Below are 70,292 nucleotides of genomic sequence, written 5' to 3' on the forward strand. Positions count from 1 at the left end.
GCCCATATAACAAGTCTCCAGAGAAATATGAAAAGCTGGTCTGTGTCATGTGCTTTCTTGTGGCTAGTTAGGACCACTCCCTTAAGACCAAACTGAATGTGGTGATTGCCTAAGAAAAGGACTTCTTCATTGGAAGTGGGAGAGGGGGAGGTGCTGGACAAAATGAAAAACACTTCCTACTGTTCAATAAAATGTCCAGCATAGGATCCGATTATGAATGGGGTAGCAACAGATTTCTCCCTGAGGTGTCTGTAATGGCAAAACCCACCCATCCACCAGGAGTCAAAGTGACCCATCTTCATCCTCCCTGTGAGCAGGGGATTGGCTCTGCAATCATGGGTCATGTGATCCAGCTGTGGCCAATAAGAAAGGGGCTTCTGAAGGGTTTCCACTGCCTGAGGAGCCACAGCAGAGATGTCTTTTTCTTTGATGTTGCCAGTCTTGGATGGGACAGCAGAAAGCCTGCAGCCTTCCTGCCCCCAGGGCATGGGTGATTCCAACTCTGGGATGCATGGGGAAGGGACAGGGGAAGATCTGGGTCTTTCAGGACTCCCCCCTCTGGAAGCACCAGCATCCAGCAGGAAACCCCTTGGGAAGGGAGTCAGCCTCTCCTTGGGGCAGAAACACACTAATTGATAACAGCTGTCATGTTTCCTGTGACACCAAACAGAACTGGGACTTATGTTTCACAATTTACTAGCTGAGTTCACGAGCTTTTGACAGCTCAGTTGTATTTCCAGAAGTTATAAAAATGTGTCTGCTCTGGGGGAGGGGCTGTGGCTGTGCCTGTCTGCCCCACGGTCCGGGTAGAAAAATGGCTTTGCTGCTCAGATAGGGTCTCCAAGATGTGTAAATCATATTTATGTAAAAGGAATTCCATTTCCGTATCAGCTGTCATGGAATTTCACAGATGCCCAGATGGACAGATTTGACAGAACTGTTGCCCACTCCAGCTACTCAGGTCCCTGAGGGCCCTCACCTCAGTTGAGAGAGACCAAGAGGCAGGGGACATTTGAGGGTTTGGGAAAGGAAACTAACCACACTGGATTTGGTAATTGTCACTAGCCCAGAGCAATGGGTCGTGAAATATTGGTTGTCTCCCCCATTGTAACCAATTGGAGGGATGGAGGGATGAAGGGATGGATGGATGGATGGATGGATGGAGGGAGGGAGGGAGGGAGGGAGGGATGGATGGATGGAGGGATGGATGGATGGAGAGATGGATGGAGGGATGGATGGATGGATGGATGGATGGATGGAGGGAGGGAGGGATGGATGGAGAGATGGATGGAGGGATGGAGGGATGAAGGGATGGATGGATGGATGGAGGGATGGATGGATGGAGAGATGGATGGAGGGATGGAGGGATGAAGGGATGGATGGATAGATGGATGGATGGATGGATGGAGGGAGGGATGGATGGATACATGAGTGGATGTTTGGATTAGTGGATGAGTGGTGGATTTGGAATGGATGAAGCTTCCTGGTCCAAGTTATCTGATTTTTGGGATGCAGATGATAGAGTCTGGCTCTGGCCCTCCCAACGGTGTCACCCTTCCCCACCCTGAGCTCTGGGCTGGGTGAGGATTCACTTTGCTCACTCAGGGCCCAGAACCTCCCCTGGTGTTCCCAGGCTCAGTTCTAAAAGGCTGGGGAAGCCCCAAGCTGGTGGCTTACGCCTGTAATCTTAGCTACTCAGGAGGTGGACATCAGGAGGATCACTGTTCAAAGCCAGCCCTGGGCAAATAGTTGGTGAGACCGTATCTTGAAAGATACCCAACTGAAAAATGGTCTGGCAGAGTGTCTCAAATGGTAGAGTGCCTGCCTAGCAAGCATGAGGCTCTGAGTTCAAACACCAGTACCACACGCGCGCACGCACACACACACACAAATAAATAAGTAACTAAAATAAAAGGCTGGGGAAGAAGAGAAGCAGCAGAGAGAAGGGCAGGAGCCCACGTGTGAGAGCCTGTGGCTTTGAGCCATGTGTGCATGTGTGTGTCTGCAGGAGGTGGTGTGTGCATTCTTGCATGTGTGAGCGTATGTGAGTACACATGTTTGTGGGTGTGCATTGTGTTCACATGTGTGTGTGTGAGGTATGTGTGTACCCTGGTCTCTGTGTATAATTGGTCTTGTTATCAGTGATGGATGTGTGTGTGTGGTATGTGTCTGTGTGTGCAGCAAGAAGGTGCAGCTGTGTCCTGGGGAACTAGCACCATTACAGCCCTTCTTCAGGGAGTCTGCTCTCTTCCAGGCTCTGAATTTCAGTCTCAGATCCACTTACGTTTACATAATCAGAATTCTTTGCCATCAGGAGCCAGGAGCTGTTGAGAACTTCTTGCAAGCAGGAAGCCATGTGGCACACAGCCAGAGGCTTTGGAGGGGGTCTAGGATGAGGTGGTCTGCAGACTGGCCGAGGTTTGGATATGGGGGTGGCAGCTACTGGTTCCAGAAGCCCTAGCCCTCAGCTTCAAGAACTACTGGCTCTTTGAGGACCCAGGACCACCCTTGGTAGTGGTGATGGTGGAGGGTTGTGGGTTCAGGGTCTAGGACTCTCAGAAGCTCCCAGGCAAGGTGCTTGTGGATGAGAAGTGCATTTCCTAAGAGGGAGAGAAGTGGGGGGGGAGGGGAGAGAGAGAGAGAGAGAAAGAGAGAGAGAGAGAGAGAGAGGAATGAGGCTGTCCCTCCTAGAGCAGGAGAAGCACTGCAGGCAGCCCCTCCCACCAGCCCACATCTTGGACGGCTCCCCTACCCTCATCAGCCCCAAGGCACTGCTCCACCTCCTTCCTGCCCCCATGTGCCTTAGAAAATCCCACTTATTTCTGGCTTTCCTCTTATGTCGTTGCTGCCAACTGGGGGGCTGCGGGGACATGGTGACAGGAGTCTGTAGAGGGGGATCATGTCCAGCTCCACCCCTTGGCTGCTGGATGACCCACCCCTCAACTCTCAGGCTTAGAGGGTCACCTGTAAGATGAGGACCCTGGACACATTTCTCTCTCAGCGCCACTGCCCAAGTATCCCAAGACCGTTTATAACTCAAGGACTCATTTTTTGGGTTCTTCTTTGCTCCCCACCAGCTGCTTTTCCTTCTCAAGTGGCCTGTGCAATATTTGAAAGAGTGAAAGGTGATTTTAAAAAAAAGATTCTTTCTTTAAATGGTTGACTTTCTAAATGTGTCATGTTCATTGCAAACGCTCTGACATCTGGCAGCTTTTAGAACTGGGCTGTATTGTTCAAGTTAAGACCTCTGGAGGAGACTCCGCATCCATCCTTAGTGGAGGGGGTGGCACAGGCAGCCAGCACAGTGGCAAAGCTGACACCTGTCCAGAGCACTGTGTCTAGCGTGCTTTGTGCCTGGCACTGGTACCGCCACTTGATTTTGCAGATATCTGCCCCACCAATCCTTCCAAGAAACCTTGGAGGCTACTTCAGTACTCCTTTGACAAACAAGGAAACTGAGGCACAGGGGAAGACCACACAGCTCCTAGGAGGTGGAGCAAGGATCCAGTTTGGGCAGTCTGGTCTCAGGGCCTGTGTGCTGATGACTATCCCATTTCCTGATGTGGAGCTGGCTTTGTTGTTCCACAGCCCTGGGGCCACAGCCTGCTTCTGTGGCTGCCTGCAGGGCTTTGTGAGCATGTGCTGAGTGCACCTAAGGGTCCTGGTTGGGGCCACTCCTGGGTGATGTCTTTGAGGCTGTGCCAGAGAACAGAGCAGAGGGGACAGGCTCCATGACAACTGTCTCTTTGGGAATCCTGAGGGAAGAGGAAGGGCTTTTGGTCTATGGGCTAGGTCCAGGCCCCAGGCTGACTACCACCTCTTGCAACAGTGTGAACAGAGTCCAAAGAAGAAAGATGCTTGTTGCACTGACAGCCAGTGGCAGCAGGGCCACACTTTACCCTCTCCCGGCCAGGCCCCTCCTTACTCAGGCATGGCAATGTGAGGAAATATTGATAGGCCACTGTTTACTATTCTCTGGGCCTTTTCTAGGCACTGACTCACTTGGTCCTCACACAGCCAGTGAAGCAGGTAGCACTAGCCCCATTTTACAGAGGAGGAAATTTGAGGCCAGTGAGATTGCAGCTCCTTGTCTTTTTTGCTATTCATTCAGAGCTCGTGTGTATGTGCTGGGGTCTTCCAAAGCTGGGTCCTGTTGCATTTTCCCCCTTCCTGCCCACAAAACACCAGCAAGAGCCTTTAGCCCAGGCGCTTCACCCTTTGGGTAGATCTGTGGCCTCATTCTCACAGAATAGAGGACAGAGTACCATTGCTGACCATGCCAGGCTTCAGAGAAGTGGTTTGAAAACCCTGCTTGCAGGCACCTGGTATGATACTAACCAGAGGGCAGGGCGCCCTGGATGTCAATGAAGGGGCCCTGGACAGAGTGTCCAGGCTGGTCACAGAGCCCTGGGACCTGATCTGGGAGTTTCCCCAGCGGTAATGGGATTTCATTCCTGTGGCCTCTTTCTTTGACTTACCTTGGTAAGTCTGTAGACACAGGCCCAGGGCAGTAGGTTTGGTGAGGGAAGAACATATTCTAACACGGATGTGCCATGTCCCTGGGCCTCAGGCAAACATCCAGCACCTACACCGAGGAATAAAGACAGTGAAGGACGCCCTCAGGAGCTTGGCTGCTGGGTGGACATCTGGCTCTGCCTGTTGCTAGCTGGATCACAGAATCTCTGAGTTTCAGTTTCCCCATCTGCAAGATGAGAATTATAATCAGATCTTCTTGAGGGTGTTGCCGTGAAGATTAATTTAGAGAGCCTGTGTGAAGTACTTCTTGGAGGTGCAGGCCACAGAGGGCAGGACACGTCAGACCTTACTGGAGTGAGTTCCTTTGAGCCTGCTGATACTAATCCCGGCCCTAGGTGTCACCCTGGATCAGAGGGGACTAAGGTCTTGGGGCCAGCCATAGACTTCTGTGGGGGTCCCTCCCCGGGAACTCTACAACGTGACAGCCAGGAGGGCCCTCTGAGAAGTTGTGTCTGAGGCCTTCCAGTTTTTCCTCCTTTTGGGGGAGGTGGAGTGGGGTAGGACAGGATGAGTGGGTTCTGTTTTTTATGCTAAATTATGAAACATTCCAAACATACAGAAAAGTACAGAGAAAAATATAACCACATCCACACCCACTACTCAGATTCAACGCAGAACAACATTAGATTTTGGTTTTTAAACATGAAATAAACATTAGATTTGGCTGGCTTCCCTGGTCCTCCTTCAAAACTCCCTCCCTCCCTCTCTTCCCCAGAAGACACCCTTGGGAGATGGCTTTCAGTCTTCCTGTGTGTGACTTTATGTTTTCCCTGTGTGTGTGTGTGTGTGTGTGTGCATGTCTCTGCATATATTTTAGGTTATTTGTGTACTTTTCACAAACATGCTATCATTTTGTACATCTCCTTCTTCAACAACTTGCTTTTACACTACACATAATTTTGTTTTACTGAGGAAGCACTCATATAACATCAGCTGTTTAAAGTGTGCACTGAGTAGCATTTGGGACACTCAGTGTAGTGCAATCATCCCCTCCAGCTGACTTTAAAGCATTTTTACCCTCAAAGGAGACTCAGACCTGTTTAGCAGCCCCCAGCCCCTCTTCTGGAAACCACCAATCAGTTTTCTGCTCTTGTGGATTCTTCTCTTCCAGATAGTTCACATAAATGGAGTCCCATGACACCACACAGCGTCTTTGAGGTTCACCATGCAGGACCTCAGAGCCATGTCATCTGTTCAAGTTGCTGAAAGGGGGCCAAAGCTCCACAGTTCATGGGTGGACTCTCACATGCCCCCCAGATGTTCTAGTTCTTTGCTTGTGGGGGCCTCCTTGTGCTCCTGGGGAAGGTTCCCATCCAGATCATCTGGGTGCCCAATGCTGAATGCAGACCACCCAGAAATGAGGGGTTCAAACAGCAGTTTCATTAACTCTCTTGCTTCTATGACCTAACTGGGCTCAGCTGGGTGGTTCTTCTGTTGGTCTTGCTCAGTGTCTTACGCAGTCAGATAGCAGCTAGAGAGCAAGACTTGGGAGTAACAGGGTGGCCAGGCCTCTCTTCTTTTCCACATGGCCACTCAGCAGAGAAGCTGGCCCCTTATATGGTGGCTCTGGACCCCAAAAGAGGCAAGCAGAACCAGCCAGGACCTCCTCAGGCCTAGACTCAGATGCCCAGACTGTGTCTCCCTGGTAAAACTCAGTCATGGGCCCACCTGGAGCCAGTGTGGGAGGGGTTGCATCAGAGTGGTCCCTGGGGACCCTTGCTGAGGGCCAGCCCCCCTCTGGGCTACAGGGCTCAGAGTGGTTTCACTGAGTGTTGGGTGTGAGTGTGTCCATTTCCTGGGTACTGCTAAGTCTGTCTCAAAACACATCTGTTGCCCAGGGCAGGGCAGAGAAACCCCTGATTGCTCTGTGTCTGCACCCTGAATCCTGCCTGGCATGGATGGAGTGGCACAGTTGCTTCCGTCTGCTTTTCTTTGCTTCCTCCTGAAGGCGTGGAGGCTTAAATCACTGCTGTAACAAAGGTCTATAATTTAGCAGTTTAAAACAACACAGATTTATTCCTTTACAGTCCTGGAGGCCACAAGTCAGACAGTCTCCCTGTGTTGAAATCAAGGTTCCTGTAGGGCTTCACCCTCAGAAGACTCTGGGGGAGAAAACTTTTTTTTGTTTTTTTCCATTTCCAGCTTCTAGAGGCCTCTGGTCTCCTTGGCTTGTGGTCCCTTCTGCTATCTTGAAAGCCAGCATTGGAGCATCTATCAATTTCTCTCTCCTCTGACATCCCAGTACCTCTTCTAAGGATCCCAGTGATGACATCAGGCCACTCTATAATCCAGAATCACTTTCTCATGCCAAGGGTTCTAACTTCATCACCCCTGCAAGTGCCTTTTGCTATGTAAGTTTACGTATTTATTCATAGCTTCTGGGGATTAGGGATGGGCATCTCAAGGCATACCGATGCCTTTGCTGGTGGGTGATCCCTTATGTTTGTTGGCTGTCACCTTTTCCATTTTGTCCAATTACTAGCTTAGCTCTTTGTCCACCTCTCATGGTGTTGTACATATGTATGGCACACTCTTCTGTTGGCTATATGTACCTCAAATACTCTTTGTTCTTTTTGTTTGCTTTTTAAGACACGGTCTTGCTATGTAGCCCAGGCCAGTCTCAAACTCATGATGTGCCTGCCTTAGCCTCCTGAGTGTTGGGATCACAGTTGTGCACAACCACACATGGCATCTTTGTCCTTTTAAAATCATCAAGGTGACAGCCCGAAACATCTGGAACCTCGAGAGTTTAATAACAGGACTGTTTGTGAAGGTGCAGAGGAGCCAATGAAGGGTGTACAGCACCCAGGTTGGCAATACCTGGGAGCCATGGCCACCGAAAGGCCTCCAGGGGCTGGGGAGGGAGACAGAGAGCTGAGGGATGAGAGCTGCCCAGTGGTCATTGTCTCAGACACACCCAGGCCACAGGGATGCTGCTGGAAGGATATGGGATGAGGTCTCCTCACTACACCCTCCTGCAACTTTCTGCCTCCTGCCTGGCCTGCTGGGGGCTGAGACCCCAGAACACCAGAATCCAGACTCCAGATGGGATTTTGCTATGGACTGACCCCTGCATGCCATGGCTGGCCATGGTCTAGAGGGACAGACACAAATTCCAATAGGAATTTGTGAAGGCATCATGAACGTTGTGAAGGTGTCTTCTGTTACAGAGAATATTTGAATTTACCATATAGTAACATTTCCTTTATGCTGGCTTTTTCTGTTTTAAATTCAGTGTGCCCAGGTGTGGTGATGCATGCCTGTAATTTCAGTTACATGGGAGGTGGAGGTAGGAGGATTGTAGTCAAAACTGTGAGATCCTACCTGAAAAATAACTAAAGATGAAAGGGCTGGGGGTGTGGCTCAAGTGGCAGAGTGCTTGCCTAGCAAGTCTGAGGCTCTGAGTTCAAATTCCAGTACCACCCCCACAAAAGTTTGTATGCGTTTTATTCTATGTAAGTGTTGGTCAAATGTGCAGGAACCAACACGTGAAACAAACAGCCACATCAGTGAGTGTGCATTCCAGTGTCCTGTTGAGAATGAGTACATGTCCAGACAGAAGATACAAAACACAAATGGTGTCATGATGATTCCACATGTGGGTTCAGTGCTAATATTTGTATTTAAGACGAGAAAGATGCATGACAAAATTCATGCTGATAACTTCTGATGGTTAATTTTATGTATCATTTTGCCTGGGAAATGGGGTACCCAGATATCTGGCTAAATGTTATTATTTCTGAGCACATGTGGGACAGAGTCTCTGGATGAGACTGACATTTGAATCTGAAGGCTGAGTAACACAGATGACTGTCCCCAGTGTGGCCAAGCCCCTAGTCTGATGAAGGATGAGCAGCTGAGGGAGGACTGCTTTCCGCATGCCTTCCTTGGAGCTGTGACATGCTCTTTCTCCATCTTTGGACGGGAACTTACACCGTTGGCTTTCTTGGGTCTCCAGCTTGCTGAGTGCACATATGGACTTCTCAGCTTCTGTAATCACAGGAGCTGACTCCTTTCTTAAAAATCCCATTTATGGGCTGGAGGTGTGGTTCAGTGCAAGGCCCTGAGCTCAAAGCCCAATACTGCCACCACCCCAATATCATTTATTAGAGTGGAAAATCAGCAAAGATATATTTTTAATTTAGTTCTCTATTTTAAATTAAATAACACTAGGAGTCACCATCCTAGTGTTAGAAACCCATGAAGGATTGAGCAATAAAATCCATGTACTCAAAAGTTAAGATATTTTTTACATTATAACCAGTTTTATGAGGGCTGCTTTCTCTCCAATATTATCGAGGTATAACTGACAAAAATCGTATGTATTTATGGTATATAATATGACATTTTGATATATATATGCACACACTGATAAATTTCCATCATAATCAATATGAGTAACATACACAACACCTCACAAATGTGTGCATAGTAAGAATAGTTAAGATCTATGCTCTTAGCAATTTTCAAGTATACAGTCAAATATTACCAACTATAGTCACCACACTGTCCATCATATCTCCTGAACTTACCCATCCTAACTGCAAGTCTTTGACTAACATCTGCACATTCCCCCTGCACATTCCCCCGACAGCCAATCTTCTACCTTCCATTTCTACAAGTTTGACTTTGTAGATTGCAAATTCGGGTAACATTAGGTGGCATTTCTCTTTCTGTGCTTGACTTATTTCTTGTAACATAATGTCTTCTGGGTTCATCCCTATTGTCAGGAATGCAGGATTTTATTCTTTTTTAAGGCTAATTTCTCACATATATGACACGTATATGGTGTTTTCTTTATCCATATGTCCAGTGGAGGATGCTTAGGTTGAATCATTTCTTGGCTGTTGTGAATAGGGACTGTGGTGAGCCCTGGGAGCAGCTGTCTCTTCTACACCCTGCTTTTACTTCCTTTGGCTATATCCCCAGTACTAGGATGGCTGGATCATAAGATAATCTAGTCTTAATATTTTTGAGGAACATTAGTGCTTTCCATAAGAGTTGTATCAATCTCTCTTCCCATCAGCAGTGTGCAAGGGCTCCTTTTCCTCCACACCCTCGGTGACACTGGCTATCCCTCTTTTTGATCATGGCTGCTCTAACAGGTGTGAGGTGTACTCACTGATGTTTGCATTTGTAGGTACGGGTGGTTAGTAAGGTAGGGCATTTTTTCATATGCCTGATGGCCATTTCATGTCTCTTTCAAGAAATGTCTGCTAGGTCCTTTGTCCACTTTAAAATCCAGTTGGCTTGTTATTGTTGAATTGTTTGAGTTCCTTACATGGTTTAAATGTTAACCCCTTGCATACACATGACTTACAAAGCTTCTCCCCCATTCATATCTCGTCTTTCCTGTTGACAAGAAGGTCTTTACTTTAATGTATCTTGTCTGCTTTGCTTTTGTTAACTGTGCTTTGAAGTCTTATCTGGGAGCCAACTCCTTGTAGTATCTATCTATCTACCTACCCACCTACCTACCATCTATCCAATCTCCTATTGATTCTGTTTGTAGGAGAACCCAGAATAACATGTAGTTTAAGATGTTACATTTTCTTTTTGTATAGTGACATTAAATAGCAAATAAACACTAGGACAAGCTTAGATACCATGGAAGAGAGGAAAAAGATTATTTATATATATATTTATACACATGCATACACATATGTATATGTATTTTACTGTTAGTAGTTCTTTTCCCCATAATTTTTTTTTTGGCAGCCCTGAGGTTTGAACTCAGGGCCTTATGCTTGCTAGGCAGGCACTGTACCACTTGAGCCACTCTTCCTGCTTTTTGAACAAAGGTCTTGCATTTTCTTCTCTTTTTTCTTTTTTGACTGCACTGGGGATTGAACCCAGGGCCTTGAATTTGCTAGGCTTGTGCTCACAACTTGAGCTACACCCCCAGGTCTTTTTCTGTTTGTATTTTGCTTTTGAGACAGGGTTTTGCTTGCTACTTTTGCCCAGGCTGGCTTTGAACTCATGGTCTTTCTGCCTTTGGTATAGCTGGAATTACAGGTATGTACCACAGTACCTGGCTGAGTTCTTTATTTTCATTTTGCTTCGGCCCTGCAAATCCTGTAGCTGGCTGTGCTGAGGGTCACTTCTTCCTTGGCATGTAGTCTCTGGAGAGTCGAATACTGTACTTGGTCACAGTGTTTAGCCATCCCCGGAAGATCTTAGAGATTATGGCTTCATCTTTCAGAGGGCCACAGTCCTTTACGCTTTGCAACTACTCTCAGCAGTCTAAGACAGATTTCACTGTGGTCCACTCACCCTCCACTCAGGTTGTCAGATTTAGAAAACAAACAACCTGGATGTCCAGTTAAATTTGATTTTCAGGGAAACAATGAATTAAAAAAAAATAGTGTAAGTATATCCTATATAATATTTGGATCATACTTATGCTAAAAATTGTTAACTGTGTGTCCTGTGCAGTAAGCCTGCCTTATTTGTAGGTTTATTATATTTGGTTTTGCCCAAGTACTGTCAAAAATCAATCAATCAAACAAACAAAAGAAATTTCAAAAACAAAAACTTTAAATTCCCACACATGCATCTCTCTGCTCCGAGGATGGGGGGAAGTTCTCAGCCAGTCCCTTGCTATCATCAGTTGTGATTAAATTATATGAGCTGCTGAATGTTTCCCTGCCTTAATTTTGTGAAAATCTGCCCCCCAAAAAGCAAATGGTGCCCCAAAAGGCAAGGTAAAAATTATGGTAATCCTCCCAAGCTAAAAAGGGCATGCAATATGCTTAATTTAAGTGACAAAGTGAGCATTGTAAGATTTGCTAAAATGTCTTTCATGTCTTTAGTGGAAGTTGGGTGGCCTTATGAAAAACATAAATCCAGCATTCTGAGCACGTGCAGTTTTTCCTCCAGGATGGTTTCCTTGGAACCACAGCCTCGAGAGTACCAAGGGTCAGCAGCCCTCCCCCATTCTTCCCAACATGCCTATTATCCAGCACCTCCAGCACCCCCTTTTCTGCACCCCCAGGCCTAGCCCAAGCCCACCATCTCCTGCCAGACCCGTGTCTACATCTACCCTGTGCTCTGGCCTTCCTCCCCCAGGCTTCTCTGGGCCACAGGCACAGTTTCTGCTGTTTTTTGTTGTAATTTTTCTGTCATAAGAGCAATACGTGTTCACTACAGAAAAATCACAGGCTACAGATAAGCAATAAGAAGAAAGCAAGAAAACAGAATCCCACCCACACAGAGACGACTACGTGACTACCTCAGGAGGTTTTTCTAGAACTCTGTGTGTGTGTGGTGTGTGTGTGTGTGTGTGTGTGTGTGTGTGAATCTTCACAAATCTTTTAAAAAGAGCATACACACCCAACACCCCAGTCCAGACCCGCTGTCCTGTGGCTGCACTTCACGTGCCCACAGAGGAAAGGTCCCAAGCACCCTGACTGGCCTCAGCCGTGCAGCTTGATGTGCAACCTGGCCAGCACTGGGGTGACAGAGGCCAACACCACAGACCCTTTCTAACCTGGGGCTGCTATAGCCAAGCACCACAGACAGCGTGACTTACGGGGCAGAAATCCATGTTCTTACAATTCTGGAGGCTGGAAGTGGTCGGGTTGGTTTCTCCCTGGCTTGCCGATGGCCGCCTTATATGGCCTTTCCGGTGTCTGTCTGTATCCTAATCTCTTCTCATGAGGACACTAGTCAGATGGGATTAGGGCCCACCCTAATGACCTCATTTTAACTTAATCACCTCTTTACAGGCCTCATCTCCAAATAAGGTCACATTCTGAAGAACCTGAGATCAAGACTTTAACAGGAATTTGGAAGGAAAACATTCAGCCCCAAACATCTTGGCCCAGCTTGCTCAGCTTGTTTCTTCACCCATGAAAGGGGGCTGTGATCAGATTCACCTAAGTGAACAGTCAGGAGGACCAAGTCACCTAGTCCTTATCCACACTTGCTCTGCTCTCCAATGTCACTTCCTCCTGTCCTCACTTTCTGGCAGATGTACAAGGAGGAGGCCAGGGGTCTCTTGGTACCAACCTACTCCTTTGTTATTCCTTTCAGAAGAGTTGCTAGGTCCAAGGGAGGGCGGAGGGAATGCCAGCCTGTCTCTGAGAGGGCACCAACACCTCTGTCGGTGGTGGACACGTGGCTGTGTCCCCTGACCCTACTTGACCTCTGATGGCTTCTAATCCCTTTTCTCCTCCTCTGACATCTGTCCTAATTTTCTGTCTGGGGCTCTGGGCCCTAAAAGCTCTGCAGAGATGCCAGGCAGGTGCCCAGGCTCCCCTCTGCCTCTCCTCCTGTACCCTACTCTACCCTGCTGCTTTGCAGTCACGTAGAGGCCACTTTGCCTTCTGCAGACATGCATTCTCAGGTTTCCGGGGCCGTGCTTGGCCTCCACCAAGGATGCTCTTCCTTCCAGGTCTTCCTGGAGGAGGCACCTGTGCCATCAAAAGACAGATCAAACCTTTCCTGGGATCACTTTGATGCCCCTCCTCTGTCTTCCTGCTGGAGGCTGAATCATTCCGCAAGCCCAGTTTGAACTTTAAAAAAAACACCAATAATGAGGATGTGGTGACAGTAACAATAACAAAAATGCCCTCCCATCCCAGCATTCCTTAAGGACTGAGTGGAGTTTCTCCTCAGGGGTAGGGGTGCTCAAATGTCAGGGGGAGGCAGGCAGTCTGTCTGCAGGCACAGACCTGCTCAGGCCAGATGGATCAGCTGCAGAGGGGGCTGTGCTAGGATGGGCCTGAGAAGAGAATGTGGGGGTGGGTGGGCAGTTATTAACCCCTGTGTAGCATGATCCCATTTATGGAAAATACATGAGAGAATGTGACATGTACGATTATATACAGGTAGAACAGGTCTGGAGGGAGATACCTGAAACAGTTCATGTGGGCCTGTCCTGGATGAGGGAATGGTGACATTCATGTGTGGCTTGTAAATACTTCCATTTTTGAGAGGTTTCACACACCTGGCTGCACAAGCATGCACACACAGACACACAGACACACAGACACAGTACATTGCTGAGAGCAAAGTTGCAGGAAACTACAGTTCCCTGGATGAAATATCCATAGGGATTTTTTATTGTATTTGTTCTATTTCAGTTCTTCAAAATGCTTGACTTGATCGGATAAATTGATTTCATGACCCACTGCTGGGTCCTGATTGCAGTAGGAAAAAAATCCTGCTCTAAGGATTTTTACTTTCTGCTGTAGGTGCTTTTGTGTTTAAATTTTAATATGGACTTATGGACTATCTTCATGCTTTTCACCTAAAAATGAAAAGAAAGCACTGGGAAAATACATAATACCAATCAAGTATACTTCCTGGAAGGCTGTTTAGCAACGTGCGGCAAAACACCTTTAGATGGCCAGGAGTCTTGACCTAGCTATTTCACCGGAGGAAAGCACTAGGGACAAAGGGGCACAGAGAGGTTGGCTCCAGGCTGCTCACCTCAAACTGAATAGGTGAGGGAACATCCCCAACACTTGCAAGGGCCACCCCAGGGAGCCTTCCCGGGCCCTCCCTTGGACTCATTCCAATGGCTCCATTCCAGTCTCACTTACTGACATGGAAATAGGAGGCTTGGGAAGGTGGGTGAAAGGCAAGTAAAAAAATTAATGGCGGGTTACAAAAGGGTGATCAGGCTGTTTTTTAAGATGTGTATTTGCAGGTAGGGGAAACAGAAACACGTCTGAAAGCTCACACGCTGGGAGATTACCTTTGATTAGTTGTATTTTTTTTTCCTCTGGATTTCTCTGTTTTCAGCAACTAGCATGCATTATTTTTATAAAGGAAGATTTTCAAGGAAAAGAGAGAAAGGGAAAGAAAAAAGGAAAGGAAGAAACAAGAAAGAAGGAAAAGGGGGAGAGAGAAAGGAAAGAAGGGAGGGAAGTAGGAAGAAGAAGGGAAAGAGGGAAAGAGGAAGAAAGGAGAAGAGGGGCGGCCAGGACTGGTTGGCGAGCTTGGGGAGGTTTGGAGCCGCTGGGTCCGCGCCGCCCGGAGCGCGCGTCTGGTTAAGGTCCAGGAAGCGGGAGGAACCCCCCTCGCCGCCGGCGGGCTCCTGCGTGAGGAATGTCGCTTGGCGCGGCTCAGGGGACCCCCAAGCGGTCAGTGGTGTCACTGGGCAGCCGGCACACGCGCTGCTGGTCGGGCGACTGCTCCCGCTGTCCGGGCCGCGCTCTGCTCCCTTGGCGTTGCCAAGTCCTCTTCCGGCAGCCGCGCGGGCCGCGAGCTCAGGGCGGGTCCTACCCGACTCCGGGCGGTGGCCCTCGGCTTTCTAGGTGTTTATTCTTCCTGAGGGTTTTGTGATAAGTGCGCGAGGTGAGGGGCCGGGGTGCTGAAATACTATCTGTGCTTTTTTTTTTTTCTTAAAAGTTATTTTTCAACAGAACTTTTTAAAGTAAAATTTTCCCCCCAATTTTAGGGTGTCCGTTCCAAAGTTTTCACGGACGGACAGCGTGGGGGGTGCGCGCGGAATTCGGGGCGAAGTTGGCTGGACAGGGGCTTCTCTGCTCCCCATTCTGCCACATCCCCCGCCCCGCGCGCCCTCACCAAGGCACACACCATCCAACCCGCAGTACCCGCCCCCCTCCCCGCGACCCAGATGGCCCTTGGTTCCACGTTCCACGGTCCCCTCACCCCATCCTCAAATTGCTGCCTCAGTCCCTTTCCTGGGTCTCCACCTCTCACTTCTCTGTTAAGGTAGCAGAGGGAGGTGCGGGCTGCGCTCTGGGCGTCGCTCTCACTCTGGAAGCTGCAGGGGAGAGAAGTAGGGCGGGCGGTGCGCTCCGGGGAGGAGGGGATCCGCCACGACTTCATGGCGGATCTGTGCCTAACTCCCCATCCCCGAGGCCCCGGAGTCGCTCAACCCCCATTCTGGTCTCTCCGCTCTTTCACCTCGCCATCTTTTCTGCTTCCCAGCCCCGAGTGTGATGTCGGTGCCTGTGAGGTTTGGCTCGCCCTTGGGGAGGTGGAGGAGGGGTTGTCTTAGCCTGCCCTACCCCTGCAGCACCCCCAACCCAGCAGTAGGTGCTGCCGTTGGGATGATTGAGCTGCTCCGCCACGACGCGCTAGGCTGGTTGCACCTCCCGAGGACTCCAGCAGTTAGGTGGGGGTTGGTGGGAGGAGATTTTGCAGGTGCGGAAAGGGGGCGAGGGAGGAGGAGCCAGGTGCGCGGTGGCGCCCGTAGTGAGCGGGAGAGGAGCTCTACAAGGTTGGACGCCCCCCTACCCCCCGCCACGCCACCCTTATCCTTCTCCGCTGTATGCTTGGAGAAGTTAGACGGGCGGCTGCAGGGGCGGCTGTAACTGTCCTTCTATGTGTACATGGGCACGCGCGGAGGCAAGTGAGGACCCTCTTGTATGTCCTGCCTCCTTCCAGGACTGTGCGGGCCTCCGCTTTATCGTTTTTCTTCTTCCTTCAATTCCCTTCCCAGGTGTGTGCTGCGCTCCTCCTCCTTCCCCCACTCCATTCACCTCCCGTGCCCCTGTCCCTGCCAGTTTAGGCTCCTTCCCGCCCCGCTTTTCCCCAAGGTCACTGTGGGGACCAAGGAGGAAGGTTTGTGTTTAATTGCTGTCGATAATCAAAGGGAACTAAAAAACAATTTATTTCAAGTCTTTATTATTGTAGCTTAAAAGAAGTTTATATACAGGGAATATTTCCAGCAAATTTCTCACTGAATGGCCTTCGAATCAGGAACCCTCCGCCTCGCGGCCCCACAATCTGCAGCTCTGCCTAGGAGTCCCCTCACTCAGGACCCCAGGCTCTCCCCCCATCTCCTTTTCTTTGGACTCCACCATTTAAATCCGTCCCCTAAGGAGTTCTAGCCTCCTCTCTCCCTGGGGCGCTGTGAACCTCGCCAGTGCCTCTCAAGCCATCTTCCACTGGTCCCGACGCAGAACCCCCTCCCTCTCCCACCCCAGTTTTGTAGGTTCCCCGCGGGAACTCAGAGCACTCTCCCCCTCTTGCTTTGGAAGCTGTTTTGAGCCCGCTGCACTTCAGAGCCGGCTCGTGGTCAAGCCCAGTTAGAGACGGTCCTTCATCAGCAGAAGGGCTCGTGCGCGCCCAAAACAAGGAGGGGAAACTACCCTGCCCACCCCTTTCCATCCCCAACCCCTCCCCCAACCCAGGGACAAGAAATAAACACAAAAGCAGCAGGGCTCCCTGCGCGCGCGACAGGTGGGTGCCAGGCAACTAGCAAGAGTCTGCCTGCAGCGCTGCTGGAACCCAGCTGCGCACAGGGCGCGCGGGCGTGGCCGAGGTGTCTGCCCTGTAACACGCTGGGGACCAGCGCACTTGGCTGAAGGAGCGCCGAAGAGCAGAAGAGCAGGTGTGATAAAGTGCGGTAGGGGTAAGTCCCGGGGGGGCACACAGGCAAGGGTGCCTTGCGCACCACATCAGTGATCACAAGGGGACTTCAAGCGAGCCAGGCAGATATAAGTCAGAGGCAGTCACTGAAGCAGAGTCCAAGGGAGGCAAGTCTTTAGGTGGCTGAGATCCCTGGCTCAGCGCATGTGTCACTGGGGCCTCACCCAGCTTGACTTCGTTTGGGCCACCTGCACGTGGGCTTAGAAGGCCCAGCCCGCCAATTTCAACCAGTCCTTTGGTTGTTTACATCCGACGGGGCCGACCACTGTGCAGCTGCTCATCATAGTGCTCCAGCCAAGTGCGCAGTTCGGAGACCTGGTAGCCGTCGGGACCACGGCCGCCCTGGTACATGATGGTACCACTCTGGATGACGTAGAGGCGCTCGAAGTAGGCGCCATATGCCGAACTGCTGGAGTTGGCCATGGTATCTAGGACCAGAGCGCAGCCAGGTGCACCTTGCTGCAGTACCCTTGCTGCGCTGACCCGGTCCTCCAGGCTCCGGTGCTGTGGGATGATGTAGGGAGAGTCTGTGGTGACCCAGCCATCGGAAGGGTGTGCTTCCTCTATGTAGATGATGAGGAAGTCAACGTCACGCTGGTACTTAGTGACCAGGCGCTGGAAGGCGCTCATGCGCGCCATGAACGGTGGTCAGGTGCAGCTGCCGAAATTGAGCACCAGTGGGCGGTTCCCTTGGGCGTAGTCGAGGATGTGCTGGCTCTGGAAGCCATCAGGCAGGACCACCTCGGAGTTGGGCGCCGGGCCGCCCTCGTGCGCCTGCTTGAAGAAATCCAACTTCTGGCCATGCCACACTGCCTTGAGCGACGCCAGGGTGCACAGGCGGTTGTCGTCCGACACGCAGATAGGAGGGTCGTCGGGGGGCACCTCCTCGCCGTCACTGTTGAGCTCCACTTCGGGTTCGGGCTGCCCCCGGTGACGACGGCGCAGGAAATGCTTGCGGATGCACAGGAAATCCAAGAGCCAGAGCATGAAGGCCGTGCCGAGGAAGCGCGGGAAGAGCACGAGGCACGAGGCAGTCTGGGCGCAGAGTCTCAGGGAGTGAAGCAGCAGGGAGCGGAGCATGGTGGCTGCGGGCCCCAAAGCCCCCGGGGGCCCCTCGCCTTCCCCGACCACCAACCGCGAGGCGGCCTGGCGAGGCATCTGGATTTCGGCGGTGCAGAGAGCTCAATTTATAGCCAAGGCTTCAATTGGCGGGAGACTCCACCTCCGGCCCGGGCCCGCCCCCTTGCAACTTGAGCCCGGAGGGATCACCCAGCGGCGCGGCCAATGCCCTAGAAATCGTGGGTCGAGGGCGGGCGCAGGCAGGCTGAGGGCGGAGCGGGCCGGCCAGGGGTTGGCCGGGGCGGGTCTGAGCCCCAAAGCCAGCTCTCGGGGGCGGGGGACCCCGCCGCCGCCGCTGCCGCCGCCCTGGACTTGGAGCCGGACCCGAGACCCAGGCTCTCGCGGTGGAGGTCCTCCAGCCAGCGCGAGCGCGGTGCACGGCGCTGGTCTCCGCCCGCGCCCCTCTCGCCGCGCACCTGAGCCGAGTTCCCCGGCGGCTGCCGCGCCGCGCCGGAGCTGCGGTTCGCTTCCCGCGCGCCGCCGCCAACGCCGCCCACGCCGCTGCCGCTAGTGCGGGGCCGCTGCCCAGGTACCGCGGGAGTCCGAGGCCGCAGTGTCTGCTTTGGTGGCCCTGACTCTAGCCCCGCCAAGGATGCGGGCCCGCGAGGAGGCAACTTTGGGTTCCCGCCGCCTTCCTGGCTCGCCCGCGGGCGCCGCTCGACTGCCAGAGCCCGTCTGCCCGCCTCCCGCGCGCGCTCACACTCGCGCCTCGCACACAGCCGCCCCCCGCACCGCACCGCCACGCACACCGCGCTCCGCGCCCCCCGCCGCTGCCCGAGGCTGCCGCGCGCTGCTCCAGCCCGCGCAGCCCCTGCCGCGCCCGCCCCGTCCCATCTCGCTGCTGCTGGGCGCCGCGGATCTTGGGTCAGCGGCCGCCCGGGTCCAGTTGGGAGGTGCAGAGGGCAGGCCCGCAGGCAGGTTAGCGCTGGGCGCGGGAGACGAGGAGGGCCGGGGAAAGCAGTGCCGACCCTGTGCCCGCAGCCAACTCTGGAGCGCCCAGGGCGCAGGGCGTTGCGGCCGTGGGGCGCGGGGCAGCGGGCGCGGGGCGGCGCCGGCCCCGGGCGGCTCTCCCACTAGGGGTAGCTGTTGCCTGAACGCCGGAGCGCTCCCCTCTCGCCGTTTGCCTCGCCCGGCGCAGCCCCGGCCGCCGGGCGCACCCGTCCCGTTCGTCCCCGGACGTTGCTCTCTGCCCCGGGAACGTCGAGACCGGAGCGCCCGAACTGAGCCACCTTCGCGAACCCCGAGCGCGGCGTCCCGACTCACCGCGGAGGCGCCCGGACGCGTAAAGTGCGTACTTTCAACCGTGAATGTGTGCTGAGCCTTTTAGGGGTGCGGGGCAACTCCCCAACTCCTTGGGGCCCTGGCTGGCCCTGCCGCCGCGTTCGAGACCTTAAGATCTCTCTCGCTGCGCGGGGCGCTGGGCGGGCGACTTGGGCTCAGGGGCGGCCGGGAGGGGCGGTGCCTTGACCTGGGGTCCGCTAGACCGTGAGCAAGTCCAGCTTGGCCTTGGTCCGCCGTGTCCCCAAGATAAGGCCTCGGTCCAGTCGGCAGCAGTCCACCCCCCCCCGTCTTGGGAGCCGCGCCGCACAGAACGCCCTCGCAGTCACAGGGACTTGTTTTGGGCAGCGCGGCGGGTGCCGGAGCCCGCAGCTCCTGTTATGCGCGTCCCGTGCGCTGCCCGCTCCGGGGACCAGCCGCCTAACTTCTTCTGGGGACAGGACAGAGATCGCTCTAGAGTCCCAGGCCGGTGTGGGCGTTGGCCGGCAGGGAGGATCGCTTTCGCAGTGAAGGAACTTGTCTCAAGAAGTGGACGGCGGGGCAAGGGGTTGAGCGCGCGCGCAGGTAGGCGCTTGCCTGGGGCGGCGGGCCTCCCTCGGGTTTCAGCCGCCCTGGCAGGACGCTCTGTCCCAGAAGCTCCCCGCGGGACCCGTGGTTTCAGGAGGTCGGGCCCCCAAGTGCGCTTGGGGGACGGAAGGGCGTGTGAATGTGGCCCCCTTTTTCTTTCCCGGTCAGGGGATCGCTCTGCTCTGTGGGACAGAACTTTCCACCTAAGGAAAGCCAGCTGGTCTTCCACAAATGGCTCCTTACCACCCTGGGTAGGGGTCTTTAAGGTTAACAAGGAATTCTCCCTGAGCACATCCTACTGGGGGGGGGTCCCACTTATCCCACCCCTCCCCACCCCAAGCAGAGCCCCTCTGAGTTAGCAAATACCTCCTTTCCTGGCCTTTGGTCTGGAGGGGGTGAAGGAAGGAGTGAGAGGGAGCCTCCTACTGGCAGGTCAAGGAGATTTGGGCTTCTGAGGCCCCTTCCCTGCCAGGGCAGGAGGAGGTAGAGGTCCCTGATTCTGATATGTGAGAGGTACCAGTTTAGGACTTGGGTCCTATCCTCAGCCATACAGGAGTTGGGACAGCGACATGGGACATTTCTTCCTCTTCCCACATCTATCTAGTCTCACTCAGAAAGTGGGAAGTCACCTTGGGCTGGGAGAGCCTGTCTGCTGTGTGTGTGTGTGTGTGTGTGTGTGTGTGTGTGTGTGTACACGAGTGTGCATGTGCTCTGGAAGGTACAACCTGGGGCAGATGTAAGTCCAGCCCTTTTTCTCCCCCCAGGTGACAGTGGTCTTTGGAACACAGAAGCTGGCTTGGGGACTCACACTCCCTCTGGTCTCCCTCTCTGCTCCCCACTCCTGCTAGTAGCCCCTGCCCCCTGCCTCCCCCAGCACAGTGCCCCCAGCTCACTTTAGCCCTGACCCTTCCTACCAGTTGCCCATACTGTCCTGTCTTGCCTCACCCCCCAGAATGATAGTACTGACCCAAAGCCAATACCCAGGCTGGACCTCAGTGGGTCTGGCAGGCTCCGGTGGACCAGAGTTGAGCCAGGGCTGTTTCTCATGCCATGGACCTGGCTGGGCCTCCCCTGCCCCCTCCTTCTAGCTCCAGCAGGGGGCGGCCGGGGGAAAGAAAAGGAGGGGCATGTTGAACTGGGTCCACTTGGTGTCCAGGAGCAACTTGGAGAGAGGCTGGGGGGAAGGGACAGGCGGCGGGCCCTGGCATGGCTGTGGAGGGCTGGCCTTTGGATGGCCTCCTGCTCCCAGGAGCATGGTCATGGCAGTCTGTCCACAAAAGGGAGGTTTGGTGAGTCCAGTGCCAACCACTGCCTCTCACTGCCACTGTGTGGGTTTGTTGGGTGGGATGTGGTGGGCACAGCCTCTGTCTTCCTTCCTAGAGAGACTGTCAGAAGATTCCATGGGGCAGGGTGACCCCATGGCACCCATACCCCTTGGCAAGTGGACCTCCTGAGGCTCATGGCGGGGATGATCCAGCCCCACACCTGGACAAGATTGTTGGAGACTTGCAGGTGGGTGCTCCGTACCTTGCCTCACAGCCTCATGACCTGGCTGCCTGGTCTCAGCCCTCCTTGGCCACCATCCTTCATCCTCCTCCCCTGAGTCTTCTGCTACTCTTCTTTCTCACTGCCCTGGCCTCTGCCTGGGCCCAGTCTACCCCTCCCATGGTGACACCTCCCATACGCTGTACAAGGACACCCCTTCTGCCTGCTTGTCCTGGGTGGCTGCAGCCTTGACAGGGGATGCCTTCCACTTCTTTCTGTGTCTGCATCCCACTCCTGACCTGCCCCTCCAGGCTGGCAGCAGGGATCCTCTGTGGTGACTTCCCAGAGTCCCAATAAAGCCTTGTGTGATGAGTAGCGAGTGCTGTGTGGACTTACTGAGAGCTCCTTGTTTGGAGAGAATCTCAAGATTATTTCCATCTGTCTTTTTGCGAATGGTAGCAGTGAGCAAGGCAGGGCATGTCCACAGCTTGGGCTGAGTGAGGTCATTAGGGACCTGTACCATGAGTGAGTGTACCACAGCCCCTGTGGGTATGGTGTCTAATGAATACACCCATCACCTGGCCACTGGGCTGGCTGTTTTCCTTCCTGGGCTGAGCTGGTCCTCTCATGGTGCTAGGCCCTTAGATGGGTTAACTTAAATAATGCTTTACACTTCTTCACACTTCACCCCTCTCCACTCAGGCTTGGCTAGGCTGAGCACAGGGACACCCTGTGGGGGTGGAGTGATGACTAGGGACTCAGAGGTGTCCCCAATACAGCAGGTCTCTGTCCCTCTGGAACTCTGGGGTGGAGTGGGGCCTGGGTGGTTGGGTAGCTGGGAGCTCAGGCAAGAGAGCTTGTTGGGGCCCCAGGGCCTGGATGGAGCAGGGGTGCTTTGGCAGCATTTGGGGACTGGGAGGGGCTCCCAGCCAAGGGGAGGACAAGGCCTAGGAGGTGATGATTGGGCTGCTTATATGTGACCCAGGCTTGGCTTGGCCTAGCCAGTGTTTTCCCCATTCTGTCACTCTACAACTCCAGAAGGTTCTAGGAGATTCTGGGAGACCATGCCTTGACTTTGCCTGCTGCTCTGGAGCTGGTGAGCTCCCCACTGGAAGGTGGAAGTCCTCTGTGCAGGTCCCACCTTGTCACTTATCCCAGTGTTATCTTTTGCCTGCCTGATTCCTGCCACATCTTGGGAGCCTCGCATTTTGGTCCATACCCACCCTCCAGCCGTCCTTGGCTCTATTTGTTCCTGGCTCAAGTGAGCATCCTCCATGCTTTCTGGTGCTAAGCCAGCCCCAGAGGGTAGGAAGAGGAAAGACATGTTGCTAGCCTCTGCCTGTGGGTGCCTAGGGCCTGCCTGGTCTTGGGATGCTGGGCTTCTTGTACCAGATCTGAACCCTGAGGCTGGGCACAGGTCTATTTTTGGGTTGATGTCATCTTCCATCTCACCCTCTGGAAAGGCCTGTGGGACAATGCAAAGTGTGTACGTGTGTCCTAGCCACAGAATAGCTGTAAATTTTACCCTGAATGTCCTGGGGTGGAATCTGATAGGTATGACTCCTGATGTCCAAAATCATTTGAACCTTGGCTGTCCAGCTGCACCCCACGTGTGACTGTGGAGTCATGATGGTCTGAAGCCCAGTTGCACAGCCTCTGTAGCTCATTCCAGGTCTGAAACACGGTGTTCTTCAAAGTGAGGAGGACCAGGAGGATTGATGGAGCCCTCTGGGAGGAGGAGGACCCTAAATTTGCCTTTGCCTGTGGCCCACAGAGGGACAGTCATCTGCTCCATATGTGACTGGCAGGATTTCAACAGAGCCCTGAGCTCTCTCATGGTGAGATGGGTCCTGAACCATTCATCCTTGGGGAATTCTCTCCCTGCCCCGAGTCTCTGCTTCTACCAGATCCCCCAGGGGGAATCTGCACACAGTGAGGCAGACATACTTGCTGCTGTTAAGTTCCCCAGCTTGACAAGGCTCTGAGAGAGGGACTGGGTGAGCTCACAGATGTCTGGCAAGTGGCCTATGGAAGATGGCACCTCGGAAGGTGGGACAGAGGAACAACTTTTCAGTTCTTTGCATTTCTGCTGTGAAGCTGGACTCTGTGGCCAGCAGAGTGGGGCCTGTGGCCCCACTGCTTCTCCTCAGTGGGGTCTACACCCTTTTCCGTGGGTGCACAGAAGGTTCCTAGTCACAGGTAGGACCTTCTGGAGCAAGTGGGGAACAGTGAAAGGAATGGCCACTGGGTCTGTGTGGCTCCATGTCCCACCAAATACATAGCACTGCCTTCATACTCCTCCTGCCACCACCTGACCGGGGGACCTCTGGCAAACCAGCTGAACTTCATGCTTCCGAGTTGTCATTGAAAAATGAGTGGGGCATTCCTTTCCACCTTCCAGGGAGTAAAAGTGTGGTTATGCATATGCAACCTGGGGTAGTGTCCAGGGCCCAGGAGCACTCTTTGGAAAGCTGATCTCTGGCTCTGAGCTCCTCCATCAGCCAGCCCTGTGACTCTTGCTCTCAAGTACTTCAGGAGCTATGTCCCGGGGACAACCATCTTTGTCTATTCTTTCCCCCACAAAGGACCTGCTGAGGTCCTGCCAGGTCAATGAGTCAGGGGGGCTTACCCATCACAGAAGTCCATCTCTGTGAGGCCTCTTGGTCTCTAGGCATTTTCCTGTCCCAATAATTGCATTTTGTTAGGGACATGTAGGTTTACACCTTGCAGAAACAATCCAAACTAACTTAAGCTGAGGAGGATTTTACTGGCTCCAGGCAGTGAGAAGTCCAGGAGAAGACATCTTCAGGCATAGCTGTACCCAGGCACTCAACAGGTACTTCCAGGACCTGGATCTCTGCTGTGTTGGCCTTGCTCTAAGTGTCTGTTTCCAGGGGCTCTTACTCATGCAGCTCACAGCCTGGCCACCCAAGGAAGCAGCATAATTTCCCACATAGGAGTCAGTGGTACCTGGGAGAGGGTCAGCTCTATTTCGGTTGGATCATGGATTCAGAGGTGGGTCTTAGCTCCTGTGGTCGGAGCAGGTCTTCTGGATAAGTGTGTGTGTGTGTGTGTGTGTGTGTGTCGGGGGGGGGGAGGTGTTGGCTGACACCCATGTTTGCCGCACTGTCCACTGCTAACTGCAAGGGTGGCGACAAAGCTAACAACTGCTCCTCTCTGAGGAGTGGAACCATACAGTCCCACCTGTATGTAGAGCAGAGACTTTCATTATCCCCATGTTACTGGGACAAAATAGAGACCCAGAGAGATGATGGATTTGCCTAAGGATGCAGAGCAAGTGTCTGGCTCCAAAACTCAGGAGTTAGCAAGAGGTATGCACTTAGGGTCCCCTGGGGGCAGAAGAGGCCCACAGGAAGAGGAGATGGGGAGGTTTGTGGGCAAGCTGCCAAGCCCTTGGGAGCACATGCTGAGCTGGAGGTCCCTGTGGCCTCAGGAGGTGTTCAGAACAGCTGAGCCAGAGGTGAGCCTGGAGCCTGGGATGACCCCAGTGTGCTTACTTTGCTTTTGGCATTTTGTAGTGTGGGATGGTGTTGGGGGATAGCTGGAAAATGAAGTACACAGCACAGGCACCAAGATACAGAAGTGTCAAACCCCATACTGCATGGGGCCTGAGCTCGTGATGCCTTCCAGTTGGCCACAGGTGCAAGGCCCCTGCAGGTGCGGGGTGGAAAGTTTGCTGGGAGCTGTCTCAGTACAAACACTCTGTGAATGGCATTTCTGGGGGCCTTGGGTTGGGCCAGGGTGCAAACGCCAATTGGCTGGGCCCATCCTGTAAGGACCAGGTCTTCCCATCTGCTGGGACACTTGGTCTTGGGAATCTCACAAACCTGGGTTCAAATCTTGCCTATGCTGCCTTGAGACTGTGTGGCTTTGGGTGTGTTCCTGAGCCTCTCTGGGCTGTAATCTGCAGCCCAGAACCTAATGGTTCACTGTCCTCATGGATCCGTGGGTGCTTAGGAGATAGTGGCTGTGGCACAGCCTACAGGAGCCCCGGTGGTGGCAGCTCTGTGTTAACTTTTCCTTTGCCAGCCATGTTCTGGCAGAGCTAATGAGAGGGGCAGCTGTAGTCCTACAGGTTGGGGGCTGTGTAGTCAGAATTGACTCAGACAGTCCTTCCTTTGCTCTTGCTGTTCCCCCACCAAGCAGGCTGCCCCTGCCCGTGTCCTCAGTGCCCAGCCTTGCCCTGTCCTACTCACAGTCAGAGTTCCGGCTGCCTCTGTTCTTCTTATAAGACCGTGGGCTTCCCAAGGGCAGGGCTGGGGCTGAGGGACCTGTGTTTCTGGGCTCGTACACAGTGGGACCTTGAGCAGGCTCTTGGCTGTCTGTGGCTTGACAGTTGTGCTGTGTTTCAAGACAGGCAGTGTTACTGAGAGACCCAGGCTCCTATTGGTCCCCCTGCCTTACCCATTCTGGGTAACAAAATCCACGAGGCAACAGTGCTTGTTTCTTGAAAAGAGCTGGGGCTTGGCTCGTCCAGATTTGGGCTGTCTGATCTTGGCTGCTCCCTGGCATGCCAGAGTGGGCACCCACACTGGAGGGGAGGATCCTGCACATGGAGGTCAAGGGGTATGGGTGCAGGGAATTCTGAGTCGGATCCAGCACTTGAGCCCTGGGCTTCTGACAGTGGTCAGTCACATCTTCATAACCCATCATGTGGGTGCCAGAGGGGAAAATGTTTCATAGGGGGGCCCAGGTCCTCAGGTCCTCTGCAGATCCCCACTGTGTCCATACCCAGGGCTAGGGGACTCCACAGTGCTAGGGAAGGCAGCTTCAGGGACATGAAAGGAGACATGTTCCCCTTCTCAGAGGCCCCTTGCTCTGTGGTCTGAATGGCACAGATGTACTACATAGGCCCCTCAGCCACCTGCCCTGCTTCCTGCTGTGTGTCTAAGAGCTCTTGCCCCTGGGGCTGTGTGTCTTCCAGCTGCAGTAGAGTTGGACACAGGACTTGCAAAGGTACCACCGGACCCCAAGATGTGGCTCTGCCCACTTCAGAGTGAGCCATAGAGGAAGAGCAGAGGGTTAGGCAGGCTCAGTCCCTGCCTCTGTTGGGTTCTTTTCTTTTTTCCAGTACTGGGGATGGAACCCCGAGTTCACATGGCTAGGCAAGCACTCTATAACTGAGCTATACCCCTGGCCCCTTGTGCCTGATGTTTGTCTCTCTCTTTCTGGAAGCTTCTGCAGGCACCCCTCTTTGGGGGTGGAGGTTGGGAAGCTCAGGAGTTGGGGGTTGTGTGGGATGGGATTGTGATGACCTCACCCTGCAGACTTGAGCTGGCTGCTGGGTAATTCTCTGGGCAGAAGGGTTGGGGGGCCCGCCCTCCTCCCTCCCCTGCCTGGGGGCTGTGGTGGCTTTATGTGGGGTGAGAGCCTGTTATGGTTAAGTGGTTCAACGTGCTGCAAATTCAGTTCCCCAGATGACAACAGAAAATCCATTCAGAGTTCTTTCTTAGGAGCAATGTGCTGGAGGCATTGTCTACTCTGTCTAGTAGATGGGAGGAGCAGGGATATTATAGAGCTTTAATTAAGTGCCTACTGTGACCAAGTACTAAGCTGGTGTGTTTTTGCTTGTTAACGCTGCAGTAGGAAGCTCTGTGCCTTTCACACTGCCATAGAAATGAGGCTCTTCAAGGGTCATAAGTGTCTAAGAGGTGGTATATTCACCACCCATCTGCCCAGCTATCCACCCCCATCCGTCCATCCATCCACACATCCATCCACCCATCCATCCATCCATCCATCTATTCATCCATCCATCCATCCATCCATCCATCCACCTGTCCATCCATCCATCCATCCACTTGTCCATCCATCCATCTATCCATCCATCCCTCCATCCATCCATCCACCTGTCCGTCCATCCATCCATCCACCTGTCCGTCCATCCATCCATCCATCCACCTGTCCATCCATCCATCCATCCATCCGTCCATCCATCCATCTACCTGTCCATCCATCCATCCATCCATCCATCCACCTGTCCATCCATCCATCTATCCATCCATCCATCCATCTACCTGTCCATCCATCCATCCATCCATCCACCTGTCTGTCCATCCATCCATCCATCCATCCATCCATCCATCCATCCATCTACCTGTCCATCCATCCATCTGCCCGTCCATCCATCCATCTACCTGTCCATCCATCCATCTATCCATCCATCCATCCACCTGTCCATCCATCCATCCATCCATCCATCCATCCATCCACCTGTCCGTCCATCCATCCATCCATCCATCCATCCATCTATCCATCCATCCATCCATCCGTCCGTCCATCCATCCATCCGTCTGTCCATCCATCTACCTGTCCATCCATCCATCCATCCATCCACCTGTCCATCTATCCATCTAATCCATCCATCCATCCATCCATCCACCTGTCCGTCCATCCATCCATCCATCCACCTGTCCATCCATCCATCCATCCATCCATCTGTCCGTCCATCCATCCATCTACCTGTCCATCCATCCATCCATCCACCTGTCCATCCATCCATCCATCCATCCACCTGTCCATCCATCCATCTATCCATCCATCCATCCGTCCATCCATCCATCTACCTGTCCATCCATCCATCCATCTATCCACCTGTCCGTCCATCCATCCATCCATCCACCCATCCATCTACCTGTCCATCCATCCATCCATCTATCCATCTGCCTGTCCATTCATTACCCTTCCATCATTTGTCTGGCACCCACAGTGCTTTAGTTGTTCTGAAGACCTGGGAGTAGCTCCTATCCTAGAGACCCAGGTCTGGGAGGCAAGTGCTGGGAAACAGGGCTGATGTGGGTGTTGGCTGGATCAGGCCCTCAGAGCACCAACTGAGGGGTGGGGAGGATGGGCTTGTGAGCAGATGCCTGCATGGTGGTCTCACACACCTGTGTAAAGCCTGGTTCTGCTTCATCTCCTGTGGCCAGTAGCACAAGACAATAATGCTGGGGATGAGTTGGGAGCCTGTGGTAATGCCTGTAGTAAGGAGCTGCTGGAGTTCCAGGGTGAATTGCATGGGAACAGAGGAGTTAGGTGGGCTCTCACTTGGGTGGAGGTACTAGGATCCAGTAGAATAGTGGCTCAGCCACTGGCATGGCTGGGGGCTTTGTGCCCCTGGGGCCATACATGCTGACTTTGAGGCCTTCCCTGCACTGTGAGCAAGGGCATGGCATCATTTGACACCCTCTGTACTACACAGACCTGGTCTCTGGAGACAAACTTGCCCCTCTCAAACAAAACCTTCCCCACTGTGTCAGGACTTCTGTTGCCTTGGGGATAATACTTAGGCATCTCAGAATGGCCAGTAATTTTTTCCTAGAGACGTGTGTGTGTGTGTGTGTGTGTGTGTGTGTGTGTGTGTGTGTGTGTGTAGTGGGGAGGCAGGAAGCCCGACAGTTTCTAAGGTGGTAGTGACAGTAAGGGTTCTGGAGACTTTCCATGTGAGCTTCCGAGCAACACTGTCCCATGAGGCTGGAAGAGGGCAGTCTCCAGGGTCCAATGGGTGTCTGTGACATCTCAAGTCCAGCCCTGGGGCCCTTGGGGGATATCGCCAGAGATGGATCCTCAGGAGGTGACCGATCCACTAGCCAGAGAGTTACCTGCTTTCTGTCCTGAAGTTGAAGTATAGGGTGGGGCTTAGGGAGGGGAGGGGGGCAGATTGACCTTGCGGGGACCTGGCCTCTGGAAGCCCTAGGAATTGCTCCCCAGGGCCCCTGACTGGCCAATGTCCCTGCTGGGGGTCTGTCCATGGGGAAAGGGCCTCGGTCCCATGCAGGAAGCTGTGGTTGGGGGCTGTCTGTGGGGCAGGCAGAGGAGACCAGGTTGGGGGGGCATGCCAGAACCTCATTTTGGAGCCACGTTTAGAAGGGGTGGGGCTGGGAGGTGCCTGGGGCCTGGAAATGAGGGGTAATGTAGGGCACTGATGGGAGAGAGGGCCTGGGGGAAGAGAAGTGTGGGGGAGAAAGCAGGACTCCCCCTCTGCACCCTGCCTCTGTCTCCCCCTCTCCCCCCTTTTATCCCCACTCACCGCTTACGCCAGTTAAATGCTCACAGTGATGCAGAGGACTTCGGTGACCAGGACCATTGTGACCCAGCTAGCTGTCCCACACCTCTGCCAAGCAGGTTCAGTGGTCGCCTGGCTCCCTGGAGCCACGGGTCCTGCCGCAGCTGCCATGTTGGAAGCGGGTGGGGTCATTCGAGGTCGGGGGGCCCAGGCGTGTTCCGAGTTCTTGGAGCAACCAGCTGCTCATTGTCTCTGGGCATTGTCACCTCCCCAAGTCCCTGTGTTGGGCAGCCACCGTTGCAGCCCTGTGTCCCTTTGCAGCAGCCTCCCTGCCAGCCAGCCGGCAGTGGCCTTGGGAGAGTCCGGGGGAGAGTCGGGGGGCACCTGTGTCCTCAGGAAGGGCTCTTTGGAATGGAGAAAAGAACGCTTTTCAACACCTCCGGATTCTGAAAATGGATCTCTCCCAGGGAAACAGAGACTCGAGCATGTTCTCGTCCCTGAGAGGGAGCCAGGAAAACAGCGGGGGTGGGGAGGGCCTCCGCCAGAACTGGGGGGAACCTGTGAGGAGTCAGGAAGACGTGGATTCAAATCCTGCTCTGAAACTGTCCACAGCCTCTGGAAACACCCGAGCTGCCTGGCCTGGCCCTCCCGGTCTTGGGTGGGGCCCGCACCTCCCTTCAGCTCCATCTCCTGCCCCTGCCCACATCCGCCCAACACGCCTGCCACCCATGGAAACTTCCAGCAGCTACTGCTGGAATCCCAGCCCTCCTGAGGCTCTCATCCTTGGGCATTCTGATGGGACGGTGCCTGGGCTCTAGGAAGTGGGGACTTAGCATCAAGACTTGAATCCAGGTCTTCTGGCTCAAGGTCCGCTCTCGTGCTGAGTCACAATGTGTTTCTATAGGTAGTCCCCCACTGGCCACTTCTACCCTCCTGGAACAGCTTTCTGACTTGTTTCCCCAGACCCTGTCTGTTCTTCAGGGCTCCACACAAATTAGCACCCCCGGGAGGCCTTGCCAGATCCCCTCCCTCCCTACAGGCTGCACTCATCTATTCCCCATGGCTGTGGTCACCAGGGTCCTGGGAGAGAGCTGGAAAATGAGACCAGGTGGCAGAGATTGCTAGATGCCCAGTATTGATTTCCTTTTTCTTCTTAAAGAAAACTCTGAATTCAAGTTGCACACGTCTATTTGATCAAATCCTTGCCGATGACATGTAAACAGTAACCTGTGAAACTTCTAGGCCTTTCGCTTTAAGGGAAGAGAGGTGTCTTACCCTTCATCTTTTCCCTGTTCCCACTGTTGGATGACACACGTGATGGTAGGAGCTGGAGCCACCATTTTGACTACTGGGTGGAAGCTGGTAGTTGAAGACTATAGGAAGACAGATACAAACAGCCTAAATCACCACCTTGTCAGTCTAGACTGATGAAACTCAGATTGTTACACGGTGGGGTAGGGGGACTTTCAGTCTTGTTTCATCCTGTATTATTTTGGCATTTGTCACAGCAGCCAACATGCATCCTAATTAAAATAGACTTGGATAGAGAAGTGTATCAGTTTTGCTGAATGACTAAATGGTTACTCGGCAGAGGACAACAAGCCTAGAAGGTGGGGTCGCAGCAGGGGTGTGTCTGTGGGTTTGAACGCTGGCCTGTGAGACCCTGGGAAAGCCAGTAGTGAGGGCTTGACATCTGTTCTGTGACATTTGTGTGACATTGTTCTCACAGAACAGGACTCAGATGACACAACCCACAGGAAAGTCCTGACAACAGAGGTCCTGTTGTTGGTTCCTCTCCAGATGTGAAGTCCCTGTGCTGCAGCTTTAGTGAGGGAGGGAGCTCTCTCTCCTCCCCTCCCTCATTTCCCTGTCCCCAGTCTTTTGATGGTGGTTGGGGGAAGTCCCTGGTTTAGTGAACCCAGATGAAAACCTGCAGCCTGGAACAATGATATTTTCTGCTGGACTCTTCTGCACTCTGACGAATGATCTCAGAGCCCTGGAGAGTCTCTGAGGGTGGAAGACAGAGGTCTTCCTTCCCAGACTGTCTCCATGTGCAGTCACTGCCCTCCAGGTGGCCCTCACCCCTTCAACCCCAGCTGCCCTGATCCTCCCTGCTGCCTCTGCTTTGCCCAGCTCTCTGCCTTATGGGCCACACTGGCCCAGGGAAGCTCCAAGCTGTGGGGCCCGTGGGAGAGGCTGAGTGGGCAGCTCCGGGTCCTACCCTGTCACAATGAGCCACCTGCTGCCCTCTGTCTTGGGACCAGGTGCAGAGCAGGACAGGTGGTTCAACACAAGCCTGCCTTGCAGAAACTGGTGGACTATGATGGAACTCACACATTGTCCTGTCCAGTTTTAGGCAGCACAGAGACAGCCACACTGTCACAGAGGTGGCCTCCAGGGCTGTCTCCTCATTTTGCAAAGCTGAAACCTAGACATGATACAGCTACCCCTGCTCCCATGCTGGTGTCTTAATCTCTTTTCTATTGCTAGTGACACAATGCCGCCCTGGGTGAGTCATACCGGAAAGAGGTTTACTTTGGTACTGGAGGTGCAAGATCGAGGGGTCACATCTGGTGACAGCCTCTTGCTGGCAGATTCTGGGGATGGCATAGGGCGTTGCATGGCAAGTAATGGAGAGCACATGTGTGCATGTGTCCCTTCTCTTCTTGCTCTCTTCTTATAAAGCCATCAGGATTTAATCACAAAGCTTCACCCTGGCCACCTTATCTAATCTTAGTCACCTTCCAAGCACGGTACTTGGATTAAGTAGTAGTTTCATACCTCAAATTGGGGTTAGATTTCAGCCCGTGTGGTTGTGGGGGACACCCTTGAGCCATACCAACACCCTAGCATGTAGGAATCTCATGCAAGTGCGGCCTACAGTGCGTGTCCTTCTGTGACTGGCTCATTTCACCTGGCGCGATGTCCTCAAGTATGCTGTGGCAGGATCACCTTGTATGGCCACCACTGCTTCACCGTCCTCACAGTTCACAGCTGTTGTGAACGAAGCCCGGAGCCTGGCTTGCTCCACGTGCCTGCCTTGGCTTCCCTCCTCTCCCCACCTCTGCGATTCCACTTTCTCACTGCCTGGACTTCATTTCAGGGATGACTTTGGGGGCATCCAAAGAAGAATTGGCCTTAATCAGATCCAGGATCCATCCTTGAGGGACTCAGCTGGGTGCCAAAATGAGACATTTCTTGTGGTGCCTGAGCTGGAAGTGGCCAGCATGAGCAGGGCCACTGGAGACTGTGCTCCTGACATTCAGGCCCTTTTGCAGCCAGGTGGTCACATCGGTTAACATGGCAAACCCACCTTGACCTTGGTGGGCATATGACCCAGAAGGTAGAAGTTGGGTCTTGAATGGTGGGGCTTGAGGCCAGGGATGGTCACTGCCAGCTGCTGCTGCTGAGGTCCTTGCTGGGAGGGGACAGGCTGTGTGTGTGTGAGGAGCTGCTGGCCTGGACTGGAATAGGGGACACCCTGAGCTCAGGGAAGTGGGGGAGGAGCGAGGCTTGCCTAGTGCTGGGAAGGCTGGGTAGGTCATGGCCAGATGTGGGTGAGAGAAACATCTCCTATGCAGGTTGCTGCAGCTGTTGGGGCAAAGGAGCCCTAGGGGACCATGGCGTGTCTGTGGTGGACACCCCTCCATGGGGGATTGTTCTCTAGTTCCAGGTTGCAACCCAGCACCTAACAGGGACCCAGGAAAATATTTATCCAGAGTGGGGCTGGGAAGAAGGTACTGCAGTGGGCAGGGGTGGGGTGGGTGAGGGGAGCCTGGGGGGTTGGTTGGACAGGATGGGGAAGGGCTGGCAGCTGCTGGCTCAGTGGGCCCCCGGGAGGCTCTGTCACCGAGCAGATTTATGAGGCTCCTGGCTAGCCTCCCTGAGCTCTGCCAGTCAGTGCTGAGCAGTTCAGTGTCTGCAAAGCCTCCACTCACCAGCCCTCCAGTCTCACCCACCCAGTGCCTGCCCTGGAGCCAGGGCTGGCCTCTGATTGGACAAGGGTTTGTCCCTGACTCCGGATTGGCCAGTCCCAGTCCAGATCTCTGTATTAGGGTGGACCACAGAGGCCTTGTCCAATAGGGCATCTGACAAAGCTAAGTCAGTCAGATGGCTCTGTGTGGTTGGAAGGAAGCTCTGAGAACCTTTTGAGGGTTTAGAGCTGAGAGTGATGTAGGGGCCAGAGGTGGAGTTGGGCCCCTACTTGGCTACCTGGATTGGAACCCATTGGTGACAGAGGCTCAGTAGCTTCTTGCACACTGGGGCTGTTTCTTTCTGTCTGAGCACCAGAGGAGAGTGGCAGACTTTCCTTTGCTAGCTCTCTACCACTTGAGCCACTCTGCCAGTCCCCCAGTGGCAGCTGAGAGGGACCACAGTGACTGAGATCTTGTGGGGCCCCAGTGGGGGATAAGGAAGCATCTTTGCCCCACCCCACCGTCCTCCCCGTCACTTCTTTCTCCATCCCACTCCATGCTGGTTGCTGGTCTTAGTCTCTGCCTGCCTCAGATGGGCAGCCCTGCTCCCACTCCACTGAGTGAGGACAGCTCACCATATCCCACTGCACAGTGCCCTGGGCACGAAGAAGAACCTGCTTGGTGTCTGGACAAGAGTCCCTCTTCTGTTTATTCAGTAGATCCGTGGAGACCCTCCTTTTGCCAGGTATGGGCTGGGGGCTGTGCTTTGCAGACACTAATGGATTCAGAGCATGAATGAATGCATCATGAGGCCACCACAGGGAGGGGCAGGCCAGGTTGGTGGGCTCCAGAAAAACCTAGCATGTTTTAACAGCCCTGCTGCTCTTCTTCACCACACTTCAGCATAGCATTTTGCCCAAGTGCAAAGACTCTGAGGTCAGAACCAATCTTATTCTTGCCCCAGGACCTTTGTGCTTGCTATCTAACATCTCCCTCAATAGTTGCATGGTTATTCCTATGAGGAAGAGGATACAGGATTGGCTTTGGTGACAAGACCCAAAATAACAGGGATTTAGATGTGGGGATATTTTATTCCTTGGCCAAGAAATACAAGCCAGTAGAATCCATGGCATGATTTTAGGTGGCATTCTGTATCATCAATTTTATTATTTATTTTATGTTTTAAAATCAACTTGCTTTTTCAGCTTAAATGTTTTTGACCTAAGGGATAACATCCGAAAGCACAGTTTTTATATGCTGTTTATGCATCTTTTCTCTATACATGTGAACATAAATACATAAATGTTAAAATAGAAATTTAAAATCATCTTGTCACTTCCCCTTGAGAAATTCTGAGCTGCCTGGTTGGGGAAACTGAGGCTCTGTGACTGTGCGTGATTCATAAGAAGTGGCCTAGGCTATCTGCTGGCTTCCTGGCCATGATTTCATAGGCAGGGTTACATTTTAGGGAGTGAGGTCTAGTTTGCTATCTTGGCAGACTCGGCCAGTTGCCCCTGCGTTCTGAGGCTCTAGGGTCCTTCATGCACGTGGGGCCTTGGGGACTCTTGAGTCTGGTGTTTACGTCCAGCCTAGTCTGACGCTGGTCTCCTTCCACTTGTGCCCCTACCCCTGAGCCTGGAAGGCCTTGCTGCTCCTGACTGCCTGGTACTCCTTGTCCTCGTCCCCAGGCTCCAGTCTGCCCCTTCTGGGAGAACTCCTGCTCCTCCCACCCAACCTCCTCCCTCTGGCACCTGAGTGGCTCTCACCACTAATGAGTTTTCTCTTCCTGGAGCACCCTGGGGTCCTGCATCCTGTAAAGCTGGGCTAGAAAGGGGCTCAGGGATGCCAGAAGTGAGGGGGCAGGGGACCCATATCGATCTCCCAGCTGTCCTAGTTACTGCCCCAAGTCCTGGTTCATGCCCTGGACATCCGTAAGGCTTTTTCCTTAACGGCTGCACTCTGACTGGGCTGGGAAGACGTGCATGCTCCAGGGTGTGAGTGTGGGGTGTAAGACCTGGAAGCCCCCATCCTAAGCTCCTTCCCCTGGAAGGCTGGAGCTGAGCAGAAAACTCATCACAGAGAATTGAAACTCAAGGCCACTTGAATGGGTTCTGCAGAGTGGAAGGCAAAATCCAGCTGGGGAAACTGGAGGGCTTCCTGGAGGCATGGGAGGTGGGCAATGTGTCTTCTGTCTGTGCCTTGGGCTATGAGGCGCTGAGTTCACTCCATTGTCACTCTGCTTATCCCCAAGGATATCATCGTCCCAGTTACTGCTCAGGGATTCTTCTGTGACTTGCCCCAGGCAAGCAGCAGCCCAGTTTATTTATTTATTAATTAAATTAAATTAATTAGATTTTGGAAACAGGGTCTTGCTGTATAGTCTAGGCTCAAACTCCTGGTCCTTTTGCCTTAGACTACTGAGCACTGGGATTACAGGTGTGCACCACCACATCTGGCTTGCAAGGCCAGGACTTGATCCCTGTCTCATCTGCTACTTGCTACCTGTGTTAGTTCTTCACTGCTGTGTAACAAAATTCCCTGAACAGAAGCTTGAAGCACCAGTATTTGCTCTTTCCCAGCTCTATGGCTGCAGTTCCCTGCTCAGCTCAGGTGCCTGAGGAGCCCAGGGTTGGTTTATTTCAGGGCTGCTCTGTGGAAGGGCTAGCTCCAAGCTTGTCCAGGTGGGGCCCGTGGGCTTTGGTTCCTGTGGGCTGTTGGACCCAGAGCCTCTGTTCCCTGCTGGCAGATGATCAGGGTCTCCTTAGCTCTTGTCATGTGGCCTCTGCAAGGCAGCAGTTGGCTTCAGGGAGGCAAGCTGAGAGGACGGAGGGTCCTATCACATGGGAGGAGGTCACAGTAGTTTGCAATCCAACACGGTGACATGGGAATTGAGCTACAGGGTCTGACCCACACCAGGCTTGCACCAGGGACTCTTGGCTTTGAAAACTGCCATTACCAGTCCACGGGGTGATTGGAGGTGGTCACCCCTCCCGCAGTTTGTGGCAGGGACCTAAGGGCCCTGCAGCAACCTACCCCTGAGGTGCCTCTCCCCATGTCCTGCCCACCCCCTCAGGCCACTGCTGCCCCCCACATGGCTGTGCTGGCTGTGGCCCTGCATGAGGAGGCTTGTGGTCTCTTCCCCAGCGCCCTCCCTCCCAGGACCTCTCTCTAGGCCAATGAGAAAAGGCTATGAGGAACTGACCGTTTGTTCCTCTAACATTTTGCAACTTTCCTGGAAATGTGAGCGATCCCAGAAGGGCCCAGAGCTGCCGGCCTGACTCCGCAGGCCACTGCTGCGGCAACTTTGCTGGGAAGGTGGCAATCCCCAGGGTGGCCTTTCCAGGAACTGGTGGTTGGTGGCCAGGCTGGGCCTAGAGGTGCATGGGCAGTGCAGAGGAGAGCCAAGATGAAGGGCTTACAGTGGGGGTTCAAGTGGAGTGGGGCAGTGGGGCAGGGAGGGGGGCAGGAAAGGACCCTTGAGCTCCTTGGTCCCAGGCAAGCCACTATGGGGTCTAGCTCCCTCTTCCCTCCCAGGACTCTGCTCTCCTGGACTGAGTGGCAGCCACAGAGCGCAGGGAGCAGGTTCTACTGGGAAGGTGGGTGGCCTGGGTGACAATCCTGTTGTGTGACCTAGGACAAGATGCAGCATGTCTCTGAACTTCTGCTCCCTTGCTTTAAAAAGAACAGGTATATTTCGTGTGCTGCTCACTCAGCAGAGGACCCGGGGCCTCATGGCCACTTTCTTCGCTCTCTGGGCCTCAGTTTCCTCCACCATGGGAGGACCGTTGTGGGGTCAGAGAGAGGCATAACAGATCCTTTGGACGGCATCCCACTTGGAATTAGCACCCACGTGTGGAGGTAAGAGAGAAAAGGTGGACCCGGAGCCCATCCCCAGTCCTGGTGTCCTCTGGGAGGTGCCCTGGGTTGGGAGCTCTGGTAGGGCCTGTGTGTCCCTGGAGTGTTGTGGCCGTGCACCCTGTCCTAGTCGTCAGACCAAGGGCTCTTCTGAGGACTGGCTTGCGTGGCCTGCCTCTGGGTCTGGCCTGGGGCCTCCCTCCCAGGGGACACTCCTGTGTTCCTGGAAGCTGGTCAGGCAGATCTTTACAGGAGTGACTGCAACAGAGAGGCGCCATCTTCTCACCAGGCACTGCTGCCCCTCCAGTTCATTCTTAGAAAGTGTCTCTGGGGAGACTGTCCCATCCCTGAATCTAGAAGGCAAATCTTAGCCTGGCCATAGCTGGCTGCAGCCTCTACGCATGGTGTCCCTTCCTCTGGGCTGCCGGATGCCACCCTGGTCGTGACCAAGTCATGTGGCCTCCCACCTTCCTGTGCCCTTCCTCCCTGAGCCCCAGAAGGTTGGATCTGGGCTCCTGCAACCCTTGTTTCATTTTCTGTATTCTTCTGGCCCGAGATAACAGCACACTTCTGTCTCCCTGCATGTGTATCCCAGCAGCCTCACCTGGATACCGCTACCAGAGTGGCCCCCGGGAGGTCACCCTCAGTCCAGCCACATTCATCCCTGCTGAGGTCTGTGCTGGCCTGGTTTTCCTCTGGTGCGCTCTCAGCCAGTTCCTTCTCAGCGGCCTGTTGTCTTAGGATCCTCTGTCCACTACCGCCTCAGCCCAGGACTGGTGCCCTCCCTGTCACTGTCTACTGCAGAGCTGGGAAGTTGTCCCCATTTGCCATTCTCTCTTCTTCCACAGTTGGAATTCTCTGCCCAGCCCAGGGCTGCCCCAAACCACATCCTTTCCCATCCTCCTTTGTGGTCATGGGACCTGCCTTCTAGAGGGATGGGGAGCAGACACACTTGGGCAAAGTTCAGTTGCCTCTCAAGGGACAGCATGGCACTACCTCCTTCCTGCCCCACCCTGGGAAGGAGGGCTGTGGAGGCCAGATCCAGCTGCCGGGTGGAGCACAACTCCTGTTTCAGCCCAGACAGCTCAGGAAGAGGCAAACTGTTACGTGCATCTGTGAGACAAGGTCACACCCATTGTATCCTGAGGGCGGTATCCCTGACCACAGCCACAGGACCTCCCTCACATTGCAGTCTGTCCCTGTTCCACAGGACAAACCTGATCCCATCACTTCTTCACCTAGCCCGCCCCTGGGGGCCTTCTGGCTCTTGGTGTATCCCCTCACCTGCAGAGCTGCCTTGGCCTTCAGGTAGGATCCTGCTTCCTGATGACCTCTTCTGTGACTAGAAATGTCAGAACTTGGCCCTGGAACCCCAACTGCAAGGGGATTACTCCTTTCCCTCCTCCGCATATCCCCCTCACTGTTTGCCTCTACTATAGCAAATAGTCACTCAACAAACCTTTATCGGGTATCTACTGTGAGTGAGACACCCAGTGTCTGGACAGAGGCTGCTTATTCTGGGTGTGTCTGCCTCGGGGACAGCACATCCCTGGTCCACCTCTGGGCCTCCAGCTGCAGTGCAGACTGAGCATGTGTTTGTTGAATGAAGGAAGGAAGGAAAGAAGGGCTGATCACAGGCAGTTGAAAGGGAGCTGACAGGTGCTCAGAGGCACTCCTCACTGAGTGTGTGTACCTGCTACACTACTAGTTGAGTGGCTGAGACTTGCACGCCTCTGGGGATGGGTACCCTCCTTCAGGAACTGTGCTTTGCTCAGCCCAGCTACCATTAGTCTCAGCCCCTTTCCTGGTGGCCCCGCTGCCTGAAGCCTAGCCCCTGCTAGGATACCATGTGGAGACAAAGGGCCGGGTTCCCAGGTGGTCCCAGGAGGGCTGGCTGGACCAGAGCTGCCACATGGCAGGTAGTACAGCAGGCTTGGGCCTGGGGCAAGTGGCCAGGAGCTCCCTGTCTCTGGGGGATGGTGGCATAGGTACAGAGAGGGTAGAGGCCAAATTCTGTCAGTGGAATTGCTTTCTGCTGAAATCCCTAGCCCTGAAGACATGTGAGAGAGAAGAGGTGCAGGCTAGGGGCTGAGGCTTGAATGTACCCTCTGCCTAGTCTGTGCAGAGCCTTCCCCATTCCCAAGGGAGGCCCAGAGCAAGGCACACAGTCCCTGGGGTCCAAGGAAAAAGGGAGTCTGGGACCAGAATAGATGTTATAGAGGAGGGGCATTGAAGGATGAGTGGGGGTTTGCTGCATGCAAAGTAGAGGAAAGGTTTTCTGGGCAGGGGGTCATGTGTGCAGGGCTGGGACTGCCAGGGACATGGGCTGTTTGAGGTTGTCGGAACAGAGAGCGAGAGGCAAGCAGAGTAGAGCCTAGGGCTCCCTGCCCACCTTAAGTGAAGACTGGGAGGGCAGGGATTAAGAAGGGGCTCACTGAGGCTAACTCTGGGCTTCCAGCTCTGAGGTCCCCTCTAGGGGCAGTGGGGGAGCACGGCTGTGGCTCTGAGTGCCGGGTACCCTCCTGTGGGGAGTCCTCACCCAGGTGGTGCTCTGTGGCAGGGGCTCAGGGCTCGTCCTCAGCCTGAGGATACAGCCGCCTTGGCCACGCAGGGTGGCTTTAACAGCCGTCAGGAGCCTGGGGCTTCTGCCTCACCAACCAAACTCGGTCCTTCTGGTGTTTATGGTTGGCACCGAACAATTTCCTGTTTTTTAAGAGAAAAGGATTAGAAACACTTATTAAAAAGCCTTTTGAAAGGCATCAAAAGACTTCCTGAACGTCAAATGACTCTTACAAAAGAGGCATTTAATGATTTAAGCAACACGAATGAGAAACACAGGGCGGCCTCCTTTCGTGGTCCCAACCCTTACGAAGACCAGGAGGCTGTGGGACAGGGGTGGGGACAAAGGGACCCACAAGAGCTAAAAATAGTCCTGACACAGGTGGTGGGTGTGGTAGGGGACATAGGGAGTAGTGCTCTCTTGTCCCAACCTCTGTCTTGTCTCCAGTGTCTCGAACCTCCCAGGCCCCTTGAGCCCCTCAAGTTTCCACCAAATTTCCCCTAGACGGACACCCCCAATGCCTAGTTCCATTCCATGCCCAGTCACCCAAACCTGTTTCAAACCCAGCTGCTGCCTCCTCTAAGTCTGACCCATCTGCATCCAAATGGTCCCTCAGCCCAGCAGATCCCACCCTTGTCTGTCCCCTGGAAACAGCTCACGCTTCCCTTGGCTAGGGCAGTGGCCTATTCACTGGTCTCTAAAGCTGGCTTCTCTTTTGCCCACTCATTTCTTACCTTCAACTGCCACTTCAGGGAGCCCATCGTGGATGCAGAGGACATCGGATAGATGCAGACTACACCTGGCTTCTGAGGATAACTGTGAGTGCCAGGTGTCCTGTGATGTGGCCACAAAGTGTGATAAAGACTGGTGACTCCTTGTTGGGAGCTGGGACACCATGATTCTGGGTTTCATGGGAGACAGAGCTTCAGACACCAGCATCCCCCCACCCCACCCAGTTCTCAGGAGCCCTGCTGTCACAGACGACTGGGATGCTTTGAGGGTGGCATTCTACACTGTCGGTGCCACAGGTGTAGCTCCTCTGCTGATTTTGACCCCCCCATCCCAAAGCCCTGCTGTCTCCTTCACCCAGCCTCCCCTCCTTTCAGAACAACCATACTGCCTGATGAATTGGAGCCCCTGCTGGTCCAGACCGTGACCACTGAGCCAGCCATGTGCCCCTTGTTCCTGCCACCCTGGCCTCATTTCCACGCCTGGGCCATGACCTCACATGTCCTCACAGGCTCCCCTCGCCAGCAGCCCTGCCTCTTTGCTCCTCTGTGTTCTCCAAAGAGGGCATATCTTACTTAGGCAGCTATTAAACACTTCAGTGGCTCCTAGAAAATGCCAAGGAATTCTTGGAATAAAAATAACAATGAATAAAGTTGCCTGGAAATGAGGCCGGGGGCCTGAATTCGATTACGTCCCATTTAGAAGAGAAAATTAGCTCATTACAGTTGAGGTGAGGCGAGGCTTTCCGTTTTCTTCGGTAAAAGAGACGTTTGCCCACCTCACCCATAGCTGGTCCCCCTGTCATGAGTTGACTGGAGTGGTACTGCAGCTAAAGCCACTCCTCCCAGGGCTGGCACTCCCTGGGGAGGGATCCCACTGTATGGGCCAGTGGCCTTGAAGCCAAGCTCTCTGTGACCCTGGTAGCACTGCCTCTTGACCCATCCTGACAGTGACCATGCAGGTGAGGGAAGTGATGGCAGACACGTGTCACTGCAGGGCACCCCTGCAAGGTGAAGACCCTGATCCCCTATCCCACACTGCATGCTACCCTCCCCTCTCCCTTTCCTTCACTGTACAGACCCACTCCCTCCTGCCAAGGTATCCCTTACTCTCCCCATCCCCAGAGCCCAGTCTCTGCATCCTTCTCAGTCTCCCCCACTTCCAGCTAGGGCGCTCCTCCTCATTACAGTCTTGTCCTGGTACATCCCTGATCCGTACTCTTCCATAGCTCCCCTCTGCCCTTGGAGCTGTTTACCCTGGCACACAAGACTGTATTAGTTCCCTGTGGCTGTTGTAATGGCCATTTTTATGTGTCCCCTTGACTAGGGCACAGGGTGCCTAGGCGTTTGGTTGAACATTATTCTGGGTTTGTCTGTGCTGGTGTTTTGGATGAGATTAAGGTTGGAAGCACTGGAAACTCCATAGCTGGCCCTTGCCAGTGTGTGTGGGCTTCATCCAACCTGCAGAAGGCCAAAAGAGAACAAAAAGGCTGACCATTCCCCTAGGGGGAAGGAATTTTTGTAGGATTGTCTTTCGTTTGGGACATTGGCTTTCTTTTTTTAGATGGGAATGGAACACCAGCTCTACCTGGTCTTGAGCCTGCTGGCCCATGACAGAACAGCACCGTTGCTGTTGTGGGTTTCCAATAGGTGACTCACTCTTTATGTCTTATGAGTTGCCAGTGTCCATCATCAGAAAGGTAATTTTTAAAAAATAAAACCTCTCCCTGCTTCTCTATCTCTGTAGACAGTTGGTCAGTCCATTGGTGCTGTTTTTTTTTTTGTAGACCTCTGACAAATACAGCCACTGTGACACATTTCCACAAAGCTAGTAAAAGTATTCGTTCACAGTTCAGGAGGCCGGAAGTTTGTAGTCAGCTCCACTGGGCTGAAAGCAAGGTGTGGGCAGGCTGCAAGGAGGCCACTATGTCCTTCCTGCCTCTTCTGCTTCTCGTGGCTGCCATGTTTCTTGGCTTATGGCCAAGTTGCTCCAGTCTCTGCTCTATCTTCACTTTTCTTTCTCTTTTGTGTGTCTAGCCTCCATTTGCCTCTCTCCTAAGGATACTCATGATGACATTCAACGCCACCACTCCTCTCCAGTAATCAGGGACAGTCTCCCCACCTCAAGATCCTCCACCTGGTCACTCATGTCTTTGAGAACTTTAACACATGTTGTCAGGGAGCAGGGACTGCAGCTGGCTTCCTTGTGGTCATTGTCACCCCTCTAATCCCTTCACTGTCTGTCTCTTCCTGGATGATCTTGTCGCTCTTGGTCAGGAGACTCCCATATGTACCAGAGTCTGACACACGGTAGGTGCTTAATGAGTGTTTGCTGAGGAATGGGTGAACATGTGGACACCAGAGGCCCACTTGGTGATTGTTTCTTCTGCATAGGTCCCTACACGGCCCTCTCAGGTAAGTGGGAGGTTCCAGGTTGGTGCCAGGTGAGAAACACATTAGAACCTTTCAGGTTTCCCGAGACACCAACTGTAAAGCCGTGACAGCTACAGCCCTTCCAGAAAGGAGTCGCAGATACCTCCTTCCTCCCAGAGACGTCACTGACATGCTTCCAGATGACTGTGGCTCTGGGGAAGCAGTGTTCACCGAGAGCATACTGTGTGCTGGCAGAAGCATCCCACGGGCTCACTGCTGAGGTGGCTCGATGTGATGTGAGACTCCCAAATATTCTTGGCCTCCTGTGGTTTTCAGAAAAGTAGTGCTTGCCTGCCTGGCTCACCCTTGTTCCAGATCCATTGATTGAGTCAGCTCTGAGACTGGCCTGGGGCTCTCTAGGGACCTCGCTTCTCTCCAGCCTCTGCCCATCACCTGCCCAGGTCCCTGGCTCAGTCTCCACCCCGTTTCCGACAGTGGCTTCCTTTCCTGGGCCCTGGAGTCTGTCTCCCTCCCTCTCCCTTGACTTTTTTCCCCCAGCCTTCACCTCTTGTCCCTGGCTCCCCAATCCTGGGCCTCATGCAGACACGTTGTCCTTTGCAGATGCAGTGAGTAGGGCTTTTGGAGCTCATTGGTTTCCCAGGCTCTTCCCCAGCTCCTTGACATTTCTAAGGCACACCTCAGTGTAGCATTCAGGGCACAAACCTAGTGTCAAGAGCATGGGCTTTGGTGCTGGGGCCGTGGCTTAAGTGGGATAGCACCTGCCTAGCAAGCATGAGGCCCTGGAGTTCAAATCCCAGTACCACCAAAAACCAAGCCAACTCCCTCCTCCCCCTCCAAAAAAAGGCCAGCATGGGTTTTAGAGTCAAAAAACTGTGCTTAGGTTCCAGCACTTCCACTTTCCATCCTATGACCTTGGGTGAGTCATTGGACCTCTGTTGACTCATTGTACAAAGGAGACAGTGAAAGGACTCCCGTTTCCACTTAGCTGGATGGTACTTGTAAAGCACAGAGGTGCCTACGTAGGGCTGGGTCAATGTACACTTTGTTCTCTCTTAACCTCTCTGCACCTAATCTGAACAATGGGTACAGTAGTGCCTCCTGTACTAGTGTGCATGGTGATGGCAGGGATCAAATGAATTCATACCTGTAGAGCACTTGGGACAGGGTCTCACCCCAAGCGGGGCCCCATGTGTGAGGGTGTTATGGTTGGTAGCTGGCTGCGTGGACCGTCTCGTTGAGTGGATCAATGAATTGACAGAATGACACATGGTGGAGGAATGGGAAGGTGATTGGATGGACAGATGGACACAGTGGGGTAAGTGGATAGAGTTTTCTGTCTGCCTGACTGGAATGTGAACTGATGGACTGAGGGACAGACGGGCAGATGGCAGTCCGATGGCAGAGGGTATCTGGAGCTTCTTGCAGGGATTATTGAACTGACATTAACCAAGGAGAATGGACTGACAGGGTTGGTAGAGCAGAATAAGCCCCCTTCCACTTCCCAGAACACCTCTGGGCCTATGCAGAGGCCATTGGGCCTCTCGCAGAACAGCTGAGACAGGGACAAGATGTGCTCATTCCTCTTGTAAGAGCGGGGCTTCATTTTTCCTTCTCAATCTCAGCGGGCGTACCTAGCTGGGCAGGGTCACTTCTTCCTGTTGTTGGACTAGGTAGGTCTGGGAGCTCAGAGGGGTGTTGGGAGGCAAGGGTTGCGGGGCAGGAGCACAGACCGGAGTCATCCTGAGGTGGATAGTCTAGCTGCTGCCCCAGGCTAGCCCAGAGAAGCTTGGATTTCCCAGAACAGCCTAAGCAGAACCCGCGGGTAGGGTGGAGTAGGCTGGAGAGCTGGGTTTTGCTCACTGCTGTATGGCGTGGGCTCAGGTCCCTCCCCTGGACCTTGGCTGTTCATGTCGACCTTCATGGTGGTTGGGGGTTCTCCTGGGCCCTGTGAAAGCCGGGGTGGGGGCAGGAACCTCAAGGATGTTCAGAGCCTCCCTTTCTTTCCCAGCTGGCTCTGGGCCAACACCTGCCTCAGCCCAGCAGAGACAGCAGGGAGGACCCTGGGCAGGATTGCCATTCGTCTCTGGTGGGCTGCTGAGGGTGCTGGGGCAGATGGGGGAGCCACAGTAAGAGTGGGGGGGGGTGCACGGTGCAGGCGGAGATGAGGCTGCCAGACACGGGCTGGCGTCCAGGCTCTGTGCAGAGACCAGGCTCCAGCTAATTAGCTCCCGCCCACCCACATCCTCCCCTCCTCCCACACACAGGCTCACGTGCATGCTGCCGATGTACCCTGAATCACCCTGCACCCCCAGATCCACCCTGACAATGCACACCCTCTGCAGAAGCCCTCACTGCAGTAACCCATCCCCCTCCACACTTCCTTCTCCACTACCTACATGGCCTCCCTGAAGTCACCAGCTATCCTTGGGTCATAATCACCACTTGGCTGCAGTCCATCTGCTCACAGTCACGTCTGCTCCCCAGTCCCCCCTCACAGCTGGCTCTGCCCTCCTTGGGTTCCTGCAGGCCGGGAGAGCCACAGAAGCGGTTTCCACAGGGGATTGATGGTCACCTAACCTCGGTCCCCTCCCCTCCTCTAAAATGAGCAGAACCACTCTGCATGGTGGGTGTGGTAGGTCTGAGAGAAGGATTTCTGGGTTTAGGGAATAGTACCGTTTCCTGCTTTTCTGAGCCTCAGTCTCCCTGTCTGTGCCATAGTCGGATGATTCCTGGGTAGCCTGGATGTGTTCACTGCACAGCTTAGCTTCTCCCTCGCAGTCTCTCCAGCTCAGGCTGACCCACTCCTCCCGAGAGCCACCTTCTGCCTCACCTGCTTGTGCCCACCCTCCTCCAGGCCACTGTGGCCTCCATACACCCTCCTTCCTCTCCAGCTGGCTCCACACAACCCTCCTTCCAACTTTACCCCTCTCTGCCCTGCCTCAGTCTCCCATCCGACTTTGTACCACTGTTGCCCAAACCTCAAAATCCCCACCCTGGCCTCTCCATTCTTGGTCCCTGTGAACCCACAACACTTCAGGAAGCCCTTATCACCCTTCTCACAGCACCCCAAATTCCATCAAGACCAGCACTCTTTGCCTCTAAAATCCTGGACCCCAAACATCTCTCCTAGCCACACCCCCAACCCAGCCCACGACTCCTTTAGAGGCACTAGCTCCTCTTCCCCAGCTCCACCCTTACAAGGAAGGGCAGGAAGGGCATCACCCTTTTCAACAGTGAAAATGCCCTTGCTCTCCTGCTTGCCTCCTCCCCACAGCAGGCTTCTTTGCAGCTGTCCTCTCAACCCTGGGAGGCTGCAGGATGATCAGTCTCCACCTGCTCTGGGTCCCTGGAGGTGGTGCATGCCAGAGGGCTGCAAAGTGGTGGTAGGCATCCCTGGTCCATTGGTTCCACTTGGGTATGCCTGGTGCAAGGTTCCAGCAGGAAATGAGCATAGGAGGGTGAGTTGAATATCTCTTTCCCCAGCCCCTCTCTGCCCAGAACTGGGCCTGGCTACAGCCCTGGATGAAGGTTTCCCTACTTCTGGGCCCCTCCTCCCGGTCCTTGTCCCTGGCTGTTGGTTCCAGTACCTGCCTCCGTCTTGTCCTCCCCATGCCCCTATGCCCTATGCATGCCTTGTGTCCTGCAAACCTTGGGACCCTTCCAGGTCTCCATGGGCCTTTGGTGGCTTGTCTACACCTGTCTTCCTGAAACCCTCCTTTCTGGGCCCTGGTACCCTATACTGGCTTCCTTTCTTAATGGCAGGCCCATGGTCATGGTTGGCTCAGGGCTCTTCAAAGTGTCCATTCATTCATTGCTGAGTTCTCCCACTCCATAGGGTGAGTTCAGGGGTCTTGCTGCCTCTTGTCTTGCCTGGGAGGTCTTGCCCGTAGATGAAAGCCAGTACAGTGTGCATACTGCTCAAGTCAACACCCCTGTGTTGAGCCCAGACTGCCCAGGATATGTGTGCTGTGTGCCGAGATGTCTCAGAGACCATACCTAACATCCACTGCCCTGCCTCTGCATGGCATCCCATCTCAGGACTAAGCCACGATCCACCTGGGCATGCACACCCGAGCCTTCCCGTCCAGTGGCACCTCCCTGTCTCCAGGTTCTGGATGGGCCATCCTAACTTCTCCTGCAACGGGTCCCACCAGCCAGGCCAGGCCCATGTCCTTCCTGGCATGGAGGCAGTTCCTCCCTCAATTCCATCTGCCGCCTGATGGGCCTGTGGCTCTTCAGGACCACTCCCCAACTTAGGCAGCCCCCTCCCCCCAGCTCCATGCTTGACCACCCCCTCCAGGCTCTAGCACTTCCAGTCACTTCTATGTCTGCACAGGATGTCTTTGAGGTTTTAACCCAAGGCTTCCTCCATATGGACCATCCTTTCTCTCCTGGTTTGCAGGATCATCTCACTCCTTAAGATCTCATTTAAGTGACCTGTCCATGGCAGCTGCCATCATTATATCTCTCCAACACGCAGATGGAGGCTGGCACAGCCACAAAGGGCACTTGCCCTGTCCTTCATGTTAAGGTCACACAGCAGGCCCAGGCCCCTGGCATCCTGGCGTGCTGTCCCTCAGCTTTGCCTGCCACAGTGGATAAGAAGAAAGACATAGACCCCTTTCCCTCCTCCCTCCGCAATGCTGGAATGAATGTCAGGGCCTTCTGTTGGGGAGATAAATGCCTCCCCCATCCCAGACTGCAAGACCACGAGTACCAGGGAGAGGAGTCCTCAGCTCTCCCAGCACAGCCTGGGCCTCATCCATTCTGGGGCTCTGCAGCTCACACTGCCCGACCCCTGTCAGGTCTCCTGGTTGTGAGGCCTCCTCTAATCTTCTGCTCTTCTGGACTCTGCGTGGTAGCTGTGCAGTGGGTGGCAAGGCTGAGGTCCAGGCCTTTGACCCTACTCTGGAGGGCAGCAGCTGTTGCCTGCATTCATGGCACTGTTCTTCACACTGAGAGGCTTGGTTTGTTGGAGTGGGCAGGTGATGCCAGGGTCTCTGGGGGATGGGTGAGGGCTCAGATCCAGGCATCTGTGGCCCCAGGCTCCTCTAGCAGCACCCATTCTGAGCCTGCCAACAGGGTCCAGCCTGGGCCACAGTGGGCCATGGCGGCCTCAGATAACCTCCTCTGAGCCTCCTGTGCAGGAGCGCATGGTGGGGGAGTGGAGCTCGTTGGCTCGGAGACGCGGAGTGTTTGTCACATTCTGCAGTGTGGCTGTGGATGCTGGCCATCATTTGTCATTATAATTATGTACAATTTGGCAGGGTGGGTGGGGAGCTGTCAGACCCACTCCTGCGCCTCCTCACAGTAGCAGAGCGAGCCCCAGAAGCACAGGTAGAAAAGCCTGGGTAATATCTTGCCCCTGCCCTCTCCTGGGCAACCTTCCCCCCTCACAGAGCAGAGGTCATCCTTGCACCAATGCAGGCATCCTGGGGCCGATGACCATGAACCAAACACCCAGATTCCTGCTGGGTGGACTTCTGGCCCCGGTTTGGCTGGAGGGGGACTCAGAAGGGCCCAGTGTAAGGCAAGTGCCTCACACTGGGGAGGGTACGTGGGATCTGGCCACAAATGGTCGCTAGTTCAGGGAATCAGTGACCTCTCCTTCCTGAATGGGGCTCTCAGGCTGGTCATGCCTCCTTGTCTGGCCATTACTATCTTCTGGCTCATCCATCCCTTGCCAGCTTCTCAGGGTTCTCTGTCCACACATCAGACCTTTGGGGAGATAGGCCTGAAACAGTCTCCCTGTTATTGTCACTTAATTATATGTATAACAGTCACTTAAATGTGTGTTCCTCACCAAAGCATACATTCCAGAGGGCAAGAACAGCACTTGCTTGGTTCTTCTGACACATGACTATACGATGGACTGTTGCACACCTGTCGGGTGAATTAGCCACTCGCTCACTCATTGCAGGCTCTCCTATTGGTCCTCTGGCCCGGGTGTTGCTTGGGAGGCAGAGACAATACAACTCAGTGTGCTTGTTGAATGGTTAGAATGTGAGAGTGTGAATGACAGAGGCGCTGCAGGGACCCCCTTACTTGCACAGGAGGGACAATTTTAGGGCTTGCACCTTGGGGCTCAGTCTGGGGAGAGATAATCACTTTATAGCTTGATGCTTCCTAGCCAGCCTGGGTTCCAGGTCTCCATTCATGTGGCTTCCTTTGGAAAGGCAATGGCTGTAGAATATTCTCAAGGTCTGCCCTCAGATCGGAGATGCCACAGAGATTTCATTTTATTTCTGTTTTGATCAGATGGTACATTGCACTGAGAAGGATTCTTACATTCAATATGAGCATGGTGGGAAAGATTGGTGATCGATTAGTGATGTCTGCAATGGGTGCAGCATACACAAGTCAGGACACGTGTGCTGTGGATCTGGCTTTCTTATTCTACATTGTAGAGCAAATTATTAGATCTTGGACATTATTGGGTCAAAACCTTTTGTGTTATAGGAGGGCAAACTGAGGCTCGGGGACATACAGGGATATCACAAATCAGTGGGGGAACAAGGGTTGAGCCCCAGCTGAGTCAGGCTCTTCCCTTGCCCGTGCTGGCTCTCTTTCCTGCTGGCTGGACGGCTGCCCCTGTCAGAACAGGGATCTTGGGCTGGATCTGGGAGTTAGCATTCTCTAGTGGCCCAGACAGCCTGGAGCAGGCCAGGACTGTGGAGAGCGGAATGAAGGTTTCAGTTGGCCCAAGATCTGGTTTACTGTTTGGCCAGGTAGACAAACTTCACTCAGATCATCACTCCTGAAAAGTAGAGCAGAAGACATGGGTAGGCCCTCTAGGAACAGGGTCAAGGTCTTACTCCATTGAAAGGACTAACAATGGCAGCCACCATGCCTAGTTTGATTACAAGGGGTGACTTTGCTAAGCTGGGGCAAGGAAGCTGGGATATAGCTCCTCCTTTATTCCCTACTCCAGGGCCACATGAGGCTGTGTCCCCCAGGAAGGACACCTGCCTCTAGATCTCACAGAGGTGCCATGTGGGCTGGTGCCCAGCTAGGTCACGACCTTGAGGTTGCTTCCTTTGAGAACTTGCCCCTCACATAAACTGAGCAAGGTGACCAGGTTAGATGGCTGTGGTGACTTCCTGGGAGGACCGTGCTAAGGTTAGCTCTGTGGTGCTTCCCTGACTCTGGGGGAACACTCTGTTCCTCTAGGCTTTAGTGCACCCCTCTGTGAAGTGGCATTGAGGCCATTATGCACGTGCCTGGCACTATTACCTAGCAGGGAAGGCCTTGCCATTCCATACTCTGCCCCAGAGGGGGCACTTCCTGGGTAGTGAAGGGCTTCTGGGACTCCCTCCCCTCACTCTTGGCCAGGTCACTGGGACCAGTCCCAGTGTCTACTGCCCACATGGTCACCTGCTGCAGCCTCTGCACACTGGTCACACTGGACTGTCGTGGTGATCATGTGAGCATGACCTCCTCCAAGCTTTTGCCTATGTTGTGCCCTGTCCCTGGAACAAAATCTCTGCCCCTCTGCTCTGCTGTACAAGGTCCTGCTCAGATATCCTCTGGGAAGCCCGAGAATGCCTGAGGCTGGGGGAGCTGCTGGGGGAGCTTCTGACAGATCTGAGAGCTTGCACTCTGTGGGCCCTGCTTTGGTGGCCACTGCTCATGGGTGGAATTCCTAGACTCTGCTAAGGACAGATGCTCAGTCCAGAGCAGCCCTGTTCCCCACTGGTTGCTCAGAAGGGAGCTTAGGGATTAGGTTGTACTGAAGAGGCTGTGGGAAGCAGGAGCAGTGGTCAGCTGTCCCCAGGGGTGGTCTGCAGTAGGACTGTGGATGTGCCTAGCAAGTGCTTTGGCCAGGAGCTGTTCTGGGCACCAAGCAACATGTAGTCTCTTTCTTTTTTCTCCCTGGGGGTCTTACTGGTAGAGGATGATGGGCATCAGACACAGAGTGTCCAGTAAGGAGGCCATGGTAGAGTGGGGCTCACAGGCATCATTCCTCCCCCCAAACTGTGTGCTGGACCCTCCCCGGAATTCTCACTACCTTCATGTCTTCTTCCCTGAGCTCCAAGGCCCTGCACACAGTAGGTCAGTGGCACAAGACTGCTATAGCTACTTTGAACCCCACACCTTGGTCAAGATGGGGAGAGCTGGGGTGCCACAGGAAGGGGATGAAGAGCCTGTCCTAGCCTGGAGTGGAACTGTGGCTGTTGACAGGCAACCTGAAGGTGAGGATTAATGGATCCAGGCTGGCTGGCCTGGCACTATGGGCAGGCATAGTTCAGGACATGGCTAGGAAGTGCTGAGGCCACAGGGAAGAGCTGGAACAGCATGAGTTGTGGGCCCATGCATGGGCCAAGGGATGTGGGGGACTTGGGTTCTTTCTCAGGAATGCAGCAATCTCTTCTCCCTTCCATGGGGCTCCCTGCTGCAGCCTTCACTTCTCCTCAGTCCTCAGGCTTCTTGCCAACAGCCTGGACCACTGGGGCAAATGTCAAGAGCTGCCCTCCACCATCCCCCAGACCTGTCCAGGTTCCTCCCCCACCTCTTGCCTCTAGACCCCCACCCAAAGGCTTTGGAGGCTGGCTAAGCCTCCATGTGCACACTGTGGAACCCTATGGCCCCCTCTGCTTGTAACTCTCACCCCTCCCCCCGGGAGCTGGGCTCGGATGGTCAGAAGGAAGGATCTGGGTTCTGGGCCCCCGGGCCAGGCAGGCACTGAGGATACCCTGAGCCTAGGTTCTGCCTGGCCTGGCACCAGTGGACATTCCCTAGGGCCACTGTGTTGCAATCCAACTTGGCCACTGACCCCCGTTTCTCTGGCAGTTGCAGGTTTTCTCGGCTGTGATTTGGACAATGTTTTCTCCTTCTAAACAGCCACTCTGGAAAAGGGATTTGAGCTCAGAAGTTGCTGGCTATAATCATCCCACTCTGCTCCCAGGTGGTACCCCTCCCACCTCAGCTTTGGTGTCGTCCTCAGAGCCTAGTCACCTGGGATGCCTGCTGGGGACTCTGGATTCTTAGTCTGCTCAGTACAGACTCCCAGTGCAGACATCAGTGCACTAGGGCTCAGAGAGGTCAAAAGACCTGTCCGATGCCACACAATTCTGGCTTCAGTGATGGGGAAACCAAGGGTTGTGGTTGGTGGTGCGTGGTCCTTGTGGGCTGGTTCTTTTCTAATTCACCCCATTGGGTTGTAGGCAGAGACTGCAGGGCACTTCCTTCCCTTGAGGGTCCTGACCGCATCTCCTCCATTCTCCTGCTGCCTGTCTGTGTGCGGGGGCCCCAGGCTTGGTGCTCAGGATGCTTTTTGGATGAGGTAACAGACTCTGTAGGGAGGATGCAGATACAGGTGCTAGGCTGGCATTTAACATTTTTTGTCTCATGTTTATTTAAAAAATACTATTAGTCATAATTTAAAAAATTAACCACTTTACCTTGCCCCATGTGGACGCAGCCTCTGAGGACGCCATGGAACTGGCTTCCAGTGGTTTTATAAGCAGCCCGTGCGCCAAGACGGCAGAAGCCAGAGCGGCGCTTGTGACTTCTGGACATGCTCCCAGTCAGCCACAGGCCTCTGGCCCTGCCCACCTCACAGTCCCCAGCACCCAGCTCCATGAGGAGCCAAGGGTCCTGCTGCCATCCAAGCCCCTCCAAGTTGGGGAGGTCCATGGTGAATTCACCTTACCCAGGGATTGGCAGTCTGGCCCCTCTCTCTGTGGGCAGGCCACACTCTGTATCCTGGCCATTGGTTTCCCCAGGACCCACTTGGGTACAAGACAAAGCCCTGGGCCAATCCCGAGGGTCCCTGATATACCCACAGTCCTCACACCTGTCTCCCAAACCCTTGGCCCCCTCTGCTGCCTCCCCCCACCGGCGGAGTTGGGGGTGATGCCAGGGGAGGCCAGCTTAGCTGTCCCGCCTTCTGTTCTAACCCTTGGAGTAAACAGGAACATTAAATCACTACTTGGGGGTCAGGAAACTGGAAATAATCAAAACATAGTGTCCTGTCCTCGGCCTGGGCGCTGGGCCGCCTGTCATCGACCCAGTTCTGCCGCCTGGGGCTTTCCCAGCCCCACCTCCATCCGACTTGCTGCCCCTGCTGTCTGCCTGTGGCTCAAGTGGAGTGACTACAGTGGCCATGGTCCAGGGTACAATTAGTGAGATGGGAGCCACCCGGCAGGGCCTGTCACCCAAGGCTGGGTCCAGCAACCACTGTGGCACTGGGCCACCTTCCTCACCAGCCTGTAGACCCAAGGGAGTGGGGGTGGGCCCGGGCACAGGTCACCCCAGGGGGTCTGGGGGGTCTGAACTTTGCTCCTGTTGCTCTTTGCTTCTAGGGCAGGTGTTGTGCAGGGGCTGGTCTCACTTATGTCCTTGTCACCCATAAACCAGAGGAGAGTGAGGTGGAACTGAGGCTCAAAAGGTGGGAAAGGCCTCTTCTGCCTGGACAAGGCCTGGTGCCCATCATGGGGTGCCCATCACAAATACCCTTTGTGACTGACCCTCCTTCTTGGTGTATACTGTAAAATCTCATAAAATTTGTAAGGCCCCCGATGCTTCCTAAAAGGGAAACATGCATGTGGGGAGGAGTGCTGCAAGGCTTGGACCAGGGACATTTCCAAAGGCTGGTCCTGCTCCAGCAATGTGGTCAGATGAGAGGACAAGGTACCCTGACTGGGAGGCCACCCTGGGCCACATCGGACCGTTCTCTGCCATCTCTGGGTCTTCCTCTAAAGGTCTTCCCATCTCCTGGAATCCCAGGGCCTGTGAGGAAGGCAAAAACATGGAATGTACTGGAAAGATATCTGCACAGCCCCACCCCCATGTCACAGACCCCAGTCTGAGGGCCCTTGGCCCTGTCCTATCCTCTGGGTATGGGGCAGGGCTGCCTTGGTGGGGTGCAGAGCCCTTCATGGACCGTCCCTGCTGTAACCCTGGAGGAGTATTGTGCCTGCCCCCAGAACCCCCTCTGAGTTGGGCTCTGGTGGGCACCAGGGTCTCAGACCAGCCTGGTGGAATTGCAGTCTCTGGCAGCCCTGGGACTCAGCCACACAGAGTGGAGGTTGCCTGGGTAGAGGTGGTGCTTTCTGCCTGGAGCCTCCCAGACAGCGTTTGCACAGGCCTTTGCTGATAGAACTGGTGGTCCTGTTGGGAAGAGGCTGGGCAGCCAGGGAACTGAGGCGGGGCGTGGGGGAAGGGGGAACCCACAGGGGGAGGCTGGGGCCTTTTTCTCTATTTGCCTGCCACAGGATCTGCAACTGAGCGGGGCTTTACCTAGCCTGGCTAGGAATTTCTGAGCATGTGTACGCCATGTGCCTCCTCACAATGGCCTGTGAAGCAGGTGTGATTGAACCCATGATGAGGAGTCTGAGGCCCAGAGAGGTGAAGAGACTTAATCCAGCCTGGGTGGCTCCAAAGATTTTGCTCCTTCCTTATCAGGCTGACTTCCTCCTGCTCTGAGTGACAGGGTGGCCATGGTTCCTCAGGGCCATGGCCTCTAGTCCTCACTGGCCTCTAGCTGTGGCGTTGGTGACCATCTGGTCTCAGCTCTGCCACCTGCAAGAGCCAGCTTGCTCCTTGGTGTGTGTGTTTCTGCTTCCCTAGAGCCACTGCAGGAACACAGGGCTTTAAGACTGACCTTTTTCCTGCTTTCTGTCTTTGAACATTGTTTAGAGTTCGATATTTAGAGCTGGGACAGCCTTCTTGCAACCATGAGGGCAATGGAGTTAAGTCAGGGTTATTGAACCATCACCAAAGACTCCCTGTTAAGAGTTTTCAAGGCAGGACCAGGCCAGGGGTGGGCATGAATTGGGGCTTACTCTATGATTGGGGAAGGAATCCATTCTTCGGCCCAGAGAGCAAGTGAGCTGGGCTGGGCTGAGCTGGTGTGCGATGGGAAAGGGTTGAGAAGAGGGAAGAATTTGGCAAAGTGGGCAGAGACATCTTAGAAGGAGGTAGGGTGCCTAGAAGAACAGGTTAGATTTGCTGAAAGGAGGTGGGGGGGGTGGGGATGTTGGGATGGGCTGACTGTCCAGTGTCTGCCATGGTCCTTGGCCTCACTGCGAGGCTAGGCCAACTTCCCCTCCTGGGTGCATAGCTTCTCCAAGGGAGCTGTTGGGTCAGAAGGTCACAGGAACCAGAGGATGGAGCCCCACCCTGCTTCCCCAGGAGCACCCTGGAGATGATGACTGGTGGGAGCATGTGGTTTGGTCCCCAGCTCCCTCAGCACTCAGGAGGACCTGGAAGTGGTGTACTTTACAAGGAGAAGGTTCTGGCCTCTGCTGTGGGACTGCCTTGGGATTCCCACCAGAACAATATGCCCTCCATCCCCTGTCTAGAATCAACTTTGGCACTCACCCTGGATTTGGGTGTTATTTGGCAAATAGGGAGTAGAGAGGCTGGACAGAGAAGCAGGACCCTGAAAGGAGGAGCTGGGGTCAGAGGGAGGAGACTGATTGCTTCCTAGAGAAGTCAGGAGCCCTGGCAAGGCTTGGAGTTGGAGACCTCACCTGCTTCTTCAATGGCTCAGAGCAGGCAGGCTGGAGCCAGGAGACAAGGGTGAGGGAGACTCAGCATAGAGTGAGGAAAATGGGCTGCAGAAGGTCACAGTGGGTGACATCAAGAACGCAGGCTGTTAGAATGGGGAGGTGAGAGGAACCAGGTATCTGTCAAGGGCAATAGGACAGATTTGGTGCCATTCATCCAGTAGCAGATGACTTTTCCAGACTCTCTTGCAGCTAGGGGTGGCCACATGAGCCAGTTCTGGTGAGTAAGAAGCATAAAGATGTTGACTAGGAGGCTTGTGGGGAAGACTTTGTCCTCCTTGGTAAGAAGAGCTATGTGTGGAATGTCCTACCTGCCCCTCTTCCTGCTTCCTGTCTTTGAACATTGTTTGGGGTTAATGTTTGGAGCTGGGAAGCCATCTTGCAACCATGAGGACAAGACCAAAGAAGTCATGGGCAGCAGCCAGTAACCCAAAGACTGCTTGCTAGGCCAGGGAAACAAACCACTCTTTGCTTAAGTCACTTTCTATTCACTGGGCCTTCTCATATTTGCAGTCAAAGGTGTTCCTGAATAATACAGAATTTGGAAACCAGAGAGGGGTTGGAAATAATTTTCCAGTGCTCACCAGCAGAGTCTGCTGGGGGAAGAGGAGGTAGGTAAGGTGTTGGTGATATTGACTCCAGGGCTCCTGAGTCTCATCTGGGTAGGCATGCCAGGTGGCACCTGGACATGGCACTGTAGAGCCCAGGACAGTGGTTACTAGTGACATGTCAATGATGACTAAGGCCACGGTGAGGGTGAGATTGTTCAGAGACTGTGAAGAGAGTGAGAAGGCCACTTGATGCAGATACCTTGCCAGAAAGACCCAGGGGCAGAAAAGGAGGGAGAGTAGCAAAGACAATGAGAAATGCTCCATTAATTGAGCACCTGCCCAATGTGAGTTCCTGGATTCACATCTGTGTCTTGTTTTTTTCAGCCCTTACAACATCACAAGTTGGGTGCTGCTATTGAGCCCACCTCACAGAGGACTACACTGATAATTTGATGACCCATACCCAAGGAGTCCTTCTAGAAGGACCCAGAAAGACACTGGATGGGGGCACCTGAGCAGCTTCTGGGACAGGGTAGGGGCAGGGAGGTGAAGCCTGCCAGCATAGGGAGCAATGTAAGCAAAGGAAAGGAATGGATCTGGCTGGCCTCAGAGTGCAGGGGGCAGGCAGTGGGAATTCAGGAAGAAGGGGTGCTCGGGCCCTCAAATGCCTACCCACAAGGAGTTTGGTGTTTACTGGAGCTGGGGGCAGGGAGCAGTGTGGCGAGGAGGATTTTGCCCTGTAAAACAGGGAGCCCTGATGATGCAGTCACCCAGGAGGGGGCTTGTGTAGCCACGTTCAGTCCCAGATGTCTCTCTAGGCAAGGCAAGACCACAGTTGGAGTCCTTGGCCTGTGGCCACTGCAAACAACTTGTCCTTATTCTCATTGAGTAACTGCAGCTAGGCCTTTGGTCCAGGCCATTTCAGGACAGCAGGGCTGCCGGTGGCCTAGGCAGGGAGGGCCGAGACCCCCATCAGCCCCCATGGCTGTGACTGTGACTGTGGGCCAGAGCCTGGACCTGGAGAGAGGGCCACAGGCTGAGCAGCAAGCAGGGACTCCTCCACAGATCCCTGGATGTTCAGCCTGTGGGGTGGGGCAGGGTGGGGCTGGGAGCGGGGAGAGTCCTCCGCTGGGGCGGGCTGACCCAGATCTGTGGCCAATGTCGGGATGACCACTTCTTCCGCTTCATCAGCTCCTGGATGGGTGGGGTCAGAGAGGCCTCCATCTGCATAGAGGAAGGTGGTGGCTGGTCCCAGGACAAGGGCCATGGTGGGGAGGCGGGAAGCACAGATAGGTCAGACAGACCTGGGTTCCAGCCCTACCCCTAGCTCTGAGATGTGAGAACTTAGACAGGTCCTTTCCCCTACGTGCCTGACATCTGTGAAATGAGCCTCAGCCCCTGAGAAGTGTTGGGAGAATGAAATGAGATAACAAGATTGTAGCTCAGTAGTAGAGCACTTGCCTAGCATACAAGAGACTGTTTCCATCCCCAGCATTGCAAAGAAAAGAACAAGAAATTTCGAGGAAGTTCTAGGCCCATGGATTTCACAAACAATTAAAATTTCAAAAATCGACTTGAGTTTCTGTTTTAGGGTGCCAACTTTATATTTTGCCGAGTAAGAACATTAAAAACAAAAACCAAAACACCAGCTACCATCTACTGTTACCCATAGCTTCACAAAAGAATGATATTTGGATACAAAGAAAGCTGGGCCCGTCTTAAGGCAAAGGGCTTCCCTTTAAGTGCAGGTAGGCCTGAGCCTCAGCCTGGTTTTGTCCACCTCTGGGCCTGGGGTCAGGCAGCCCCAGTACTCACAGTGTGGTGATGGTGATGTCTGCCCCTCAGAAGTGCCTCTCTGCAGACTGACCAGGCCAGGGATCTGGGAGGGAGGCCAGCCTAGGGGGCTTGGAGATTTGGGGAGGAATCATGGGTCGCAGTGCTTCTTGCAGCTTATGTCACTGGCCACTCCATGTGGTTCATGTATCCACACTTGCCGTGGTGATGTCAAAGGCCTTCTCTACTCTATGATCTAGGTCTGAATCCAAACTGCCTTGCCTTTCTGGACAGGGAACTCACTGCTCTTCAAAAAGAGGGGGGCCTCTGATTGGAAAAGTTGGTCCCCCCCCATGATGAGTTCAAATTGGCCACCCAGTCTTGCTTGCCTTTCCAGGCCCATCCAAGGTTCCTCCTGGCAAAGATAGCGCTGTTTGGATGGTTCTGGTCATACTGGGTCCTCTATGACAGCCAAGGAGTTGAACATACAACACCTGACCACCAGGTGCTTGCTGTTAGTGTGTCAGGTTCCTGATATCCTTCTGGGATATGAATCTGGGGCTCTGAGAGGCGACTCTCTTGCTAGAGATCACCCAGGCTGTGCATAGTAGAGCTGAGACCCCAGAACCATCTGCCCTGGGGGACACTGAGGCAGATGAAGGAAACTCGGGGCCTAGACTAGCCTTTTACTAGTGGAAGACAAGCCATGAATGAAGGTGCAGTGGGGGTAGTCCCTAGCTTTACTCCAAGGTCTTGGACTCTAGTCTCTCCTGCTGTAGGAAGGGAACCTGGTGTCCAAGCTGGGCTTGGAAGGAAGGACTGGGCTCCGTGACTCTGGGAAGGTCATCCTCGCGCTAATCCTGGGTTTTCTCACCTCTAACCCAGCAGGTACTATATGGACCAGCTGAACAGGGGGATGGCACGGGCACTCCCATAGTGGTGTGGCCTTCCTCTTGGCCTGCTCCCACTACGTTGCCTGTCCCCGCTCAAGGATGCTTCTGGAACAGTCCTTTTCCCACTTGGCTGCAGAGAGCAGGGCTGTTTGGAAGCCTCTGTTAGTGGTGGGACTGTTTAGGCAGCTCCTGGATTGGCCAGAGGGCTGCCCAACTCACCACCACTGGGGCAGTGTATATTATACCTCTGTGGGTGAAGGGGGAAATCCAGCTGGTGGGGATCAGTGTGGCAGAGTCAGGCCTGAGGGAGGACTGGTGGTGGTGAGAGCTGTTCGCAAGGCTGGTGCTGTCTGTAGGGGCTTCTGTGGGGCTGGGGGTGGTGTTTCTGGGCCAGTGAGGCCAGCAGGGCTTCTGGAGAGGGTGGGCAGAGAGCTAAGGCCTTGCCTCCCAGGGTCTTGGCCAACCTACACATGCCTCCTCCAGTTTTGTATTTCACGAGGCCCCAAAGACAGGGCAGCCTCATCCAGCCTCTGGTAGATCACAGACTCAGCTGTGTGGCTTGGAAGACCTTGCTGCTGAGGACTCCTGTCCACAGATGGGGAAACAGAGGTCTTCTAGAATCTTCCACAGGCATTCCTTCTATGTCCTGTCTTGGGTGCCAAGGACTCAGAGGAGGGTCTGCCATGTCCCTGGGTGGGAGAGACCCACAGTGCCACTGGGCACACCTGGTGCCTGGGTCGAGGCCAGGAGCAGGACCTTTGGTGGGGCCTGTGTGTGGTGGAAGGGTGGCCAAAGGAGAGGGTCTCACATGGCAGCCTCAAGGAAGCTCAGGTTGTAGGTGCCAAACAGCATTTGCAGGAGGAAGGCTGGAGGCTCTCCTTATTTATCTGCTCCTCACTCACTCCCCCAGGTCTGCTCCAGCCTGCAGCCTCCTTGAACTCAGTGGGTCGATCCCAGAATACCCTGCTACAGTACTCTGTGCCAGCTGACCAGGGCCTCCCCCAGGGCTGTGGGCCCCCTACTTCTCACATAGGCCTCAGACCTGCTTCTGTTCCTCTAGACAGGAGCCCTAAGGCCATTGTCATTGGCTTGTTCCGTCAGTCAGTCACTCCTCCAGAAAGGAGTCAAGGGTAAACCTACTGCCCTGGTCACTTGTACCATACGGCCTGCAGGGATCCCAGAAGCTGGTGGGTCCTTCAGAGGGGTCTTGAGCAAGTGGGTGTTCATTTTTCTCTCACTGACAGTCATTGGATGTGGACTGTCCCCAACAGGGCCTGAGCCTGGGCAACTTCCCATGGAGCCAAGGGCTCCTACTGGTGCCCCTTCGGCTACTGGCAGGGAAGACCCTAAGATCTTCGGGGAGATGTGACAGTGCCTCATTGTGCCTGCCCCAGGCCTGCCCTTGATGGCCAGGGTCACCTCTTCCTCACAGATACTCAGAAGAGGAAGGCTGGTGGACACACTCCAGCCCCTGCCTCTTTAGCTGCTCTTGGGATGCAAGTGAACATCACCCCTCTCTCTTTTCTCCTCTCTCCCACGAGCCCCTCCACCTACGTTTGCCATGTGGCTTACCTGTGGGCACACCAGACCTCATCCCTTTGTCCTTCTTGGCTTTTAGTTACTGACTTACTGTCAAAATTGGGCACCAAGAGGTGCCTGACAGGACTACTGTGTGCCACACATATGTTCCTGTGATCCGCTGTGACACAGCAGCCCACACCCTCCTGCTGACCAGTGACTGTCGACCTCGCCTGGGTCATTATTCATCTTCTTATCTGCTGATCTTTGGCACAAGAGCTTGAAGTGTTCAGGCATTGGCTGTAACATACAGCTCAGTGAAACTCTTGCCATGTTGCTGTGTCCCTTGGGCAGACTCTCACCAGAGCCCTAAGCTACAGGGGGACAAGCATGGGCTCCCCAGTGGCAGGTATGGCCACTCCTGCTCCCACGCCTTCATTCTTGGACCCACGTGTCCTTCCCATGGGGACTATAGCATGATGGAAAGTCATCGGCCAGTTGAGTGGGGCTCTGGGTCCTGAAGTGTACCTTCCTTGGAAGGTGCATCCGCTGGCTGCCGACAGGCCATCCATCACGCCCCAAGCTGGAGGCTCCAGGTGGTGTGATCCATGGTCTGAACATGGGTCCCTCAGTCATAGGTCATTTCAGCACCCACTTTTCTGTAAAGTGGGGCCTTGGTCTGATTGCTGTTATATGGGAGTCCATGTCTGTGAACCAGTATTCTGTGAGCTCTCGGATGGCCGTGCTAAAGGAGACTTTGATGAAGAGGTAAACCCAATCATGTCACCACTAACCTTTGCCTTCCATGGGGGAAGAAGTCCGGTGTGGTTACTTTGCTCAAAGCAGACTTACCTCATCTAGAGGCAGTGTTGAAGGCAGGTGGCTGCTGCTGACAGGTAAGGACATCCCCAATGGCAGTAGCTGGATCCACCAGGGAAACAGTAACCCATGGTTTTGGGCCACTTGTATCTTTGTCATCATCACTCATTCCCATATCCATCAGCCCAGAACTGGCCAGTGCCCAAGGATGGCTGCTATCCAGTGGCCAAGTCACTCCATTGACCTGGTTGTTTGGAGCCGACCCCGAAGTGGGTGTTTCCAGTGGGTGTGACCATGCAACACGGAGGCCTTCCCACTTAGTTCACAATTGCACAGTTGTGCATGCCACCTGCATACCCTACCCAGAACTTCTTGGCTCCAATCTTAAACTCTTGACTTCCAAGCCCCCAACAGACTGACCAAGTCATATGCCACTGCCCACGAGTCCATGTATACTCTAGCTTTGGGCCTCATCTCTTATATGCAATGAGGTTCATTCCATCTTGTCCAAACGCCTCGCTTCTTTAAGGCCTCTCTGGGTGGCTTGGAGTAGCCACTGCCATTTTCAGTCTGCACCCACGAAGCAGAGTTCACACTCTTGCCTCCACTGCCAGCTAGATATGAGGATGCCCCATGCATGGCTCTAGTGCGAGTGGAGGGAGAAGCACTGGTGGATACAGGTCTGACCATTCTTGTTGCCCCCACTGTCTCACACCCATGCCTCTAGAATGGGATGCTCAGTCCCATTCTAGTGGGACTATTCGAGTGGCATGGTCTGCCACAGCCGTGCTGGCTGTGTACCTCTCTCGGTGTGTGGGTGTCACTTTCCCCAGGCTGCCATTCTGTCAGAGTACTTGTACCCTCATCTATCCTGTTCCCCAGTGATGTGTCAGTGAGCGTCATGCGCCAGCACCTCCGGGATCCAGTCCTGTGCTGGCTATGTCCTCCCAGCCTAGTGAGTCTTGTCCCCCTCCTCTTCTTGTCACCATCCTTGGTGAGTCATGCCGTGACTTAACCTGGGCATTGAGTTAGAGGCCAGCAAGGGAGGGGGGTGCGTTTGGAGGGCTGTCTACTGGGCCATAGTGAGGAGGTTTGTGCATGCTTTCACACAAGTAAGGGCATTTGCCCCTTACAGTGATAGATGGACAGCTTGTGTAGGCTCTGACAGTGCAAGGGATCCTGGGGATTTGAGATTTGGGGCTGCATCAAAGCAGAAGTCACTTTTTTATGTGCCAGGGTCTCAATATTTCCAATCGTGGCCTTGCTGTGGTACAGGAAACCCATATGGATTGGGAGCTCCACCTTTGGAATGTGCTTGTGGTCAGTGGCTTGCTGAGGGGTCCCTTCGGTCTCCCCCCCAACCATGGACCCTCTAGTTATTGGCCAACCCTCCTGAATCGAGCACCAGCTGTGCTTCACAGTAGCTGGCCGACAATCCCTTCCCTGAAGCTACTGTCCCAGTGTTCTCAAAACACCTGTGCCACAGCATCCGTCACCCCTCTGGGCCAGCACAGGCAGTGTGTCCTGGGGAGCTATGTAATACTTCAGAGCTCCCTCTGCCAGCACGCCCCACACTCTACCAGTGTCTGCTTGGAGACCTCCTAGCTGGCCAGGGTTGGGTGACCTGGTTTCTGTGGCTGTCTGGCCACACCTCTCCTGTCCTCTCCCATCCAAGGCCAGGTTTTCTCGAGGCAGCTCCAAAGTGTAGTGGCATGGCAGAAGCACCCTTGATTAATACCATGGAAGAGCAGGACAGAAAGCCATGTGTAGGGGAGGAGTGAGCTGAGATGTCCCCATGGGACCCTCGGGTAACCCCATGAGGTGCCCTATAGTGTCCAGATTGGGGTAAGGGCCTGGGCCCTTCATACCTTGGTGGAGACTGGCTATGGCCACTGGGAAGGGGACATGCTCTGGATGCTGGATCCCAATTCAGCTGAGGCTCTTTTGGAAAGGGCTGACAGCACAGAGCTGTCAGCGGCAATGTGTCCAGAGGCTGAGGAGGAAAGCCCCCTTCACCCCCAATGGATGGGGAAGCAAGGTGGTCCAGTACAGTCTCCACTGTCGTGCCTCCCCAGGACCCTGCAGCCCTGCACTGGACTCCCCATCAGTCCAGCGGTGAGGGGGGAGTGTGAGCTGAGGGGCTGGCTTTTGTTGTGGGCCTGACAGAAAAGGACCTGACACAGCACTGTCACAGGGTTGCTTAGGACTCCAAGGGCAAAAGGGTCTCTGTGAGGGGCTGGAGGTATGGCTCAAGTGGTAGAGTACCTGCCAAGCAAGAATGAGGCCTTAAGTTCAAATCCCAGTACTGACAAAGAGGGAGAAAAGAGAAGCCTTTTGATAAAGCCCTGTGAACACATTGAGTGGCTAACTGCTCTGGGTGAGCTAGAGCTCAGGCCATGGAACTAACAGTGACCCCAGAAATAGGTCTCCTAGGGTCCTCTCTCATCCTCTGTACCAAGCCTTTCCTGACAGCCCTGCCTTGCTTGGGGACTTAGGAGGCAGACAGCACAATGCACTTCTATGTCCTTAACAGCTCCCAGCCCGGTAAGTTGACTCCTGAGCAAACTTGCCCTGCAGGGAAGCAGCAGTCTTTGAGAAGGAGAGGACTGGGGAGGCTCACCAGGAGGATCCCGGAGCACACGTCCTGCAGGCAGAGAACAGCAAAGGACCTGCATGTACAGAGGACCAGTGAGTGCAAAGCTCAGACACAGGAAGCCCACGGTCGGGGTTGGGGGCTGTGAGCTGAAGGATTTGCTGGGGATGTTGAGCTGTGTATTTAGAAGGGTCATTCCAAGTTCCCCTGTGGCTGGACTCCCTCCATGTGGTCTTGTGCTCCCTGGCCACCAGTGTGATCTGGCTAAGACAAGACCCTGGCTCTATCACTGCCCACTTGGAGCACTCCATGACTCCTCACTTCCCTTCAAACACAGGACACACTGCCTTGGCACAGATGCCCTGCCCAGGCTGGCCTGTGTCTCCCATCCTTCTTTCATAGATCCACCCCTCTGTGGGGAGCCATCTACTCTGGCCTGACCATCACTGATGCTCTGCTCATGGGTCACTGCTGTGCCTACCGTGGGCCTTTTCACGTCTCCTTTCCCTGGGGTACTGCCTCATTTGTTTACCTTCTAATGAGCTCCTACTCAGTCCTCAGGGACCACCTCCTCTAGGAAGCCTTTTCTGATCACTCACCTTCCTCTGGTCCCCACAGCACACTGCATAGCCTTGTCTCTTGCCAGGACCGCCTCCTGCTTTGGGTGGAGGTTTCTTGAGTAAGGCTGGGGCTCATGCTGGATGCCTGATCGGGACCCCAGTCTTCAGTCCCATAGCACAGGGCTATGCAGCCTGCAGACTGAGTGAGAGGGAAGTGGAGATGACGCCCTTACACTGTGAAAAGACATTTTCCCCAAGCAGCTGGCAAGGCCCCCACGCGCTCCGGGGGATTTTCCAATCTGCCCCAGAAAGGCCCAGTTCTGAGCGTGTGGGAGCATTTGGGGACACAGCTCTAGCCACAAGCCGAGCACGAGGAGCTCTTGCCTGTCCTTTTAACTGATTACCAACATCCTGAGGAAAGGTGAGAGAAGAGGGGCCTTTGCAGCCCTCCTGCCCTTGTCCACCTCTGCCATGTCTAGGACCATGCCTAGGACATATTGAATCTTGCCTGGTCTAAAAAAAAGGAGCCCTGGCCCTGGTTGCCAGAACCCAGATTCTGCAGTGACAGAGATAAGTGGGGATGCCTGGATCTCAGGGTGAGCCCAAGGGCCAGGCTGGCCCCATATGTCTCTGTGAGCTTGGTGCTGGTTGCTGGAGCCCGGGGGCCAAGGGCAAGGTGAGAGATAGCAGAGGCATGGGGAAGACCAGGTCAGCTGTGGAGAAGCCCACGTGAGGGGCATCTCCTGGGATTCCCAGAGGCAGAGTGGAAACTCTGCAAAAGAGGTTTGTCCCTTGCTTGGCCTGGCAGCAGCTCACATCTTTTGGGAGTTGTTTTGCTCTTGGTAATTGGTGAGAAGTTTGCTTCTAAAATTCTGCCCAGAACCCCAAAGTGGAAGCAGGCAGAGGGCCAGTGTGCATGGAGAATGTTCTTTTAAAACACATTTTTATAGATGTGTGTTTGGGATTGCTCTTTGGACCCTGTGAGTTTGGAAGCTGTTGCAGTTTGAGCAGAGCTGAGCAGGCATTCACCTTTGCACTGCAGGCCTAGAGAGGCCCTGGAGGGCAGAGGGGCGTGCACTGCCTGGGAGAGCCAGGCATCCTGGGGCAAGTGACCAGTATGCTAATCCCAGGCACTTACCTGGACACAAGCTGGATCTCTGAATGTCATCAGCTTGGCATGGGTCCTGTGCCGAGAGTCAAGGAGGGGGACATGTCTGGCCTACCCTGTAGTCAGTCAGATTTCAGCACCCTTTGCCAAGTGCCCAGACAGTATAGATGGGCAGATCGGTTTAGGAGCATGTATCCTGTGACCTTGAACTCAGCTGGTTCCCACTTGGCCCAGGCAACTGTCACTCACCAGACTGCTTGTTTTCCAGGGAGTGAGCGGATATCTTCAGAGAGGGAGAAATGAGGCCTCCAAGTTCCCCTGTGCATGAATCAGGATATTTACTGGGTAGAAAAGTTCCCAGAAAATGTTTTCCTGGCCCTGCTGAGCCTCGGTTTCCACACTTGTCAAGTAGGGAGAAGATTCTCTAAAGCTTTATTCTGCTCCAACATTTTGTCACATGAATTCTTCTGCCTCAGTTTCCCACCTATCAGAGGAGACCATTTAGGAAGCAGCTTCAGAAAAGAGGCACGGGGTTTTCTTTGTAGAGTTTAGCAGTTCGGACAGAAACCAATTTAAAATTGGTTTAAAATTTAAAAATGGCGTAGAGAACCAAAACTTAAAAATGGTGAAAAGTGGGCAGGGTGGTGTTTCTAGTCCTTTTACATGGAATAAGGGCTGACCCCACCATGCTGCTACCATGGCCCCGGGTTCTAATAACTTCTTACTTGGAGACTGAGTCAGGCAGCGCATGTCCTCAGCCGAGGGGAAGCTGGAATCCTCTCAGCCAGTGCTTGCTGTTGGGAAGCCTCTGTGCTGAGTTGTTTAGCTACTGCCCACCTCCCCCCTGCTCTCTGGAGGCAGGGCCTGCCTGCCTTTCTGAGCATCCTTCCTTGACCATTCTCCAGGCAGCTGAGTCTCCCAGGGCGAGGGTACTGAGCACACACTACCCATGCTCAGGTTTGGCATGGGTGGATCTGAAGTTTGTGGTTTGTTACATATTCCTGGGCCTCGCTGGAACACTTCACAACCTGGGTCAAAATGAGGGGGCCAGGCACAGGAGTCCAAGTGCACCATCCACAGGGGGTCCTATGGGGATCGGGCTCACCAGCCTCTTTATCAACAGCAATGATGACATTCATATCCACAGCTCACAAGGCCAACTGAGGGTCCCTCTGCTGTAGGCTGCTCTCTTCATCCTTACACCATGCTTGGGCTAGACCTCACTTATGTCCGTTTTATGGAGGTGGGGACTGGAGCTTGGGGAGGTTACATAATGTTTGGGGTCACCAGCTGGTGCTACAGGAGGCCATCCTGCATCACCTGGTTCTAGAAACCCTGCCTGCATCCCTCTCCCCAACAGTTTCCAAAGCCATGGGGACCTGGTGGGTCCCAAGGCAGTTTTAGAGGTGCCTGGATAAGACTTTTTACATAATTATATATTTATTTTCATGTGTGTTAAAAATTAACCTGTCAAATCTGGATTTCACTAAAAATATTGCTTAAAAGAAGACTAAGGTTTAAAAATTGAGACTATTTTGGACTGAATCTAAGACAACTATTAAGTAAAAAGTAGTGAGTTGAATGATGACAAATAATCAGAGACATGGAATAAAACAGCTCTGCACAAAGCCACCTCTTTCAGCTCCCCCTCCCCATACCCTTAGGTTCCATCCCTACACCTCCCTCCTCAAAGCCCCTTCCCTGACCCCATCCCCCTGCCTGATCTGCACATCCCCTTATCCTGCCTCTGGGAAGTTCTTCCCAGGCTGATCTGCATTGCCTTACCTGCTGGCTCTCCACAGGCCAAGTTCAGCTCCCTCCGACCCCAGTGGCTACCGTTTTGGCTGATTCAATGGCTATTCTTTGAGGAGAGCTGGTGGCTTCCTTTGGAAGGATTGCGGGCCACACTGACACAGGTGGATGCTCTCAGGACTTCTGGCTCCACACTCATGTGGCTTTCGCCTTTCTTCTTGAGGTTCCTTCTCCCCACTCCTCAGAGGACCGAGGACCCCTCTCCTTCTAACCTCACAATATTGGTGTTCTTTAGGTTCTAGGTCCTCCTAGATCCCATGGCCTCCCTGCACACTTACTACCAACTGTAAGTGGATAACCTCTCAACTTCCACCTCTGTGCCATCTTCTGAAATCCAGACCCAGCTGATTGGATACTACTGGACGCCTCCCCTTTGTTCCCCTCTTCCCTCCCACCAGCAGCTCACGCATTTCCAGTCTCTGCTGGACCTGCCCCTCCCAACTGGCTCTTTCACTAGCACCCTCTGGCACCAATTCAGCCCTGGCCACTCAAGCCAAGCATCAGAGGTCAGCTCCAGAGTCTTCCTCATCCTTTGTCCTGTCCAAACTAGATGTGTCCTCCTCTGGAATGTGTCTCCAATCTACCCACCTCTTTCCACATCTCCACTGCCAATCTCATCCAAGAACCACTGTCTTGCACTGCAGGGGCCAAGTTACCTCTTCCATCCACTTGGACACAGTAGCCTGCAGTGCCTCTGAGGGACAGGGGTAGGTCAAATCTCTGATTTCTGGAAGCTTCTTTCCACCAACCTCCCAAGTTCTCTGGATAAAATCCAATCCTTTGGCAGAGTCTATAAGGTCCCCTGGTTCGGCTCCTTACCCAGAACCATGGCAAGAGCTGCGACAAGTCTGCTACTAGATGCTCATGATGGCACAGATGGAGTCCAGGGCTCCCACTACAGCTCCACAATGTCACAACCCTAGCTCTGTCCCTTTTGTGGTTTTGCTGTCCTGGGAGCAGCTCCACCCCTCTAAATAAGAATAGCATCTCAGCTCATCTCACTCTGGGAAGGGGAGACAGGGGACAGAGAGCGTATTAGGAAGTTGGGTACATCTGCTTCCATCCATAGACCAAATTTCATCCTGTGACCAACTTGGCTGCCAACAAGTCTGGGTGATTAATCTTTGGTTGGGGGAACACATGCTCAGTCAATCCTTCCATTTCTGTAGAGGGCAGAGAATGGAGGTTGGGTGGTCACCTGCAACTCTGACCTGAGGGACCTCCCTGACCTCAGCACCATCTGCAAAGTGGGGAGACCATTTGTGGACCAGATGAAATGGCAAATATTTTACAGAGTATGGCCAGTTGCTAATCAAATGCTGCCTTTCTCCTCCCATCCCTGTGTCGGTCACCTTGAACCTGGCATGTGGGACTGTAAATTCTGGGTAGAGTTTTTGTACCAGCACTTAGTAGGGCCAAGCCAAGGTGGCTCCATGGTGTCTCACTTGCTGTCTTTTCCATGCTGAGATTTTGGCATGCAAGGACCTCAGGAGCTTCGGGAGATGAGGCTGGCAGGGGTAGGCACATTTGGTGTGTGGCAAACCGAACCTGTCAATTCCAGAAGCTTTTGGCACATTGTTGAAGCGACTAGATGACTTTGAGAAGTGTCTGCATGTTTTTTCCCCAAGTGCAGTTATTTTTGCCGCTGTGAAATGTTCTGAAATCTGACAGTTTTGTTTTGAGTCTTAGCCCGATGTGAAGACGGAAAGGAACACTGCCTCCCAGTTCTGTGGCACCCGCTTCTCGGGGTCTCCTGAGGACACCCAGATCCTGGCAGAGGTGGCCATGGAGAAGCCTGGGGACCAGCGCAGGGGGAAGCACACAGTGGATTGGCCCTGTAGCCCTTGGATGCTCTTGGAGCATGGGGTAGTGGCAGCTTGGCCAGGGCACATACACTACTGTATGCCATCCCTCCTTCACCAAATGCCCCTGGCCACCTATTGTGCAGTGCAGAGTCACTAGGGGGCTCTCAGCACAGGAGTGACAAGGTCACTGTGCCATGCTCTGAGGCAGGGAGACAGGTGGGGAGGCTGCCAAGGGAACATAGATCTTGGAGGAGAAAAAGATGTCTCTGACTGTTTCCCACACTTCCTTCACAGATCCAAGTGCCTCTGCTCTGAGCCATCACTGGAGGACTCATGTTGTCCCCCATCACTTGTCCTGCTTCTCATCCCCTCTCAGTGTCATTGCTTTCCAGTGCTTGGCCAGAGACCTCTGCTTTTCTCCTGCTCCCCAAGCCAAGATCCCTCCCTCTTTCTAGCTGAAGTCCTGCAGGCCGCTGAACTGCCCTGGCCCTACTCGTCTGTCTCCAAGTCCTTTCTGGGTTCGGGTGTCCATGGGGCTCCTCCAGGCATCTCAGATTTTGCATGTTACGGATCAGAATTCCCTGTGCCCTCCATAGCTGCATCGCTTTGCATGGCTTTCCCATTTCAGGCACCTTTGAATGGCAGCATTTCTGATGTTTTCTGACTTGGGGATCCTGGGTGCTAAGTACATGCTACAGAGTGCCTGCTGAGCACCAGGCACATTGCTGAGCACTTCCCTGAATGAACCCATAGGGTTCCCACAGTGATCTTGAGAGGCAGCAGCGACTATGTACCTTTTTTCTACAGAAGACAACATGGAGATGCAAGAGAGCAAGTTATCAGAATGCATAGCTTGTCCAGAGTTTCTGGAAAGACAGTTGCCTACCTAAGCCTGGTGATGGCAGAGAACTGAGCCTGAACTACGCAGCTTTGTACATGAGAGAACGTGTGCTTATGTTTACAGATGGCTTGTCTGCATGGCTACGGAGGCTGATGATGCAGCCTTTTGTTGAAGAGGTAGATAAGGAATCACCGAGAACCACATGACAGTTCATTCCTGGTTAAAAATCACAAATCAGAAAGCAAAGTCCCCTCTCTCTCTCTCTCCAGCCCATACTTTGGGACCTACACGTGGCAGACACCTGCTGCATTAGTCACATCCCAGGGCTGGCAATGAAGGTCCTGGAGCAGCAGTGAGAGAAGTGAGGAAGGTTATTTTCTTTCTTTCAGCATAAGCCGTGTCAGGTGGTTGAGGCAGCTCCCTGTGTCCACACACTGGCTTCTTCTGTGACACTCTGCTGCCTTCACAACCCTTCCAGCTTACAGCCTGAGAATGTTCCATCTGCCCTCAGACTCCCAGTGCGGCCTGTGAAAGGGAGAAGCAGCAGAGTGGGTGATGTGTCTTATTCTACCCATGCCATCCCATGGTCCTGTCTAGCTGCCAGGGAAGCTGGGGACTTCATCTTAGGGGATAGCCCTGTGCCTACAGAAACTGAAGGGGTCCTCTTGTTGAGAAGGGAAAGGGCAGATGGATGTTG

At 54.0% G+C, this 70,292-nt stretch overlaps 1 protein-coding gene and 1 long non-coding RNA gene across 8 annotated transcripts; one reads left to right on the top strand and one right to left on the bottom strand.

Annotated features, from left to right (window-relative positions):
• Positions 1 to 16,616: 16,616 nt before the first annotated feature.
• On the bottom strand, positions 16,617 to 18,345 carry Dio3 (iodothyronine deiodinase 3). Its single transcript, XM_020188479.2, has one exon. It carries the CDS (start codon positions 18,043 to 18,045, stop codon positions 17,131 to 17,133), a length of 915 nt encoding a protein of 304 aa, XP_020044068.2. The 5' UTR covers positions 18,046 to 18,345; the 3' UTR covers positions 16,617 to 17,130.
• A 566-nt stretch (positions 18,346 to 18,911) lies between these two features.
• On the top strand, positions 18,912 to 41,085 carry LOC141421472 (uncharacterized). 7 transcript variants are annotated; one of them, XR_012446006.1, is made up of 8 exons: positions 18,912 to 19,848; positions 20,616 to 21,140; positions 21,232 to 21,363; positions 22,999 to 23,174; positions 36,956 to 37,131; positions 37,724 to 38,436; positions 40,441 to 40,506; positions 40,795 to 41,085. It is a non-coding gene; the product is annotated as an uncharacterized lncRNA (long non-coding RNA). The 7 variants fall into 7 exon arrangements; XR_012446005.1 differs by having other exon boundaries at positions 18,912 to 19,293; positions 19,725 to 21,140; XR_012446000.1 differs by having other exon boundaries at positions 18,912 to 21,140.
• Positions 41,086 to 70,292: the final 29,207 nt, after the last annotated feature.

This window comes from Castor canadensis, chromosome 3 (genome assembly GCF_047511655.1).
Source record: "Castor canadensis chromosome 3, mCasCan1.hap1v2, whole genome shotgun sequence".
Classification (NCBI taxonomy): Eukaryota; Metazoa; Chordata; class Mammalia; order Rodentia; family Castoridae; genus Castor; species Castor canadensis.